Source organism: Fringilla coelebs (genome assembly GCF_963513975.1).
Source record: "Fringilla coelebs genome assembly, chromosome: 3".
In the NCBI taxonomy this organism is placed as follows: domain Eukaryota; kingdom Metazoa; phylum Chordata; class Aves; order Passeriformes; family Fringillidae; genus Fringilla; species Fringilla coelebs.
This window is the reverse complement of record NC_140030.1, coordinates 91,596,395-91,668,483: the sequence shown is the minus strand read 5'-3', so window position 1 is coordinate 91,668,483 and position 72,089 is coordinate 91,596,395. Positions and strand designations below refer to the sequence as shown.

General features: G+C 36.4%; 1 protein-coding gene across 3 annotated transcripts; it reads right to left on the bottom strand.

The window, feature by feature from the left end:
• Nucleotides 1-15,469: 15,469 nt before the first annotated feature.
• On the bottom strand, nucleotides 15,470-68,236 carry SYT14 (synaptotagmin 14; the record flags this gene model as incomplete). Of its 3 annotated transcripts, XM_084201595.1 has the most annotated exons (7): nucleotides 15,470-15,783; nucleotides 16,927-16,983; nucleotides 20,027-20,216; nucleotides 33,720-34,169; nucleotides 36,027-36,295; nucleotides 61,482-61,700; nucleotides 68,110-68,236. In XM_084201595.1, 7 exons carry the CDS (start codon nucleotides 68,219-68,221, stop codon nucleotides 15,470-15,472), a joined length of 1,611 nt encoding a protein of 536 aa, XP_084057721.1. The 3 variants fall into 3 exon arrangements, with proteins under 3 accessions (XP_084057721.1, XP_084057722.1, XP_084057720.1); XM_084201596.1 differs by lacking the exon at nucleotides 16,927-16,983; XM_084201594.1 differs by lacking the exons at nucleotides 16,927-16,983; nucleotides 68,110-68,236 and adding an exon at nucleotides 65,952-66,903.
• Nucleotides 68,237-72,089: the final 3,853 nt, after the last annotated feature.

Genomic DNA, 72,089 nt, shown 5'->3' with positions numbered 1-72,089 from the left:
TTCCAAAAGCAAAATTATTCCAAGAGAGAAGGATAAATATCCTGGAATAATCCAAACCAAAAATCAAATATAAAAGGAAGAATAATATTTCATTGGATTCCAAGTCCATGTAATCTTGAAGGAATTAACCACTTGCCCAGGTTTTGCTGTCTATTTGTTTCTAAGGACTGAGACTGGAGGGGAAAGCATTAGGGGAATGCAGGGAATCTCAGAGAGGGCACTAAAATTGGGTTACTCAGTTTACATACTGTGTATGCTTTCAAATAAAGTTCATTTTACCTTCCAAAATCTAATCCCAGTAATACAGAACACATACTGTGTTTCAAAGGATGCTTGTACAAAGGAAGTACTCTCTTTAATAGAAGCCCAAAGTTAAATATATAAATTTTAACGCAGATTTTGGACAGGAGGTTCACTTTCAGGCCCACTATACTCTGTAGCAGGGCACTGGTTGACCTAACTATGATTCACCCAGTACCAACTGAGCCATTTCACACAGAGGTGTAAATGTTACAGCTTGTAATAATTCCAGAGTTTCTGGAGATAACTTGATATGTCAGGTCCTTCTCTGTCAGTGTGCTGGGAACTACACACCCACTATGAGCTTTAAATGAAGAGTAAATGCATACTTAAAGAAGGTACAAATAAACCATTACCTCTGCTAATTTAGCAAGAATTTTGCTTCAACAGGTAGCATTACAAAGTTACTGCTGCTCTGGGGGGCTGTCCCCATGCAAGGCAGCACAATGTATCCAGAATTTCAAGTCCCATATTGAAAAATTTAAGCACCCATTAGAAGTTTGACTTGCATATTTTTTAATCTCTGAAGTAAATGCCTTCCTAGGCATTTAAAAGGCTGTTTCTTTTAAAGGGACTTCTCTGATTCAGCTGATAAAGTATCCTGCACTAAATGTGGTTTAAAACAACAAAATGCAACCCCCTCTGAGCACACAGTAACTTACATTTGGGCTTCAGCTGGCTGACACAATTCTTTTTACCTGGAGAGCTTCAAAGGCAAACAATTCTAGTATCTGTAAGGCATCAATTCCCCCTCATGTTTAGGCTGCCAAGGACTTTTCCAGTCATGCCCCTTTTCCCAACCTTTAGCTATATTTAGAAATAAATATCCAGAAGAACGTATGGGAAAACAGCAAGTCTGGAGACCTTCTTCTCACCCAGCCTAACGGAAGGGCTTAATAAATTTGTTTGGAATTATTCTGCAAACCAGCAGAAATTTTGAGATTAAAAAGCAGGCAAGAAATCCCCAACTTAGTTGAATCTAATGTAAGTCAATTCAAGTTAGTTAAGGATTTCTTTACTTGCTTAGTGGTTATTTCCCAGTGCTGATGTGAGGGTTATTACTAAAATACATGGGCCAGCTACTCCTCCTACAGGTCAGCACCCTGAGTTCTTCATTGGTAACAAAATGGTTCTGGTGTTTCAGAAGGCAGTTTTTTTCTTTTTTTTCAATGCCCCAGCCTGATTACAGGCACCAAATTATTTCTGGAGGAAAAGCAGCATTTTCTGCTACCCCTTGCAGAAGAGAAGAAACCATGATCTCAATTGCTTGTATTCATTAAAGATCCTCTAACACATTTCTTAACAGTAGGTTCTTTAACCCCAGGGCTTTGGCCAAATTCCAACTCAATTACTGTCTACCTGAAAATTCTCCCATTAAATAAGGATTGATGGATTTGTCTCCTCCCTTAAACTGGTGAGCAGCCATGTCTGTGAAGAGCTTTCTAGGCTTCATCTTCAAACTGATTTCAGGGTTAGGTTAGGAACATCAGTACACTCACATGACCCAGGACTATACACCAAAATTAGTATCTGTTAACATTTCCAAAGGACATTATTAATTAAGTAATTAATTAATGTGAAAAGCACAACTCCATGCTGTATCAAGAAAACAAACCAGAAAAGATCACATGCAAAAACTTGCTGAGAAATTCACTGGTAAATGGAGTTAGTGGATACAAGTGAAGGCTGAAGATCTAACTGCAGACCAACACAACTTGTTAACATTGTTTCAGATCCACCCCTGGGGTAAACAACAACATTCCTAGTTTTAGTAGAGGGCAGAAATGTTTGTCATCCAGTGGTTACATGGACTATAAATTCATTGAATCACTTTCCAGCTTTTGTCTTTGATGGCAGCATTTGCTGGGGATGCTTAATTTGGTTTGTCCACAATGACAATGAACAGCTGAAGGCATGTCTGCCTACTGAGAAAGCTTTCAGTGAAACGCTCTGCATAATTAGAGAGGGTGGGATTTGCACTCTGAGAACAATTCCTTGAAATATTTCTGGCAATGAAAGGTTTGTTTAAGTGTGGATCACCCCATTCCATGGAAAAGCCAAGCAGGGAGCAGTGCAGCAGGTCTGTGAGATGTGCAGTGGTTTGGATACCAGCATCCTTGGATCTTTACAGGCTGTCTGGAAACACCTGCTTCTGATTTATCTTCAGTAATTGCTCTCTCTCAGCTTCCTAGTGGTGCTGATCTCCCATGTGCTCACACACAACCTCACCTCCTCCCAAAAGGCTCCCCAAAAGGGGTCCAAGCACCAGCAGCAGCAATCCTTCTGCTCTTGTGTCAGATGGTAAGGCAGCCTAGGACCTTGAAGGGGGTCCTGCTGTGGGACAAGTATTCTGGGAGTGGAAGATGAGGAAAAAAAAAGAGGGAATGTTGTTGGAGGCTTAGGAGAACCCGCAAAATAACATCAACTGAATTAAAAGGACAGAATTTTAAAACATGACACTGCTATACATTTTCTAACTGATTTTTAAAAGGATGAATTATTATCCTAGAAACAAGTAGCGATTTCTGTCCCATCAAAATGGCTCTCTGGTATTCCAAAAGTATTTAAATCTGCTTCTGCCTGCAGCTATGGATTTAACTTTTAGCAACTTTTACAAGATTTTTTTTCAAAATAAGATGAGGAGTGTTTGGTGATATTCCAATAGGCAGCAGTCAGCAGTGTAAAATGCCTCCATGCTCAGAAGAGCTTCCTCAGGTAGTGATTTCCATGTCATATTTAGCTGAGATAAGCACGGATTGCAGGGAAGGACAGCCCAGCTCCAGCTGTGCACTCCCACCCCCCTCCCTGCACTGGCACTCATTTAGGTTCCAATTCAGTCACACTGAGGAACTGATCTCACTGAAAACTCAAGAAATCTTTTTAGGTTTTATCCTGATCCTTCAGTGACTCTTGCTGATAGTAAGCATAACTGAAAGCCTGCAGAACTAAGGCACTCAGCAAATGTCTTTGGCATGTTGAAGCATAAGCAGAAAAGCATTCTTCTGGATATAACACCACGGGCTGCAATTTCCATATAGTAATGCTTTACAAACTACTTCATGCCACCTTCCCAAGATGTGCATCAGTTTCACTGATTAATTTACTAGTCTGACAGGTCATTTACTGCCTGGATATATCAATGGCGTGGCAGACAACAGGAATTTTAGCGATGACAATAAGAATGGCAGTGCTGTGGGTGACAGCACTTTGTGTTTGCTGGCAAGCCCCCTGTGAAGGAGCTCAGTTAAAACCCGGATGAGGAGACACAGAACGAGTCCCTCAGAGGTGTCTGCTTGGCTGCACGCTGACAGATGGCGAAGGCTGAATGGTTAATGCCATTTCTCAGCCTACTGGCCTGGCTTGTGCTCCCAAGTGCTTTATACGGTCTCAGGAAACTGCAGCAAGCGTGTGTGATGATTTGCCACTGAGGCTTACTAAGATCTAGCTACATATTCATGACCTTTAGCCTAGCTGACTGATTTGGAGCTTTATCAAACAGCTGATTATGTGGCTTTTCCTTTTCCTGCCTATTTTTTTAACATAAATATGAATGAATTCTGCATTCTGTATCTCCCTGATTTCCTAAGAATGCCAGACACTTTCTGGTGAAGGCATTAATTAGCAAAGGCTTGTGTGACTGACGTTTTAGTCTATTGGTACTCAAGGTCTCTGCGGATGAAAATGCTGCGGTACCACGGGAAATGTGCACTTACCTCCAACAGCAAAGGGAGTACAGCTCTGATCTCCTTTGGCATGTTCAGGCCTGTTCCTTTTCTGAACTGTTGAACCGCTGCAACAAGAACTGATATCACAGGATAGAACCTTGGATTTGATTACTATTATCTCTTATACCCACGCTCACTACATTTGTAAAGTTCAGTCAACCTGGTACTCTGAATTTCTGTTTGCAGTTAACCTTTAATTGCAAACAGGGGGCCACAGTGATTGGACTCTCTTCATCACAGGTCTTGAAACCAGGACTTTCTCAGACAGAAATGGAAGATGAAGTTTTCTTACTTCACACTAGCAAAATTAAAAGTAGAATATAATTTATGCATAATGCAATGAAATAATATGGAAGGCTATGAGGGGAAATTTTATTCTGTTCTAAAGCATACATATTAGTTCAACATGATCTTACACAATTTGACAAGAGGATTTTCATTATTAATAAGATGAAATGTAAGGCTTCTAATTAAGTGGAAAACAAACCAGTGTAAACCACACTCAGAACACACAAACCTATTAGGTTTTAAATTTAATAATAAATCATTTATCTAAAACCCAGCTGACTTGTTGCATGATGTTACCTGATGAGGTTTTATTTAATTTCTGCAATTTTTCTTCCTTCTATCCTTACTATTCTTATGCCAAAACAACAGTAAGTTTGGTTTTTGAATCCCTATGCTGAAATGCTACTCAATAAAATTATCAGGTAACAAATGCCTTAGCAAGAGTCTTATTCATTTGGGAGGGCTAATTTACAAGTAAAATGAAATGTCTAATATGAAATGTATAACACTAAATTAGAACTGCACTGTTGGACTGTAAAAACAAAAATACTAGAGAAAAAAAATTACGAATTTCATCCAGAAAAATGCTAAATAGCCCTTGCCCACATGAACCTTCAGAACCAAGTAAGTAGTGACTTCCAAAGGATTTTAAATACTATCTAATGTAGAATTTGCCACATGAAGACAATTACTCAGAGAAAACCTTTGACAGGTAAAGTAGTATCTGCCTAAAAGTGGTGTAACTTGGCTCTACCTGTCTGGAGCAATTACTGTTTCATAACAAACTAATTACCAACTATGAGCATTACACATAATTCTGAGCAGTACATTACATTACAAGTAATCCTCAGTTACTTGTATGAAGCATGGGTCACTGCAAGGTACCACACATGCAGCTGAAGCTGTATAGTGACTCTTTTTTCTCTGATCTTTGAGCAGAAAATGGCCTTTCATAATTGCTGACCAACTATCAATCAACAGATTCTATTTCACTTATTCTGCCCTGTTCTCATAGCTTCACAAATCCTCATTTTAAAGTGAATAATCTTCATATTATCACCTGTTAACAGACCTTATATAATCTGGAGGCAGACACTCCTGGGTTGCTATTTTTTTTCTGACTGACAAGGATACTGAAGGTCTTGGCACATCTTCTAGAGAATATGGTCACAAGTGCTCCATTCAAAGTTTCTCAAGCACCAAATATGTATCATCTGCATATGGAATGCCATGTTATTTTTAGCTGTACAGCCCTTGGAAAATGCTAGCCTTAACAGCAGCAAGTACCATTTTCTTATTTGCAGGAGTTCTAGGATTTGCACTGATGGTGATGGTCCAGAGAGTCAGGATCACAGGGCAAAGAAATTCACCCCTCTCTCCATTTTCATCTGATAAAAGTCACTGGGCTATGCTCCTTTCATCTGTAGAAATGGGAAGAAACAATAAAAGCATTTTATACTAAGTGTTCCCACATTTAGGATAGGAAAAAATGCTTTAATTGTTCTAACAATTCTTTTTCATGCATGCTAGTAGGTATTAAAACATACATATAATCACTCACCTCCTAAAGCTGAGCTTCCATGAAAGCCCAGATAGCTTTTTCCTAATAGGTATCAGAAAAAGTCATCAGAGGAGAGTAAGAAGATCTAAGTTGGGCCACAGTAAAGTTATCATTGTTACTTATGGCAAGTATTCTTTCACCTTTAAATCAAGCCTCAATTCTTTCATCCTACTTATTCTTTAGAAAGCAGAAGTTAAGCATAAATATGCTAGATGAGATCTTTTCTGAGAAATGCATGTGGGACAAAGAAGCAAAGAACCACAGATGACCCCAGAAGGAAACTGTATAAAGTCAATCAGAATGATCACCTGAGTGTGTCTTTATTTTCCAGTATACACATCATATTTGTTAGAACATTGTCACACTGGTTAACTTAAAGTTCTCTAAGCAGAAGGTTCATGACATCAACAAAGACTGGTGGGGACAGAAAGGGAATTGGGGAAACTCAGGAAATTCGTAAACAGAGCCAAAATGGGTGTGAGGGCTAGGATGCCCTTGCCAAAAATTAAAAAATATTTTTTCTTTAATGCAGACAGCAGTTCCAAAGGTTGACCAAACATTACTATCTTCTGAACAGTGAAGTCTGTTTTTGTTTACAAGGTAATGAAATCCAAAGGAAAGTGACAACAAAAGGTTTTAAAAGTGATTTTTCCTTTTTTTTTCAAATACTTTCCAGCAATTAAATTCACATGCAAAAAGCTGATTTCACGTACAGAAAATACTTTGAAATATCCAAAGTCCTCAAACTGACAAAAATACATTTCACAGAGATAGAGTAAACAAAATACAAATCCACAGCTGCAAAGTTTCAGATATGCAAAATGACTATTTTAATGTTGTGAGAGATCCAAGGTTTGAAAATATACTATAGCTTGTTTCAATCAAACTAACACGGGACTGAAGTTACCTGTGCTGTACAGGTAAATAGAAGTAAAACCAGCTGGTGGCATTCTGGCTCTCCCCAGAAAAGGAATGGGATGTGTATGCTGAAAGTCCAGGGTTTTTTTACAGAAAGAGAACTGACAACATTAAACTGATCTCGCACACTGGAAACCCTCGAGATTAATACACAGTAGCACAAAAATGATAAGAGTAGGTTTTTGCTAGGTAAGAAAGAAACCAAAACAACAAGTATCTGACAACACTCAACTGGAGATCCTGTAGATACAATGTGACACTTAATTATAAATCCCTCCGGGCACTCTGAGTCTGACACACCATGTGCAGATCCGCACACTCATCCCAGAGCTCCTGCTCCCACCTGATGTGGACTGAAATGCCATGAAACTTATGTCTTCATCTGGATTATAATGACAGCTTCAAACAAAGTTCTCAGGCTTTAATAAGCCGCATAAACAGCTGCAAACAGTCATTTGCTCTAATTATGTTACTGTCAAAATGTAAAAAAAAAAAAAAAAAGAAAAAAAGGAATCTTTAAGGGGAATTTTAATTACTGCTTATTCAATTTTAAAAAGGAACAAAAAAGAAAAGCAGCTCAACGAATACTGAAAATCTGTGTGAATTCAGTCACAGGTATTAGTTAAGGGCACCAAGGTTCTGTACAGGAATGAAAGTATGGAAAAAAAACAAATTCGAGAAAGGAAATAAGCACTGATACTTCACCTCTAAAACATTTAGCAAAAATGCCTTTTTTGTGTGTGTGCATATAATTAGGAGCATGGTTGATAACACAACTGCAATGTACCCATTTTCTACAATCTTTGATATACAAAAATAATTCTATGACTTCTGAGACAAACAGGACTTGCAAATATAACTTATTCCCATTAAAACTGTGCTTGGTGTCTTAGATGTTTAAGGCTATACATGCATTGAGATTTAAGGAATTTCAGGCTGAAACAGTAGTTGAAAACTGTGTTATATTACAGAAGTTGTACAATGAAGGGACACTGGGAGGAAAGGTACATATGATGCAGCATCAGTCTGTTCCTGTGAGACCAGCATACACCAGATAATTATTGTACAACATCAGGACTTCAGACAGAGGAAAGCCAAATCTGTTCTTAAAGCAGCACACTTCAGATATAGGTAGAACATGGTAAACCAAGCTAATCCAACAGCACTGACTGATATTTTTGTTTGTGATAGGATTTTGATTAAAATGCACCAAGAAACACAACCCAAACACTTTGCTACTGATACAACAATGCACATCCACTCAGAAAAGAGGTATTTGGAATTCTCAGCTGGGAGTCACATTTACAGAAGCCTATTTTATATTTGTTAACAGAGATCCATCATATAATTTTTGTCTTTAAGTAATTGCAAGTCCAAACATTATTTGCCCAAATAATTAGAAACAGGCTTGGTTCTTTGGTTAACACCATGTGACTTACATCAGACACAGGAATCAAGAATAAACAGCCATATGAGGAAGTTTTTTGGACAGGGGGTAGGGTGGGGGAGAGGAAGGAAAGGGGAAAACTTCAAATTCAAAGAAATGCATTGTGTTAAACTGAACTGCCCTTTGAAACCTCCCGGCCTAGGAATAATCAGTTTAAGACATCTCTTGGGTTGCAGTGACATTGCTCACACACCATGACTTCAGTTTCTCTACAGATTAAGTTTCATACAAAAGAAGGAAGGCACCGAGTGCATCGGTGACGTACAGGCAGTATAAAAGTATGCAAGAAAATGCTACATACTGTATATTTCATACCTTTTAGAAATGTGGTGAATGTGTGCTATCTCGATGCAATATAATGCTTCCCAAACCCAACTCCTTATATCCCAATGAAAGAATGAATTAAAATGTGGAACATATTTTAATCATCTTGCTGGTAACAGCACATTTCAATATTTGTATTCACTAAGATCAGTTATTAGCTTATAGCCACCAGAAAAACAAGTTCAAAATCACTGAAGATCAAGGGAACTATAATCTAAAACTTTATTTTGGGACAGAGCCAGCAGCCTTTACTCATGACAGATGTTCCACTAAGAATGGAGAGGAGGCTCAGTTTTACCACTGTTATTCATGTTAATAGTGCCTTTCTCTGAGACATCCCCAGGTTAGATGGAAGTGCTTACAGGGAAAGGTCCTACACAGCATGAAAGACATCTGGTTAAACCAGGACCTGAGTAAAAGGCAGAAGGTTCAGGCCCTTAGTCATTATATTAGCACTTTTGATTGCGTTAACAGTGATATAGCTTGCTCATAGAGCATTTAATTTTACATTGTTAAATCATCTTATATAAAAATAGGTAAGAAAGCTCTGTAAGAAAGTATATATACTATATAAGGAGAAACCTCTCCTTAAAAAAAGCAAATAAAGGGAAAAATTGAATAAAAGGTTTCACTAATTACACTTTGTCATGAAAATCACATTAAAAACATTTATCATAAACAAAACAGTACTGAGCACTAATGAACCTTGTGGTTTACTGGAAAGGACAGCAAACTAGCTGTATAGTAAAAAAAGATCATTGCCCTATGTCCTTTTTGTAAATATTCCCTAATACATTCAACTGCTTAGAAATTTTCTTAAAATGTCATAATAAGCCATTTGCAAAATCGACAACCAAACTGGTTCAAAGCCCTGCTCCTTGCTTGTACTATGGCCTAGAGATTACATCTCAAGGCTATGATACTGCTTCTAGTTAATTCTGCAAAATCATTCAAATTCACGCTCTGGAAATGAACCAAAAGTTAAAAAGCAATCCACTTTAGACCCTCAGCATGCAGTCAGTGTCCACAGGGTTTGCAAAACACAGAAAAAAATTATATTGATACAATGGGCAAGACTCTTGTTCTCAGATACAAGAGAGAAAAGGATGACATTAATTACATCCCTGAATGTCCATGAGGTATTCCTTCAGTGGTATGGTATTCCTGCTTCTGCTCTCCTGAGTAGGGCATTTATGCCAGCTCAACCAGTAGATGCTTCCAAGGAAATGAATTATTCCTTCTTGCTGTAAGACAGCTTTGCCCTTTGTCTGGGCAGAGCTGTCTCCTGATCTTCATTCCTACAGGAGCAGTACCAGCCACTTTCCTGATCCTGGCCCATTCCTCAGCATAAGGACCATCCATGTATCTATATCCATCCAGCATAAGCCTGAACAGCAAAATTTGATCCAGCAAAACCTGATCCAGCACGTACCAGGCCCATCCATTACTGCAGTCACACCACACAGGAACTAAGCTTGCCAGCACTAATAATTGTGCCATATTCAGGTAGACATAAGCAGATACTCGTGCATAAGATTTCTGCATAGTCTGCAGAAAGGAAGAAACCCTGCTTGAATTTAAGGAGGGGCAGTGATAAGTTCTTAAGGCTAAACTAATCCATGTCACTGTAGGACAGTTGGCACTTGCCCTACTCACCCAAGGCAAATAAAAACCATCTACCCTCTGTAAAATACACTGGTTTAGAAGCCACACAATGTCCACAGAGACCAGCACTGCTCTGAATGCGTGAACTCCACGACTCACACGTCACAGTTTGTCTGAGCAGGGCCCTCCGAGGGCCACAGGGTTCCAAGAGAGGAATATGAGTCACTGCTGCTGCTGCTGTAAGGAGCCATCTCTTATTTTAATGCTCTTGCTCTCAGATGACACCTCTTCAGTGTGTGTTGGTGATTCACTGACAATGAAATGCTCCCGTGACTCTTCCCTCAAGAACTAGCATCAGAACAAAGCAGTCTGAAATCCAACTGTGATGCACCACAAAATCTAGCAGTTGACTTAGAGACCAAAAAACCAGAACCTTCTGGATGGCTCCTTCTAACAATAAACATTGCTGAATATTCCAGTTAAAATTATCAAGATGGTTAGGGACTGCTTTAACATTTTTAATAATAAGTTTTAAAAAAGTATTTCAAAAGCTGAGGAAAAAGAAGAAACAAAAATAAGAGATAATGATTAAATAACAAGTTTGTGACAGTATTTGGATGTTTGGTTTTTTGCCTCCATTCATAACTGAAATCATATTTGACTGTGTTGCAGGTGCCAGGCTGTGCCACCCCTCTAACCCACCAATCCTACTGCTCTTCACACCTTGAGGGTGAGGTCTGCTCTCCTCCTGAAGCCATGGGCTCCTCTCACTAACATTAATGGCAGGCAGGCACGCACACCAGCGGGAAAATAAAAAGGATGTTCACCTGCTACTGAGAATTCAGCGTCAGAAGGAAGTCAGTCTGCCTTACAACCAGGTGACAAGCCAGAATTTTAAAGACTACTATAAACAGGACAGGTTTTTTCCTCCAGAAAAGTGTCATAACTATAGGGCTCAATACAACTCTGAGTTCAGTGAAAGGGCATTCAAACCTCATTCAAACCCTGACCTTTCCCCAGACTTTTTGTTAGAATTGGGATGTGTAAGAGTGATCTTTACTCAATTCCCACATGAAAATGTCTCCCTCAAAGAAGTTTTCTACTTCTGGTTTGCTATATTAAAACTGATGGTTTGCATTTCAGAAATCTTTGGGAGAGGTGACAGAAATTTTGCACCAGTACTTTAATGTACAGTATCCCTTACCTCTAAGGTCTAGTGACTGCCACAGGCAGCTTTTCAGGGCCGTGGGGAGTTTGCAGGAGTGAGCCATTGGGGAGAAAAGAGAATGAATCAAGAACACTGTAAACATAAATTTTAGACAACAAAAGAATTCCTCCAAAGGTGTGAAAATGGGAAGGAAATGATGCTGACACTGCATCTGCCATCAAAAGTCTTTGAAAAATTTACAGGTAAAAGAATTTCGAATAGTAAATGCCATAAAATCTTGTTTCAGCTCAAGTATTTTCTGAATTGATAACAATGTTTAGCTCCCACAAAAGCACAAATGTTCATTCCAAGGGCTCCCCAAATTTCCGAATCTAATTAATAATGAGTTTAGTTGACTTCTATTTCATTTAGAAATTGTCATGTTTCTCCCATAGCAGAGCTTACACCTTGCCTTGCTTCTGCCTTTGCAGTCAGAGCTCACTGTGCAGCCACAGCGTGGACATCTCCCATCCTGAGCATGAGGCAGCAGCACAGGCACCAAGCTTTGCATCTTCCCAGTGCCCCCTGGCTGAGCAGGAGCAGGAGGATGGCTCTGCTGCCTTCCTGCTCCACAGGATGGGAGACAGCGATGTCCTGCAGGTGCTGCACAACCTCTCCTCCTTCGGTGCACTGATTCCACGCTTGCCTGCCCTGCCCTTCACAGCCCTGCCCTTAACAGAAAGGAACTGACCAACTTTTTTTACATTTATAATATTTTAGGACAACCTATGTGAAATGTTCTAAGCACTAAACCAAACAGATCATACACAGAAAGGATGCAATACTTCCAAGAAGAGAATCTGTACGAACGTCACTGTTCTACAATTATTTAAGGCTACACTGACAGGAAACAGATTCAATTCAAGATCTGCAATTTCTACATGGTTTGCTGGCACACAGAAAAGTAACTAATTTGATACATTTTTTTCAAGTACTTACTGTACTTTTGAACAAAGGCAAACAACAAAAAGCTATCAAAAAAACACAGCCAACTCTGGGGAAAATATAAGTGCCTCTAATTTGTTACTGATACTTTGTTCTTCGGCAATTCTGTTCCATGCTTAAGACCTAACTGAATGCACAAAACCACACTGTGTGTGCAAGCCCTTACGTAGGGTTTAAAAAACCCACAATAGATGAAGGCAGATTTCAAATACAAAGGTGTAGGTTTGCATAAGCAATGCAAAACAAAATTACAAACAAATCAAATAATAAGAATAGGTTCTAGAAAGAAAAAAACAACATGACAGCTATTGGTACTACAAATTAACTCACAAAAATCCCAAGGTGAATCCAATTATTGGTATGACTGGTTTTGTACAGCAAATCCACGTTCTACTGTGTCAGAATTAAACATTCATTTCCATTCTTTAAACATTCAGTTTCTAGCCTCTGTACAGTATAAATCCAAGTAAACCAATCCTTCTTCTCTGAAGCACAAACTAGTCCCAAATACTTTAGGAAAAGTCCTAGAGAGAGATTCCCCTTCCCAAATGAGCCCAACACAGAGTACCATAAATCTCTGTTGTGTCTAAATTAAGATTTCAGTGCCTTGGAAATCCAAATGGTGAAATACAAAGCTGAAGCAATGCAACCTACAAACAGAAACCCACATCACGACACAGTTTTGGTTAGTTTGGTTCTGTAAGAGCTTATTTGCTGCACCTTCCAAACTGACTTCTTCATTTGTTCAGTGATGATGTTAAGTGTGTTCTCCACTGGAATTACCTGACCCAGTTCTTGCTGTTCAATATTGTACATTATTTTAAATAACAAAACCTGTACAAAGAGACAACCATCAAGAGACAATTTTCAGTTTTAGGAAAGAGCATCTAAATATCCACAAACAGAATAGATAAAACCACCTCCACATACAAAGAAAAGCTGCTTCACAACAGCTTCTACGTCATTGCTTCTATTATATGGAAAGCTGAAAAGATTGTGAAAATCTGAGCATTTTCCTTATGCATATTAAATTAATGCTGATTTTGTATTAAATTCTACACTCAACATTACATTTCTCAAACTGGACTAACAAAAATGACTGAGAGAGACAACCTGCATTGTATAACTGCAAGACCATTCCTGTTTAAAGAAAGTTTTTGCATTATCTGTATTTAGTAAATAAAGCTTCTGTAAATGAAGCAGCAGTGCAATATCAGGAAGAAAAAAACCAAAAAACCAACAGTCTGTAATAATGTTTAAGTCTTTAAATCAACAAAAACTGAAAGCCTGGCTCTGCAAATAAATCACTCTAACAACACCAAATAAACCAAGATGTGGAATTACAAAATCCTTTAAAAACGACTTAATGAAATTGTTAAATAGTGTGAGAATTTGAGAACCATGTGAAATATCTTTATTACAGCACACGCACCATCCCCAGTCTCACTGTACTTGACTGTCTGTATGCCCCAAAGCCAGGATTGTTCAAAGGTATTATAAAGGAATTCTAGAGGAACACATCTGTCCTAATGAGAACACTTGAGACTAACACCAATTGTCTCAAGAAAATCCAACACTTTACTCTTCTACCCACCAAGTGCTACAACAGTCAGTGAGGTCTCATATTAGTAAAACATTACCACCATTTATAAGAAAAAAGAAATTACTTGTTTTCTTTACAGGAACAATTAAAATTAAACAAAACTTGTAATTACAAGCAAAAAGAATATTTAAATTGGAAAGCTTTCAAAAACACATTTACTCAGTAATTTATCATTTTAGTAATATGAATTGGATTCAGCAGTCAATGAATTAGTGTGAGTCCAGCTAAAGGCTTTGGGACAAATAGGAACCTCAGAAGCACTGATATTTCCCCAATTTTGGTGGATCCAGGAGTGTTTATCTGGTGATACTGCAGCTTCTCAACTGCATCATTAATAAGCTGTTTCCCACTCTGAACATAAGCAAAGCAAACTTCTATTTTGTGTGTGAACATTCGTTCAATTGCTGGCAAATCACTAGAAAAATAACTTACTGATGTTCTCTTCTTCAAGAAGAAAAGTAAAAGCCCCTGGTCTGCTCTCTACTTCCAACAAACAGCATATTTAGGTAATGCCTAAAATAGCTCACAAGAGACCCAAATGGATACCTGTTTCAAGCAAAGCCATAGGATTTTTGCATTCATCCAGAGTAGTTCAACTGCTGCTACTTCCTTCACAGTCCTTCAACCTAACTTCCAACTGCTGACATTTTTAAGAAACCTCTATCAATTTGTTTAATGAAAATATATTTTAGTAAAGTCGTGCTCTACGAGCTTCCTACATTGGAATACATGAGTAGAGGAAGTGCTTTCAACAGAAAGTTACATAGTCTTACAGTACAACCTGTCTAAGGAGTTTTGGAAGGGACCAAACTAATGGTCTGGTCTCTTTGGATTAGGCAGAAGTACAGGCAAGAGGGAAAACCCCAATTTTTGCCATATATAGAGCTTGTTCCTGTCACAGACTGAAGAAACATTAGTTTGATGTCAAAGTTCACCTGATGCCCAAATGCCAGTATTTTTCAAACTGACTGCATATCAAAAAATGAAAACTTACTTTACCAAGCTCCTGGAAAGAAACTCAGTGCAAAACAACAGTGTATTTCTATTTGCTGTATTATTAAGTGTTCTTTCACCAGTGGTTTTTCTTTTTTTTGCTTTTGCTTTACAGACCACCAACTTTTTCTGAAAGTGCAAACTATTGACCTTTAATCTGAATGCAGGCAGGTCAGAAGCTACAGTATTAAAGCAATACAAAAGGTACACAAGAAGGAGCTTACATTAATTTGGAGAACCTCGCACAAAATGTTTCTGAATTGAAAACCACAAAACAAACCCAAACAAATACAGCATCAGGTGGATGGGGAAGGGACCGCTATCGTATCTGTGTACAGCAAGGATCCTCTGACACCAAGGAAGTTCATGACACCAAGTGAAGATTCTGTACTAAATCCCACCAATTTGCAGCTTGTGCATCCTTTACGATGGAATGTTGACCGCAATTTCCATTTTTTACTCCCACAACGAATCTGCTGATTGCGACCAGGGACGATCATCTTCCCGGGAGAACAAGCTCCCTTAGAACCACGGCTGCGCTTTCCACCATCCATTAGGATTCCAGCAGAGTATGCCATCTACAGACTTGCTGTCCTTTAGATTCCTTCATCTCAGTCCAGTGGTTGAGTTCATCTTCTCCTGAGCTGTTGAGACCTAAGGAGATCCAGCCTATCATCTCTTTCCGCTTCATGCTGCGCTTGTTGTACACGGAGAGTATGAGCGTCACGTCCGAGAGCTGGAACAGCGCCACCTGGAAAACGAACGTCTCCTTGTACACCGGGTTCGGCTGCCCTCGGCGGATGGAAGTTTTGCACTTGGACATCTCCTGCCCCATCGAGTTCAGCAGCGTTAACTTAACGTATGTGTCTACAAAAGAAGTCACACGGTGGAATGTCAGATAGCTTGGAGCCAAAGATTTGGAGAATGAGGTATTTACAGAGAACAAGGATATGGTGTGTACCAGGATGGCTGAACACATGGAGAGATGACAGGTAAACAAAATATTACCAACACACTAACAAATGAACTAGCTCCAGCACTATGTACACGGGTTAACTTAAAGGTATATCTCATCATCCTCTTCCCATTGACCCCCCTTTGTTTAGTCTAAAAAAAACTTAAATAGCATTAACACTTAGCAAGCTCCAACTAGCCACAACACTGTAAGCATACCACTGAAATGTCAAAGAATATGGATAAACAAAGTGGAATAAAGGCAATTAATGAAGAGAGAAAAAAATGATGTCAAAATGCAGCGACGATATCAAAACAGCCAGGATAAAATGCTTAAGAATAATCTCTGCATGGATGTGGTTCTCATTTTGGGCTTTTCAGTTTTATTTATCTTGAAAACAAAAATGTAGCAAAGTGCATTCAAAGATGGCAGTTTACACAATAAAAAAAAAAACCCCTTATTATTTCCTAGATTAATGAAGGAATGCATTTACTGCATGTTTTAAGAAAAGCAAGTTTTTGCATAATTCAAGATGATTGTTCAAAAAGTAGCTTGTATGGTGCTTTTAAGCATACTTAAGAAGCTGATGCAAGTAATGTAGTAAGTGCACATTATGTGTTAGCATTTGGGTATAAACCCTTATTTTTAAATATATATTTTCATTGGACCAAAAGCACCAAGCATGCTCCTGCAGAAGGATGCACATTTCATGAAGTTAACTAATGATAGGAAATATGAAATTGTATAAAACAATCTCATATTTAATTTTTATTCCTATATTTTCACATTAATGGATAATATGGGCAATTAATGGATCAATTAAAGGTTGGAGTTTATGTTAAAGAAACCCCATTGAGTATTTTCACTTTGCAGGTACACTGAAACCCCAACATCCATAATCAGAGATAAATGCAACTTTTGCATTAAAGCGTGCCACAAAAAATTAACATATACTTTTATAAACTGGCATGGTAGGCAGCTGTGGATATTTTACTGCTGGCAGGATTCTTTTGCATGAAAAAGACAACATCCAATTAGTTTCTACAGGAACTCACCTCGGATTATATAAACCTGTCCACCTATCAAGTGTTTTAGACAACAGAACAGTCCGTCTGACAACAGGGGGTGGAAAGCAGTAAAAGAAATAATGACCAGATGTCAATAGTTGGGTGAGAGAGGATCAAAGGTTAAAGTTTAAGAGGAAACACTACTCACTGGAGTGGAAGAACATGAAACCTTAGCAGCATAGATCAGAAAAAGGACTGGACAAAAGGATTGTTAGGTAAAATTTAATGAAATGGAAATTTTGTGCAGTTTTTGTGTAATCTTTAACAAAAATTACATTGCTTACATAATGGGTTATCTTAGGACTAATAGGCACTGGATTCTAAGCCACACTTACCATAGCAAGAATCCTGCAAATGATTAAGTTATAGCAGATTGGGTAAAAATCACTATATCCTGATCAAACCTTATGCTTTTTCATGCAAACTCCAGCATATTTAGAAAAACTGCACATTAAAGTAATTTGACTTCATATATTGAAAGCAATAAAATGAAAAATAATTGAACTGAAAATCAAGCTGTTTTTTCCCTTAGCTTTTCTAGTTACAGATATTTGTAATACTTCAGTTCTTGAATAATGATGAACTGGGGCACAAGAATGACTCTGATGTAATCTCTAAAAAGAGCTGAGGATCACTTATATCTCAAATTCAGCAATGGGTCTCTATTTAGGATGTAAAGACCTTGCTTATTAAAATCCACATATTTATGGATTTAATGTGTGTGTGCATGCATATACATACATGCATTTAATATGCAAAAGCTCATACCCTGTTTCAACTAAACCTCAAGGAAAACTGAGAAGCATCTTTTTCTCAGGCAAAATATTAACTGTCACACAGAGAAACAAAGAAGACACATCCACTGTTACTGCCTGCAGGATTTGGCCCATTTGCCTGTACTCAATTGCTAAATGAGCTACTATGTAACATAAATATGCAGTAGAGGATCCTGTACTAGTAAGAAGTAGAAATTTAGTATTCAGTTCATATTTGCTGCAGAAGCACTTCACAAAAATTCATAAGTTCTCAAGCCCTAGACTACAGAAATGTGGGAAAGAGTATTTGCTCCTATTCCTATCACAGTTCCTCAATACATGAATGAAAACTGAACTGCTCATGTACTTTGCAGCACTTCTCAGGATCCTACACCACTGATGGTCCAAACAACAATTGTGAACAGGATATTTCTTCATCATTATCATCCTCATCAACCCTATGGGCCTTAGTTTCATTTTGTGGAAATGATGGCACAGATTGAGGCTGGCACATGTCCATGATGTGTGCAACAGGGAGTCAGGATATGGCAGTGGCACAGACCTGTGTCCAGGAGTTTAAAAGGTGCCACAAGGGCTGGGGGCAGGGGAGGGGGATGGCATGAAACAGCCCAAAGGGGAAATGTGGATTCCACAATATTCTGTACATGGTTTTGCCAGACCCAGAAAGTTCATTTGTTTACAGCTTTCTAAAAACAACAGAACTCTGAACCCATATTTGCCCTAACAAATATCAAATCTTCCCCCTGTCCTTCACAGGGACAAAAGGGAGCACAGAAGCTCTTACCTCCCCAAAGATTAGACAGAACATGGTTTTACAGGGCTACGTGCCATGTTCTATGCTCCTTTCCTGCCATCTGAAACAGATTTGACCCCAGTCACAACTGTTAGCTACACAGCATGGGCCCACTGAGCACATTTTGGGAATTAACATACTGGGGAATGAGCATCTCTGTTTTCAAAACAAGCACTAAACCCCTCCTACCTTGCATACTCTAAATATTAAATAAAAACTGGCCATCTCTGAAATTCCAGAAAGATAAGCATCTGGTTTTGCTTTAAGGGAACAGATGATCTCTTCTCTCCCTTTAATTTCTTCCCACACTCCAGTGTCTTTGGACCTCTTTGGCTTTCCCCATCTGTTTCTACACTTTGTCTCCAAACAGGTGACTCTGGGGCAGCTGCCCAATTATATAAAAGTATTAGAGATTCATCTATTGCCTTCTTTCTCTGGCCATGTTAGCAAAGTCTGGCTCCATCAGTGTGAAAAGTATAGAGAAGTAGAGCAGAGTAAGGTGAGCCAACTATGAATAGAACAAACATGGGTCAAGAAAATGAGAAAGAGGAGAGAGCATCAGTATCAACTCTGGCTTACTTCCTAAACTCTTAAGACAAAGTGAGATGTGCAAACCACTTACAAAATGTTGGCAGCCTAATACATATTCCAATAGCAGATAATCTGCTAGTGCCATACTAATCTGGGGCTTAAAACCAGAAAGAGTAGCTAAAACCTGAGCCTCCTGACAAAATCAAAAGGAACAGGTAGGTATTTCTTATTAACATTTATGTAAATCAGACACACCATCTTAAAAACAATAAAAATCGTTGGAAAAAGAAAAAAAAAGAAGTTTGTTATTGAACTTTCTCAAACTATATCAAAGAGCTAGAGACAGTAATAACATTCTCTCCCTATGACATTCCATCTGGCTCCACTTAAGAAGTATATAAGGTTCACAGATATTTCAGACATGTATTTTTGAACAAATGCTTGAAGACACAATTCAAGTTCTTTCTGATGGTGAACATTCCTCCTGTACTGCAAATATGCCAAAGGCCTCAAGCGGTTGCTCCTTGTCTTTACTGACATTCCCAAATTACATATATTACCACATATATACAGGCACATAGGCAATTAAAGACTGCAGCATCAACCCCTCCAGGAACAGCAATAACTGTTCAGAATGTTTATATTAATATTAACTGGCATGTACTTTCTCTTTAAACACTGACTTTTTTATTCTTGGCCTGTGATGTGAGGCATTAGTAATTTAGCAATTAATCATTATGATAAAGGTAATTTATTAGTCAGTCATCATGAAAAATTAAAACAGGCTTGTCAACTTACAATTAATATTTTGAATTTTAGATTTTTTGCTATTTCCCAACTGACTAGAAATATAAAACATGAAACAGATTAGTTGATGATCGCTCTATTTCATTTTGATTGGGTAAGACTAAGTGATAAGATTGAAGTCCTTGCTACTGAGAGCCCCACCAGTACAGAAGCATTAGGATGAAAAAAGATTTTCACTCACTGGGTGGTCTGTTCGCTGCCAAGTTTTTGAAGTGGCTGCCTTTTATCACTTCTGCTGATAATCTTCCAGTTGTAGCATTATAGAGGAGACCAATGAGGATTTCTGGAGCTGAGCCATGTACCAGAGACTGACAAGAGGAGGTACTTTCACTGCAGGACACTTCTGACATGCTCATTTGAGAGTCACAACCCTATAAAACAGATTAAAAGTTCTGTGTGTCTTATGGAATGATGTCACTTGGAAGTCAATTTTTAGAATAATGTATAGAAAATTCTGAAAGCAACTTAGTCACAATAACAAGTTCCATTCAACCACCCAATATGAAATGAACATTCTTAATATAGGCTTAATTTGCACATCTTAGAGGTAACAATAAAATGGTCTGAAATTAAAATAATTATTAGGTGCTTCATGATTAAGGAGAAATAACAACAGAAGATGAAGAACAGCCTTTATGATCCCTATTTACTTCAATTTCTAAGGTAAGACCTGTAACATAATTTGTCAGCATCCTGGAAAAAATTAAACCTTGGATCTTTTACTATCCAAAAAATGGAGAACACCAGTGGCACCTTGAAGATAATAAAATTCTTATTCTTCCTTTGTAAAGGTTATCCTCTAGCCTGAGAATTTATGAGTAGCAAAATTACAGAACACATGCAATTAGAAAAATGCACTCTGTCTAGCATAAATTAGCTCACAAGGAATCCAACTTGGTGCAGGGACACAGAACTGCAATAGTCCCATTGTCTTGGGTGGGAAAGGAAGAATGACATCCAAAGCTCAGGAAGCACAACTTTAATTTCCACCCTGAAAACTTCCAAAAATTTTAAATCTTTCATGCAGTCCCACTACATCACATCTTTAACGGGAGTTTCTATGACTAATTTTTATCATTTTAACTCCTCATTATTGGCATTAAAAACAGGGAAAAATACACTTTGTTTATGCTGCCATACTAATCACACCATAGTTGTCCCTATTCTCATTTGCACCAGCACGTAAGAGTGGTACCACAGAAAACAAAAAACTGGATGGCAAGTAGCCAACAGAATGACAATGTACTTGGTAACTTTTGAATTATCAGCACATCCCTTTATGATTCTCTCACAAAAAGTGTAAATTGGGTCCACAGATTTTTCAAATATGGCTTGACTCATTTGGGAACCTGGTATCACTCTTCCAAGGAGTCATGATGATATTGTGAAGCTGATTCTTCCAGATTCCAAATGTCTCTATCATTTCCAACAACAGCTGACATGGGCATGAGATCAGACCTAAAACCTAAATAGCACAAATCCTCATCAAGATAAATGTTAACTTTATAAGTTACTTTATAAGTAACTTCAGCTGACATATAAAGCCCACATGCATTATAGCATCTCAAATTACAGAAGACATGATACCTACAATAATATCCCTTTTATTGACGTTTTAACTAGCTCTTTTCAACAGAACATTTCCCAAAAGTCTAGCACAAGTTTCAAGCAGCAATCCAGTTCCTCATTAATAAACATTAACTGTTGTTAGCAAATGTATTCTTACTACTGAAGAAGGACCTCAACAAATTTCTCTGACTTCCCTCTCTCAAGCTGCAAATTCAGGATTTTAAGTCTTTGGTTATTTCTCCAAAAGCTCTTTATTCAGTGGCAAGAATAAATCTCAAACTGCTTGCAAATTGTTAATTGCTGAAAATTAATTACAAGTATACATTCATTCTCTGATTCTTGTCATTCATGGAACGGGAAACTTTTGATTCCCAACTTCAAGAGAAGGAACAAAATGGAAAGTTTAAAAAAAAGATGACTTGATTCAGCAGTCACACTATACACTGCACACTTGAAAGCCTCAGCCTGTCACAACTGCAGCTATTACTTAAGCTTTCTGGTCTTTTAAAATTGTAAGACACTATCCCCATGGTGCTTATTCACCTTATTATTTTTTGAGCCAGGAATTTTAGCACAGTCCACCTGACACTGTTCAAAGCTTAGGTTTCAAATTTGATTGAGGCCATGCTGTAAGCCCACAAAAAAAAAAAAAAAAAAAGATGTAACACAAAGAAGGCAGCTGGGTAAGATTGTCCCCAAATCCTCCAGGGGCTTTGACATGCTGAGAGAAGGTGATGATAGTGCCTTTTCCTAGCTGGGACTTATTTGTACAGTTTACTGATGTCCTTAGAAACCATTTTATGACAGAGTCAAACTCACTACAATGGGTATCAGAGTAAGGTTTAGTCTGTTAGAAACAGTGAATACTAAATGAGTGACTACTGAGTGGGATTGAGTCCAGGAGTACCAGGAAAGAGAAGACAAGAAGCTTCTGTGTGGTAAAACAGAGAAGGAGGAAAACAACCGAAAACTTCAATGTGTGGTATTCTAAAACTACATAAGCATGGGCTAGAAATACCATTCCTTTACAGCAGAATCCTGAGTAGACAGGAGAAGGACAAGACTGCCTTTTTCAAGGCCAAGCAAAAGGATCTCACCAGCTGAATGGTGGGGTGAGATGACCACGGTGATGCTTCAGAACTCTAAATGGATGGAAATGCAAGTAAATGACTGTACCTTAGAAGTGTTGCACAGAAAGAACTGGTAGATGTAAGCTAGATGAAAATCTGGAGAGCATCTAACTTAAATATACTGCTACAATATTTTCTAAACTGAAATATTTCTGCAGGTTTGAGAAAAAAAATGAATGTTGCTTAATCCTTATTTTATAATAAATTTATGGATCTCCTTCCTACAAGACTGTGGGGATACAGACAAGACATTAAAATAAAGCAATGAAATTCACTAAAGGAAAAATCTAAAGAGCACTTTGTTTTCCCTTTCACTCTAAAATAACTTCAACTTTAATTCATTTTGTTTCATGCTGGCCCACATGGATTTGAAAAATACTCTGCTTTTTAGTTATAAACTGAAAAATCCTAATACCAGAGAAAGTGAAATGTTAAGAAGGAAATGAAGCAGATTAGAAGACAGAGTGATGTTACTGGGTAAAAAAAAATTAAACAACATTAATGAAAGTATACTTTCTGTGGCTATAACAAGGAAGAAAACAGAGGATTTAGGGACAAGTATGTAAAAGACCTGTGGAAAAGGGGAGAGCAAGATCGCATTTTATCAGTTTTCTTTTCAGAGAAAACAAAAATTTTATGAGGAAGAGAAGAAACCAGAATCAGGAACTGTAAGAGACAGTTGAGATCAATTGGGCTCAGATCAACAACTAAAGAAAGACTTTCCATTGCAGGGCAAAGTTAAAAGCAGAGATACTGAGTACTGTTAGATGTCTTCTGAAAAGTATTTTCTCCAGCACTGAGTTATTGTTCACATTGTGAAAATCCAGTCATTGTTTTAGGAAGATATTCCATGATAACGACACCTGTGGGTAAGTAACCTGACTTTGTGCTAAGTCATATGCTCCACTAGAACTGGAAAGAACAGCTTTATTAAAGTTTCTGTTTAGAGGATTTTTTCTGCCTACACAAGTCAGAATTCTAGAGAAGCACTGACAAACTCATCAAGAAAAGAGCCAGGTAAGAAGTTACGCTTTTACCTGCTCAAAATATAACCTTCAAAATCAAGTGCCAAATTGTAAAATATTAACACTCAAACTGCTCATTGGTACAACATGAATATAGATGGAGCTCCAATGACAACATTACAGCGCAAGCAGGTGCTTTTCACCTCCATGCAGGTCTGCATTCAATCTGTCTGCAAAGCTATCCATAGCCCACTTTGCTACTGCTGCTCCCCTGTGGGAAACTTAAGATTCAGACCAAAAGTTACTATTTGTTTGAAATAATGTCTTTGTAAGTTTATTTTCACAAAGCTTCCCTCTCATTCTCTATAAACACTGTGTATAATTTAATAAGCAAGGAAAAGAAGGACTAAGGTTCCATAAGTGCTTCAAGGTCAGTGAAGCACTAGAAGAGCTTAGTGAGAAGTGTCACAGAACCTTCTATGTGGATTTTTAAGAACTTAAATGAACAGTCAAAGTGCTACTGATCTGCCCACAGTGCAAGAAACTGTCTCTTGAGGTTGTCTCCAGGATAGTAATAATAAATCCTGACCCTTTTTTGTCAATTTAGCCATAAATACATTATTAACAGTAAGCACTGCAAGAGAAAAATGGCGAAGTCTATTCCAAATATTTGGTTCATATATTTGTCTTACTACAGTATATAAAAAATGTTCAGCTTTTGAATTTTCTAACACAAAGCTGTGTGCAAAGCACCTTAACCTTTCCCACACACACCACAGGAAAGTACTTTGTAATAAAGTTAGTCTGATTTTATTTGATCAACACAAGAATCGCTGCTTTCCACTGGATTGTTAAAGTAGTATGTGTCATATTCTACAAAAACTTAATTACTAATTCTCCAAACTATTGTCCTTGATGACTTCTTTGCATATATTATCTGGGGAAGAGACATTACTTCTTAATAAATATATAATAAAAAACATTCCCATTAATGATCTCCAGGCTTTGTATTTCCTATGTTCACATTGTACAAAAGTTGGCAATCAAAAAAAGAATACTCTTTTTTCCCCCTCATACCACATGAGCGGACATGAACACATAGAATGCATGATGTCAGACTTCAGACCCCGAGAAGCATTTTCAATAGTGTTTTTCTCTCCCCTCTTACAACACAGAGAATCATCTATTTGCATCCATGGTAATATATGTAAAACGTATTTATTTGTCTTCCTTCCCCACAATTCCATGGAAACACAGTATTTGTTACTTACATATTCATTTCCTAGTGTTATTTTTCTATACCCTGAAGTTCTGCTTATATATTCTGCTCTTAAGCCAACTGGAGTTAATGACAGGGAAAAATGTGGCCATGCTCTCAAGGCAGTTAAAAGTTCATTTTCCTCAATGCACAGGTTACAATCATGTCTCTGTAGGCTTACGAAACAAGAGCATCTGACTCTTTTGGCTTTTCAAAATATACACAGAAGAGATGAAACCTTGCTGACAATCCTTCAGCAACAAAAATCTGATTCACAGCATGTTACTTGTCAAAATGTCTCTCTCCAATTTTAAATGTTAATGTTATACCACTAATCTCTTAAAGAACTTTTTTGCACATTACTTTTTCTACTTCTACATCCAACAGTTTTTAGATGATGGCATTCGTCTCTCTCAGTTGCCACCCTAGGGTTGAACCCTGAAGCTCCCATTCTCTTCTGAGCTTGCTGAGGTGAGGAGAGCACCCAAGCCCCACAGGGGCTCCAGACCAGCTCTCAAGAGGAGAAAACCAAACCTAGGGGCTCCACATCCTTCGTTAGTGGCTTCAGCACCACACACTTCACACGTTCCAAAGCTAAAATGCTGTTGAAAAAATTTTGAGATCTCTCCTGGGAAAGAGAACTTAAACCACCTGATGAACTCAGCCCTGAAAATGAAGGGATGTAAAATAATTAGGAATCTCAAAGGTTAAAGCCAGCTGTCCTGTACTGTGAAATTAGGAGAACACACAGCTATCAGTATTTTGCTTTAAATTTATAACTTGAACTTGCAAACATTGAAACATATAGTTTTAAGCATCTCACAAAGATTCAAGTTTAGGAAAGTATCATTATCTGTGACAGGTAATTATTTGGGTTTTTGCTTAATAGCTTCCTTGAAGCATGTTCCAATTAAGTATAATGTGCATTTTTATTCATGTACTTAACACTTTACAGCATTACTAAGTCAACTTAAATCACAAACATGAAACTAAATAGTCTAATAATCTTTCCATTATGCAACTTGATCTTAGGAAAAAAACCCATTTATTTTGGGTAAAATGGCATGCTTTAAATATTATCAGGACTTTCTAGTCAAAAATTCCAATTTTAGCAAATAAATCCACTCAACATCAATGGTATTCACATCAAATATGGATTGTTTTGATTATTAAATACTATTAATGTAGTTGAAAATCATTATCTGAAATTATAATATTCCCATTTCTCATCAAAAGCTTCTGCTCTACCCCATTTTTTTACTCTCAAGAGAGAAAAACTTCTGGATGCAGAATTCTAAAAACCACATCATTTTCATACAGATGGAACACTGAAAAACTGAGATCAAATTAAAATTCTTTGATTCACTACATTCAAAGGACTAAAACCTTAAAAATTCTATACACAGCTTTTATTTACCATAGACACAACAACAAACTTCCTAAGATACATTATGATAATACAGAAATTTTCATTTTAAAATAATTTGGAATAATTCATTTTAAAAAATTAAAATCTTTGTGGGATTTCTAGTAAGAATATCGTATTGATAAAGAAAGGCTTGGTTTCAAATTTAAGATACTACTATTTAGCAGTAATATTTAAATAACAAAATTAAATATACATATTCTTAATAATGACAAATCAACACTCAAATTTTCTGAAAGATTTCGAATGAGTTTGAGAGATTTCTGTGTTGTTTTTCCTCTCTCGCGAGAATTTGCTGTTAGTACTTTGTGCCTAAAATGTTTTTAATTTAGCAGCTCTGCAGAACAAAACATTAATTTTCTACTGAAAGGGAAACATTTTAAGTTTTCTGTAACTTCTATTAGTCTGTACTGAAATAACACCCTTGGCCGATGACAAAAGGTCACCTGGTTGTTCCACATACATAATGGGCTTGAAATTTGCAGAGCAAACCCAAGCAGCAGTTGGAGGAGGCAATTGGAAATGAACCTACAATGGAATTTACAGCATTTGCAAAAGTACTGTTTTTACACTGCAGAAATCTAGCAGCTTTTTATACAGCCACGGGCCAGGGGAGGAAAAGAGGCAAGAGGCCTTTTATTACTGAATTCTGTTTTCTGTGATAAGACAGGTACATAAAGAAACATTCAAGCACTAAAAGCTGTTAGATATTTGTGTTAGCAATTTAGGTAAGAACATCTGACACAAAATGCAGACATTTTACCTGCATTCCTGATGAAGCTACACTAACAGCTCCCACCCAGATCCACTCACACATCCCCCCTCTCTTTACTCCCAGTCAAATATGTAAGAGCATGGAGATGTTACTGTAGGACAGCTTCCAACACCACAGACTTCTTTAAATGACAATGCTCTGTCCAGCTGGATTGAGTCTATGCTCATTAAGGAGATCAATGGCAAATAATTTGAATTTTCTCTTGATTACACCCTTTCAGTCTGGGAAAAGAGAACGATTCAGCAATCAAACAGTAAGCACAATTTATGAGTAGTCAATCTATGGATTAGTATTTGATTGCATAAACATATATGCAATTATTTTTCACAATGAACAAACCCATATCACTAACTGTACATTTAGAATGTATTTGTCAGGTAAACTCTTTGTGATTAACAATTGCTAGTGGTGCCCTTTTGATTTGCTGAGGTCACGTTTAATCTCATGATCAGAGGACCACCAGGTGTTTCCAGTCAGAAGGGATCTGCTTCAGTTCTTAGAGCTATCCTACACAAAAAAAATACAAAGGGAAAAGATAAACTGGATTCTCCTGGGGCCAGCTGACAGCTGATTAAGCTCAACAGAAAGACAGGAACTGTGAAAGATTCAGCTCAAGGTCAAATGATATAAAGGGCAAACCTGACAAGAGGCTGAAACACTACAACTAAAAGGATCCCTTGCTTAGGGCACCCTGTGGACAGAAATACCAAATACAGGCTGCTTGAATATACAAAAGAAGTGATTACCTGATGATCCTGAAGTCTGAAATGAATAATGATAATGAAGAAGATTTATGTTATACTGTAAAGCCCACCAGAGTAATACAAAGAATCATCCAGCAAATAAATCAAAAACTAATTCAAAAGTTCCACAATCACATGCATTATGAATCTGCAGACTAGGTGACTTCATCTGTTCTTGCAAAATCTCTGATTAGGACTTCCCTCAATGGAAATAAATAGAAGGAAAATGGTGCACATGCGTTTGCTGAAGGGTGCTCAAAATGGCCAACAGAACCAATTCTGGGCTTTGACCCTTCCTAGTTTTCTTGAAAGACACTAACAAATGTGAGAAGATATTTGTGTGTACATATATATGCAGAGTATATATATGAAGAATCAAAATTATAAGAAAACAAAGTATTTGGGAAATTCAGCATCTCTAAGGGGAACCAGAAATTTCACTTGGGTTGATAAGTTAAAAAAATCAACCTCAACTGAAAGAGTTGCTTGAGAAAGGTTTAAGCAGCAGCTCATAGTCTTCAAAAGTGGCAATGTCATGCAAGGGACAGCCCTGACAATCTTTACTTTTACGTTCTAAACTTTCACCTCTGGGAAATGTACAGTATGATCATTTTCCTTACTGCTCTTAGTAATCACAATCCAGGTTGGGACACCATACTTTTACAACAGAGAATGATATAATCTCACAGTTACCTCAGTTTTTTAGCTTTATGTGTTGATAAGGTTTCTCTATTATTTTTTTTTAAAGACAATCAAAACGAGACATAGAATCCTAGACAGTATGTTTGCCACTGATGGACTGGCTTTTCTGACTAACTCACAATAATCCTCTTGAGCAATTCTCTTAATCTAGAACAGTCATTCACAGCCTGTCACTTGACTGGAAGCACTTTAGAGGCTGAAAAGCATCATTGTACATTTAAAATAGTAATACCACACCTGAAACATAGCTTCCATAATTTGCAAATATCAAAGACTGTAGGGACCAAATTGAGTAAGTAACTTCTTTGAAGCAACTCATTAATTGAAGGCAAAGCATGCCTGTTTTTAAATTGTTATTTTACTCTGCGTGACCAAATGATCATTTTAACGTCTAGATGAAATACTTTATATTGCTGACTTCCAAAAATTCTCTCATTATCCTGCTTTCAGGGTTATGGTAATACGTCTGGCTACCCATGGAAGAACTTGCTTCCCGGCTGTATCAGCAAGGGAGTTGAAAGTCAATGTTTTTTATCGCCAGCCACAACACCAAGAAGACAATGACTGCTGCTTGCTGGTACTGCCATGCAATATTACACGAGCAGCCAAACACAGGGAGAATGCTTTGTTTGTACTGCCAAGTTCTCCTGCAGCCTCACAACATTATCACCATCTTCCAATCTCCTAATAACTTTCTTCAAACTTACAGCAAGAGTCATCTTTCTTATTGCATCAAAGGATCAATTCTGATTTTCTGTGTATTACTACCACTAACTCAGATGAATTGAGTAAGTTATTCCTGAGAAAAAATGTGCTCAGGGTTTAAATATAATTGTCCCTCACTTTGATGGACATAATTTATACAAGCTAACCAAGAGCATTTATAGATTATCACATACGAAGTCTTCATTTTAGGTAGAATTCCAATTAAAATACCAAGAACAAAATATTTTGTCTTTTTGTTTCTTCCCTAGATAAGTCTTAGTCATTTTTCTTATTAGCAGCCTAAAATATCATACTGGTATCTAATAAAGCTCTGTTTATACATATGAATTTTAGTATTTAGCCTTCCAAATACAATCCTGTATAGATCATGCCATAAGAACACAGTAAGGTGACTAGTTGTGACTCTTCTACTTTGTTTGCACAAAACCTGACAGCTTGACTCTATAACGGACAAGAATACCCAAAAAAAGAAATGCCACTCTGAAAGCCTTTATTCCTGCAAAGTTTATGGGCTGATAAACATTACAAGGAATACTCAAGACATGCCACACATAAAGGCCAACATGAAACAAAGGCCTTAAGCACAGTGCATAAACCAGTGTACACTAAATGATTAACCATTCTCCTCATAGTGGAGTGCATGTGTGTGTGTGCAAGAATGAGCATTTTTATACACTACATACATAATTGCCATCACTCAAAAAAACTAATTAAAATAATTATCCAGACACTCTGGATCTTTATAGCAAAGATGTACAAAATAATCTTTTAAACACCTATGACTGCCTTCACCATTGATTCTTTCTTATGGGGATCACACTGGGAGTTCAAGATGTTAGAAATGGAAAGAAAAATAAATTGAATTCTTCCCAGTAAAAACCTTGTAATTTGATGATACATTATGAATGATTAGTAGATTTTCTTAGCAGCAAGAGGTATGTTTCGGTCACCCAAACAGTACTTCCCAAATCAATCACAAAATAAAAACCATAATTGACTGTTGTTATTCTACACCAAAAAGCAACCTATGGGATGGTGAAGTGGATTACCCATGTTTCTTTGATCTTTTCCAAACAGATTTCACTCAATAAACTGTTTATATGTTTTTGTAATCGCATCATACTAGAGGCTGTTTTTCACTGTCAGGAAAATTTCTCTGGGTGAGAACGAAGAGTAACTAAAAACAGGTCCACAGGGATTTCCTGAAGAGGAATAAACAGCTTTTCTGAACTCAAAGATGGGTGAAGAAAAATTTGTCTTCTGCTGTACTAAAGGGAAAATTAAATTTCTCTGAAAGCATCGACAAATATCTTCCTATACACACTATACTCTGACAAAACCACAAAGTACACCTCTGCTATCAAACATTTGATGCAATGGACAATTTCTATTAAATCTGAAAGGGACACAGTCTCAGATAACAGTGACAAGTGCATTCTGCCCAACTCATTTTGGTTTCACTGCTTCCTCCTCATTCTCCCTGAACTTGGGAGAAAACGTGTGATAAATAAGGGGGCTGAGGAGGAATTCCCTGTTACGTGGGAGAACTGCAGCAGCACAGGGCTGTTAAAGGCAAATGGCAACAGGACTGGGGATAATAGCTGCTAATGCAAGACATTATACACAATGTGGGAAGGAGAGAAATGGGGTGAAATCCTCGGTGAAAATGATATTTTGTGAATATATTTGTAAATTTGAAGCCATGTGGAGCTTTGAAACCTATTTAAGGAACACACTAGTATGAAGACATGTTCCATGCCTTCACCATGACATTCATTTGTTGACATTTTAACAATAACCAGGGACTTGCAGGCCCACTCACATCAACCTGTCACAATGTTTGAAAGGCACTGGACTTGCTGATCTACTTTTAGCCAGATTCCTTGTGTACAGCTTTAAGGTATCACTGAAAAAATACCGAACTTCACAGGAAACAAACTGTTCTTATACAATCAGAAGGCATATGATTAGCTAATAAAATACAATAATACAATATCAGGCACAGACAGAAGGAAATAAAATACATTTCTACAGAAGAGATTAGCATAGATATTTCAATGGATTAGGAAGTTTCAGTGACAGAAGGTATATTTAATATATAAAATCCATATAATGAGAAGCAGTTGAAAAAATAGGACACCTGTCATATGTCCAAGAAATATCTTCATAAAAAAGCTGTCACATATAAACACTTCTCAGCAATAAAACCCTCTGCAACTGAACAAGGCAAATTTAATTCTGAATGTAGAATGTGCCTCAGCATGGGTCTTATAATTACTAATATCCTTGAGCAACTGGATATCTCCAAATTCAAACATCACTTACCTTTTCCTGTTAAATAACTCCTTCCTGACATTTATGATTAATTGTACATAAAGGCTGTCGGTTTATTCTAGCAAAAGGACAGTTAAAAAGGAATACAATCAATGTGTATAAATATACCCAGAGGCAAACACCTGAGAAGGGTAGGAACTAATTAAGCTCAAGGCCAATGCTGGCAGAAGAACAAATGGTAATAACTTGGCCATGAAGAAATTCAGGTTGCAAACAAAACAACCTGATGTTTTTAGACGAAAATTCACAATTTTGTGATCAAGATGACCTGGCTGTTTTGAGTAACCAGGGCTTGAGCTCAAGAGCCCAAGGATGCCCCTCACTTCCAGTCATACATCCTAAAAACACAATGAATTTTAACAGTCTTGCTAAACAAATAGATGTTAAATCCTGCAATAAATCTGCTTACTGAAAAAATATTATATTGGCTATAAAAAGATAAAAGTACCTATAAACTCAGAAGTTAATCAATTCCCAAGGTTTAAAACCTGACTTTCATAGTTCCAGAAGACTATGGCTCCTCATTCAAGCTATCAGGACTCTGAAGGATCCTTTCCAGCAACAGGTAGAGCTGCTTAAATCCTGTTACAACAACAAACTCTGAAAGATCCCTTCACTTTCTACCAATATTCCTTATTCTTGTTCCAACCCCCAAACACCGAGGGGCAAAAAATGCTGACACACCATGCCTTACCATAATAGAAATTAAGGAATAACCTTATCATCTTGCATGCCTAATGGAACTTGTTTTTATTCTGCCTGTCAGGAAACCTCAAGAAAATAATGCTGAAGAATGACCAGTGTGCACGTGGGATATGCCAATCAGTGATATTCATGGCCCATTCACTGCCCTTTTTCACAGAATTTAGTAAATTTTATACACAAACCTATGGAAAACATACAAGTTAAGCAAGTACCTTTAGAATATTCAATGTTTTGGGTCATGGGGTGCTTTTTTCCAAGCTTTGAAACTAGCAAACTTTTCACTAAGAAAGTTTGCTCTAGAGGGGTGAACCATTTCATCCTTAGATTAGACTGATTTGTGCTTCTTAAGGAACCATAAGGAATCTGCTCTACTGTCAGTTGATCCTCCACCAGAGCCATGATTTAACCTCAGCTTTTACTAATAAGTCATTAAATACAACAGCCTTTTATTTTGAGTCTTTGGCAATACTCATGTTCACCAGAAATGCCATTTCAATCGATCCAAATGTTTTTTTTCAAAACGCAGAATAAATTAATTGCTTTGCTTCACCTAAAAAAAATTTCCCTTTCTTTCCCTTCTCCCCCTCTTTTTCTTTTATTGTTTAAAAAAAACCAAAACAAACCACAAAATACATACAATGACCAAATGCAGATGTCCTTGATAATCATAATTCCCCCCCCAAATATATGTGTAATATAGCACACATGCAACTCTTAAGCAAGCAACACTCAAGCACTCCTAGTCCAGGATGCCCAGACCACAACATAACAAACATTCTCCTCCTGGACAAAAGCATACTTAAATTCTTACAACAACAAAAAAGAAGAGGGTGACCACTGCTACTTTAGTGTTCTTCTGTGTTTGTTGATAATGATACCTATGTTAATCCTTAATTATTGTTGCTTTGCTTTATTAGAAATATTATTTGGGGGACAAATAATTTTGTTCATCAGATAGATAGGGGTTTTTTTTTTCAGAAAAAAAAAATTCAATTTCAACTACTTTTCACTTCAGACTGAACCAGAAATCAATTATTTCCAAGGTTCTAATGTGAAGTTATTAAAAATTGCTTTATACTCTCAAAATTCTTCTTTCTTATCTTTCTTTCTTTCAAAGAAAATACCTATTTTCAACCAAGACTTAATAGCAACAGATGGAGGACATTTGCTAGTACAGCTTCTTTTTTTTCCAGTCTGGTGTGTTTTTCTTTTTAAATTGAAGTGCTGCAGGTGGTAAAGATAATACTATTACATACATATACATATCTATATGCAAGGAAACATACATTCACCACTATACCATTATTTATGGACTGAAAATTTCTAAGTAATTAAAAGAAAAAATAGGGCCATCTTTTGCAGGTGGAAAGTGAATGCACTTACAGAAGCTCTAAGGAAATTTTCATTGTGCTAATGCAGTGCTGTGATTGTTCAAAAAGCTGAGTGGATGTGATGACTCTATAAATACACGCACTATTCTTATTCAGAATTCAGGACACTGTATCTCACTGCATTCTTATTCTGCCTCATTTAATACTTACAGGCAGACTGTAAGAAGGCTCCAGTATCACTGGCACTGACATCTTCCCTTGAAGATTCAATTTTGTCAAGTAAAAAATCTTTTCTCCCACAATCCTTTCCTTTTTCATGCGCCGTACGCTGTACAGTCGAAAGCGAACTGCATAATTCCCAATCATCTCAGACTCGACGTGATTAAATTTGAATGTCTCTGTGAAGACAGGGCACGGTCCCCGCTGGATGCTGGTTTTTGCTCTCTGCTTCTTTATAGGGAGAAGAACTAGGTGTACTTGCCACGAGCTTCCACCTGTCCTGCTGTATGTTGGAATGTCTGTGACAGCTGTCACTGTCACCAAAAGCTTCTGTTCTTGTGAGTCATAGTCAAAAGTCACATCCAGTGTGCCATATTTAGCTACTGGCTCAGGATCAAAAGGTTTAGGAAGCTGTGAAGATGATCCTCGAGCTGACATATCCTGAAGAAGAAGAGAAAAAACCCCATTTATTTATTTATTTATTGTGTTCTATTATTAAATCTGGCATGGAAATTACGGTTTACTCCAGACAATATGAAGGCACTATGATCTTTTTGTTCATTTCCTAAACAAGGTTATGAAGCACTGAAAGCCCAAGGAGATGGCTGTCTGGGAGTCAAGATGAAATCAAGTCTTTACCTGGCCAATACCACCAAAAGCCAGGAGCCAATCAATCTGAACTAAGATTGAATTAAACTGTAATAATCTCTTCTTCTGTGCCTCACATGTTAAAAAGTATGTACCTTTGTTACAAGATAAAACCACCTTATTTCACATATTTTACACATGCATTTTAAAGTTCACCTATTTCACTGCTTGAAGAGACACCTAATGATTGAGAGCACAGTGAGATGCCAGCAAAGAACACAGGAATTACAAACCTTACACACACAGCTCCTGTTGCAGTCTGCAAAAATTATATGAATATGCCAAAAATTATCATAGAAACATAAAATCACAGAAAATTTTGGGTTGGAAGGGACCCTAAAGATCTTTCAGTTCCAACCCTCTGCTGTGGCCAAGGATTTAACTCTCGTGGCTTTATTCATGTAATTTTACCAGAACTGTAGAAGATGCATCCGTTTTGAACTCATTTTCTCAGCTCTCTGTAAACCACATTCAGTCCTAAAATTGCATTTTAAACTTAAAATTCAGATGGTTTATTGTCATTTCAAATTCATAAAATATTGATCCCCTATAAAGTTACAACAGCCAGTTTAATAGGGACATTGAAACAGAAAATACTTACAAATACAGGTCAACCCACTGCTCATGCAATAGATTATTCCAAGTATGTAAAACAAAGGTATTTCAAGTGTGTCTTCACATTATGAAAGATAAGCTTGTTTACATGAACAAAACAGATGCCAAGACAAAGCCTTCTGGGCTAAGAAATGTTCTTATTTTAACCTGGCTGCCAGGTAGCTATGGGAATGCATGCCTCTAAAGGCTTCACTCCCGAAGCTTTGAGTGGCTATAAAAAAGCATTGGCAGCATTCTCAGTTCTTACTGAATATGCTTACATTAACGACTGGAGTGACACAAAAGGGGAAGGCCTTGCAGCTGGGCCTTCCAGACCTTGCACCAACACCCCAGGTACACATCATCAACTACCAACAGGGCTGCTTAGACAGAAACATCAGGGCTGAGCTCTAAAACACACTTCAAAACTTCTGGTAGCAACGAAAGACAAATTTGTAGCAAAAGAGCTTCTTCTGCGCATGGCATCACTAATTAGACTTCACCCATAGATGTCAGTGCAGTAACTGGTTGTTAAAGGCATTTAAATGAAATAAATTTATAAAAAGTTGGTTTCTTCATAGAAGAAAGTACATAAATAACATTACAATCTATAGCACAAAAATAGGATCATTAAGTGGGCCAAATCACTATACAGCATCAACAATTGAAAAAAAAAAAATTTTGCAATATCTTTTTTTTCATAAAACTTATTTTACATTATGGGGTGTTCAGTTTGAAAAAGCAGTAACAGAACTTTTATTTGGGTTGTCTGAAAAATCATGTGGAAGAATTTTGACCACAGTCCTTACAGCGTGATGAAGTTTTCTGACTGGTTTCAAACAGTTTAAAAAATAATTCACTGTTACTGGGAGCTGGTTTGAAAGCTAAGGTGCCACAAAGGTAACTACAGCAATCTGAGCAATCTGAAATCCTAGTGCCCTATTTTCTGACAAACTACTTTTTTTTATAATGAAATGAACAGGAGTATTAGTGCCTGTGTAACTGTGCATTGATCTTTAAAGAAGTGCTTCACCACACCCAACTATTTCCATTTACCTCTGGACTAAGAACCGCTGTGCTGTCACTGGGAACATCCTCTTCATACCCTTTGTTATGAAAGCTTTCTATTTCATGTCCCGTGCTTCCCTCACTTGGGCACTTATATGAACACCTTGGGCTGTTGCTGCACTGGGAATATTCACATTTGCTGTCTCCGACTTCGGAAGGTGTACAGGAGAGATGAGGGGAGCCACTGTCATCCTGGTATGGAGGCGGCTGCAGCTCATCCAGTGGAGGTGTTCTTCTCATCCTCTGAATGCAGTTCGCTGAGAATAAGGGAAAATGCTTTGCTTACTTTCTGATTGTTTACCGTTCAAACAGTTCTGTGGAAAATGTAAATCTAAATGCCCGGACAGAGAATTAAAAAATCTATGTATGTCCTTTTTTTTTAAACTTTACATTTCAAATCAGATGAAAAATACTACTGAAAAAAAAAATTGATCAAAATGGAAATGAATGATCTCTCAGATGAAAGAAATTTAGATAAAAGCAAAGTTTTAACTGTATAGTCAGAATAGATTGTGTAAACCACATGTAAATAAATATAGCACGGATATGACATGACGAAAATTCAAGGCTTGAATTTCAGGGATGCTTACCTTGCAAAAACCTTTGGATATCTTAATTCAGATACCGTGCGGATGGAATGTAGGCCAATTATGGAAACAAAATGAACTCCCTAAAGCCATGATATCAAGCTGATTACCTCCCATGCAGTTGCCCACCAGGGAGATACTAAATTAAACTCTGAAGACAAGTAAGGTACTAAAAAAGACAACCTTTCACACAAATGAACTCTGCTCACCAGTGAATTTAAAATGTGAAGCAGTGTCTCAGATTCCTTATTACTTGTTAAGGACAACTAAAGGCTATGTATCCAATGTCTGGAAGTTACACACTACCTCTAGTCACTAAAGACAGTGGAAAAAGGATCATGAGCAATCTTGTGCTTGGGATGAATACTTGATGCTGATCATCTTTGCTTTTCACACTAGATAGATAGATAGGTATAAATGTGGTTATACATCTCAGAAATTAAACCTGATGCATGGCTACAGACACAGAAAGTTAATTCAAAATAATTACATTTCAATTTTTTATCTCATATTTTACTATGCAGCATTACACAGTTGAATAGAATTGGGAAAAGACAGCAAGGTGTACAGCAGCTGAAATGAAAGGAAAATCAAGGACAGGTAAAGAACTGTCTCAGATTTCATTTACATTTTCTGTAGAGGTTTCAATGAAGATTTCAATGTCCCTGACATAAAGAATTACCTTATACATAAAAATTTCAAAGCAAAAATGTTTTCTGGTGTCAAACATACCATTTCACTCGCAGAAAAACCTACCAAACAAGCAAGTTAAAGAAAGTATTAACTGGGGAATGCAGAGCTCTTCTTTATTTCAACATCTCCTAAAAGAACCATAGCAAAAAAGTAATTAAAACACTCCTACAAGAGTCAGGAACCCTCTCATCTCTGATAAACCCATCAGAGCCAGCTTGCCATTCAGAGTGACTCCAAAACACTATTCCAGCGCTCCTGCAAAAGGTTTTCTGCTGTTAGTGAGCCAGTGCTACTAACTCTTGAACTTCCAGTCTCCCAGGGCTGGAAAAAAAACCAGACAGCAGGGAATTCCATACTTGAATTGTAGTCATCTGTCTAGCAGATAAACATGAAAACTCACCTGTGATATTAGACAACTCATGCCCATGAAACTAGAGAGACATAGAACCTAAACTGATATTTTAATCATAATAAAATAAAGATGCATATCATTTGACTGCCTATACCATGAAAACTGGACTTCCTTGTCATAATCTATATCATTAAATATTCTAGAAAATTCAGAAGAATAGCATTTCTTCTCATTGTTGCCAAAAGACAACAAACAGCATTAAATGAGACGGTAACCACCTGGCAGCCCTGAGTTTCTTTCTGTTCACTTGTCATCAAGTCTGATAAGAGTTTTTAACACCCAGCTTTTCCACAGTCTAATGAAATGAAAGTATGTCCAGGTAGTTATCAACACCATTATTGTCTTACATGAGTAAATAAATGACTGTGTGACTCAGTTTTTCACTTTGATGAACTCCATTATTTGTCCCTATGGGAAAACTGTACAGGCTGTGTGACAGAAAAGGTGCTTTTAAAGTAGGCATGGAAGAAGTGAAGACAAAATTCTTATTAACCAGCTATGATTCAAAAATCTCAGAAAAAGCTAAAACACTGGGGCAGGTTTTAACTACATATTTTTCAAATTTCAGTTGAACAAGCTTAAATAGCATGTGAATTTCTAAAACAAGTATCTGGGGTTAAAAATCTAGAGACACCTCTGTCTGGAGAGTTATAAACTGGTTTTGAACAACAGATTTCTCTACAAAAAAAAAAAAACAAGAAAGTTTTCAAATTCATTCTCAAGGTGAAACTGTCTCATTTTAATTTCCCCCTCCCCATAGTAAATGATGCAATAAAATGAAATTTTTTTGTTACAGTTCTTTGAAAACCATGAAGATTTGAATTCCATCGAGACATTCTAATGACTGATGATATCAAAGCCAAATGATATCACAGACAGTAGTGAATACAGCAATACTAAATACTGGGTATTTTCCTTAAAAATTACTTAAAAGTAGTGACAACCTATCTAAAAAAACTTTGCATATGTATCAAAGTTTAAAGTACAAATTCACTGCTAGTGCTTGCTGGCTTATCACTAATTGTATTGGAGAAGAACATTTGGAGCTGAAAGGCAAGATGATCTGAAATATGTGCATATTTACACATGAAACCCCTGTGTGTTACACACCTTGTCCTTTTATTTAAGGTGCAAGTTTCAGAAACAGCTATGTATACTTCTGCACTGTGACAGAGCCAAAGAATACCTCCCAAAGACCACTGACTGTGGCTAGTAACATCTGCTAAAGAGTTACAAGCAAATGGGTACACTGAAAATCTGAAATCAATCATTGCATTGCTTCTATGCAATTTTCAAGTCACATAGAAAATACTTTTTGTAAATTCAGTTGTAAATTAAATTAATCATATTAAACAACCACATCACCTGGGACTAGATAGGGTAAAAAACAAGCCAGCATATGTCCCAAAAGTGGAAGTAAGATACAATCATGGAGAAATCAAATAAGGTTTGTCTGAGATTCCTACCAGCCAGAAAATGGCATAACAGAGAAAAGACAAATAGAAAGAAAGAAGAATAGAAAGACAGAACCGTACATTCAGTTCTCCACCCAAAGTATGTGAAAATACTAGGCATTCTCATGATATGAGTAAAGCTAAATTTGTTTAGTAATGAGTATTTGGTAAATTCTAAATTGAGAGTACAGTGTATTTGTGTCAGTAGGAAGATCTGAATAAACACTTTTTAAAGGGATAACTGCATAAATAAAAGTTTTCATCCTCCCTCAGTCGGCAGGGAAAACACTCACTTAATGGTGATAGTAAGGACCTTGCTTAATAGCTGAGGAAACCAGAACATAAATGAAATACCTGACAAACCTGAGCAATTAGCATTTTGCTGGTAGACTCAGAGATTACAGCATGAAAACTGTCATCAGCACATTTAAGTCAGAAGTAAATAAATATCTTCTTTTTAGTATTGTCTGTTAAGCAGTGAAGGTTTATCTGTTTTCCTTAGCCCCCGTAGGACAGGCTGCAAGTCAAAGGGGATGATACATACCTTGCCATCAACCTCAAGAGACTCCCAAGTTAAATCTGACATAGCAACCTACGCCGAACTGAGCATTCCTGCAACATACAATTGGTAACTATGAGAAAATCTAGAAAATTTTAAGTCATTTTGCTGGCAGGGAATCAAAGTTTAACGATGCAGAAGTTTATCATAAGAAATGCTTTTGGTTTTCAGTTACTACTTGAAATTGCTTCTTCCAAAGCTGCTCATTTCTCCTCTCTGTTCTGGTCTCTCATGGACTATGCCAGGCTGCATGTCTCACCATGCAGCTGGTGATGTCCTTTTCCCATGTTTACAGGATTTATACTTTCCTATTGTAATTAATTTTCCCAAAGGTTCACAGCAGCAGCACCAACCCAGTCTCCTTTAGCCCATATTTCCTGAGTAATTCCAAGAACACCCATCTCCTAAAAAGGAAAAAGAAACTACCCTCGTGCCTTTAATTCCCCTGTCTCATAAGCCATCATTAGCTACACTTCTGCAGCTTCGAGTTCCTCACGTACAGTACTTCTTTAAAAATTCACATTGTTGTGGGTTGCAATGGTATCACAACACCCCTACTGGAATCTGGCTTCCAGTTACTTTAAAATAATCACTTCATAAATCAGTAATTTTTGCAAGTCATATTTTGTAATTGTCAGAATATCTTCATACTCAAATGGTACCTTTCCTTTCTCTAATATATCTCTGATCACACTCTGTTACATAATTATTTATTTTTTTAATCAAACATAAATTTCAAGTTTTCAAACCTTCAAGGGGTTCTATGTAAATGTTAAGACAATTTAAATAAAACATAAAATGAAATACATGTTTAAAAATTAAAGAAACCTTTCTTATTCTGAATGATTAAATACCCTTAGAGATTTCTGATAGGCAGCACAGACAGTCCAAATGGAATTTTCATGTTTGAACTTTTCTACCATCCAAAAATATTATGTTGAATGAATTACCCCACATTACAGGGAGTATAAATATAAACATTAAATATTGAATGAAACCTCAGGCCTCTCCTTCCTTTAAAATTAAAAGCTTACATGCATTTTTGTGAGGACAAAACCCAAATTATTTCACAGAACAACAAATTACCTTGGTATTATTTTATTTCTTTTCCAAAAGAGTTATGGCATGAGTCATGCTCAATGAAAAAAGGGCAATATAGGAGTGGTATGTGGTCATTGTGGACAACAGAAAAAAAATTCTTTGTTTTTGCATTTGCTTTCCTCTTGCATTTGCCACATTTTAGACTTCTACTCGCAGCTGAACTATCTTTCACATGAGACAATTCACCATAAACAAGAAAAAGTATCGTTATCTGTTTGACTGGGGTTTTTTCCCCAATAATAGATAACTCTGTTTCCTAATATTTAGAAAATTCCATACACTATAAGCTTACTCCCAGACCTATGGAGATCAAAACAGCATTGCTGTCATTTACACCTGATGTCACATGAAGCTTTTAGCACTGCATTTTCCTAACTCTCTCAAGCTAATGCTACTGGTCATTCATGTAATAAAAATGTTCTCATTTGCTTTTTAAATAAAGAAATTCAAAATGATAGAATTATCTTTATGTCCAATCCTTAGAACTTCAATTTTCTTCCACAGGAAAGCTCTAAGACCAACTGAAACACACAGTATTTTTTTACTGTGTCTGATTACATCTTGAGCCTGTAGAATTACAATTGCATATTTTTTCCCTAAAAAAGAAATTTACTCTTTGCTCTCTGTACTTACTATAGCACTTCTTATTTGTAAGAATTTATGGTCTGTTTTACAGAGCAATACAGAAAAGCCCAGCACTAGTGAAAAAAAAAAATCTCTTTCCAAAATTAGCGCCATTTATAACATTTTGAGTATAAATACATTATTAAAAGCATTATCGTGAACTAGCTGTCAAAGACATTCTTTTGTTTCCTTCCCAAATATTTTACTCATCTTTCAATGAAAATTATACATTGCCATCTATTGAATTAATTTGTTTTCAATTTAAGTATCATTCCCTGGTTCCTTATAGAGCATTGATATTAATTGGAATAGGAAGGAGTTCTGCTACCTGGTTCTGTATTTCTACTTTTCAGTTGTCCACAATACATCTAAATAATACTTAAATCTAATGGCTCAATATTTTTAATATTTTATTGACAGGAATATCAATATATCAAGCTCCAGAATACCTTTTTTAATTTTAAAAACTCTTGTTTTCCAAGACCCCATTCAGCTCTAAAGCTTTTTGAAAGCTGTGATCTTTAAGAAGTGAAATTGTTTGCTTCCCTTCCATAATTATATTCCCTTTGATAAAGCACATGCTCATTCAGGTAGAAAAATATATTTTCTGTTCCATTTAGATGCTGGTTACACTTTTACTATTTTTATAAGCAGACAAATTTCCTTTACACTTCTTTTTAGATCACTATGTTGGCTAACTTAATAAATGAACAGGTATTCCTATGCACCTCTGCTCACTATTTTTTCAAAAATATCACTTCCAAAAAGGTAGTAAGTTAAATGAATTCATAGAATCTTCCTTTTATTTATTCTTCCCTCATTTAAAATATGCTAGAAGTCCTGCTTGCTGAGGGTGATTGACAACCAGCTTTGAAATCTTAGGAGTATCTTGGTGACAAGGAAATGCCTTTTATCATCTCTGTGAAAATTCTCCCAAATTCGGCTCTCTCACCAGCATTTATGGGTGCTTTAGGGAAATTCAGAGCTTAACAGCTAAAAGCTTTGAAAACTCCCCCCACTATAAAGCATCCCAGGCCCCTGAGAACCCCAATTTCTCACCAGTATGTGCACAGCAGCACCTCCCTCATACCTCCAAACAGTAGCAGCAGGATATGGGCTTAGGAAACATTTTCCTGTCATTGCTATACTTCTTTTGAGTACAGTTATCACCTTAAATTAAAGCTAAAATTCCAGTCCAGTTTAATTCTACTACAGCTGTGATATTAAGCACAGGAATTGAGCAGCAGTAAAGTGCTGAAAAGGTGAAAAAGATCCCACAGAGGTCTAAAATCAATTCCCAGTGAAGTATTGTAACACACAGCTAATATTCCTGTAATGTTCCTGCTTTCACTCTGTTCAGTCTCAAATGAGGAAACAAAGCATGATTAGAAAGCAAGATGAATGTGTTGTGTGGATAATTTTCTCAAGCATTTTAATGTTTTTGCATCTAATTTCAGGCACATTTGGTTTTATATTTGACAAAAATAAAATAATACAAAGTTTTCAAAGTGACACAAAACTCCCCTTTCAAGATCTTAATTCATTTACTGATATTCACAAGATGTGTTCAGCAGTATATACAATACTTACAGTATTTGACTATCAGAATTCCATCATTCTTTTTTCCATACTTCTATTTGAAGTAAAATAAAACTACTCTCTAATTGAGAACTCCTTCTGCAACTTAAAATAACTTCATGGTTTCTTAAAAATATCTCTACCCTACAGCTGCATTTTGCAACTAAAAAAAAAAGGGCATAAAATTCCCTACCATTTAAGCTTTCTATTTATTACTAATAAATAGAAACAGGGGGAAATGAACCATAAAAGATACTTTGCATCAAGAATTGCTTACAGAATAGGAACACAAAGCTTGATTCCTCTGCCTTGTTTTCACAGCATTTTTGACTGCAAAGGATTCTCTGTTGGAGTGAGTTACTAACAAAGCAGCACTACAAGGATTATGCATAAACCATTTCAGCAGGGTTTAAATTTTCTGCCCATCTACTTCAGCTAGCTATATGATCACAATTTGGCTATCTCATAGCTGTTAACAGAGATATAAGTGAAATATATATTATGGTGGATTATGGTAGTGTTATAATAGTAGAAGTTAAAAGGTTTGGCATTTTATGGATGGAGAACTGAAGTACAGGGTGAAAACAAGATAATAAAGATTGCTGTGAATCTAGCTCAGAAGTGCCCCTCATCACAGAAAGCTTTCAGAGAACTGTAGAACAGAAAAACAGAAACCAAGTATTTTATGACTAGTACTCTAGCCACTTCTTCTGTTGTTTTTGAGGGTTTGGTTTTGTTTGCTTGTTTTTTTAATTTTTATTTTTTATACTTCCAGCTTTAAAATTATTATTAATCTAAAATTCACTTGAAATTAATACCACCACCAAAATGAAAAATTCCCATAAATATAACACCATCAACATGAAAACCTCCCATATGTATATATACCCCCAAAGAATTTTCCAATATCATCAGCTTTGCAGTGGAAGAGAAGGAACAGAAAAAATAAATCATGCAGGTGGGAAAAAAGGTACAGGGAATAAGGAAAAAAAAAGGCAAAAGGAGAAAGTAGTGCAGTGATTCAGAAAAAAAGAAAAGTGGTTTGTTGTCAAATAAACAAAGAAAAGAAATAAAGAAAGAAAAGTTTAGTAGATCTGCATAGAAAATGAGAGCATGCAAAGAGAGAAATAAAGAACAGACAAGATGCAAGCAGGAATGAAAAATTACAAACAGGTAAAATAACAAAGCAAAAATGACAGAGGAAGAAAGGTGGAGGAATGGGAAAATAAAACAACATATGACATGCAAAAAAGTAGTTCAGATCTGAGAAAAAAGCAATGTCAACAGAGCAAAGAGATAAAAGAGAAAACAGTGATGTCTGATGGGTGGAAATATCCATATTTGTAGGTGGAAATCTGCACAACCTAGAGAACACAGCTAGTTACATTCCAGGAGAGGCAAGACACTTCCCACAATTAGCATTTATTTTTGCATTTATATTTTATATTTATTGCTATTTTTCCTTTAGGTGGGAAGACAGTGGTAATTATTCAGATCCTAGAATTGCAAAGGACCTTGATTTCTCTTATCTGTTCAGGCACTTTCTCTCCTTCTCTCCTTGACACACTGGCTTGGTGACTTGATCTAGTACAATGAACTGCCTTCCCTGCAGTATATTAAAGTATTTCTGGTAAGTGTTCTAGAAAAATCAGATTGTTTTGTTTTGAAACAGCTCTCATAACTTCACCAAATAAAAAAGCAGCTAGAACCCAGAAAAAAAATCTACTCTGATCTCAGTTTGCAGGAGCGCCTAACAGGTCAACAATAGAAGAAAACGTCTGTGTAGGGTCAAGAAATCCTCTAAAACCTTTCAGATATTAGTGTCTGTAGAAAGTTCGCTTAGGAATGGTTCTGGTATCATTTACAGAGCCAACTCTACAGAAAAAGAAAGGCAAAATAGACACTGTGAAATCACAGGAAATGGATATGCTTCGAAACCAACGTATCTTTCCTTCACACACCCAGTAAGAGGGCTAAGAATTCACAGAAAAGGCACAGATTAACCAGCAGGGAGCATGTCAGTCTGTTCTGCTCACTCCAGCAAGGCCTCAAACAAGTTTCTCCAGGCATAAAAAACCCCACAATTATTCAAAACTAAATTTCTTGCTTTCTTGCACTTCTTTGCAGTGCTTCTGAGACCTCCTACTGTCACAGATGAGCTGCTTTACTAGGCTTACATGCAATGTATGATGTAGGTGTTGCTATGTTTCCATAGTTGTCATACAATTCACAAAATAGGTAACTTTCTACATTTTGACAAGACTAAACGAATATGAGTCTGTCTGGTAAAGATATTTTCATTCAGCCACAGCTCCAGCCATAAGAGCTAAGCAAGAGCTTATGAGAATGAGAAAACAGTGGCCAAGCTGCATAAGGGCTGCTAAGAGCCAGAGCACGATGTTTCAGCCCACAGCAAAGAGCAGGAGGGGAACTGCTCTTCCATGTCATCCACCCAAACAAACAGCACCGAACAATCGAGGAACAGTCATTCGCAACACTCCCAACTTCCCAAAACACTGTCTGGAAAATGGTGCTGTCATGGTCTTATACTCACAATAATAAACCTACTAGCCACTGGCACAGAGTGAAAATATGCCTATCCGTCAAAATTTTTTTCTCACAGACCTTTCTCACACTAGAAAAAATTTATATATCTAATTGGAAATTACTGCTTGATGCTGCTTGCCGAATAAGAGACTTAAAGGTGGTGCAGAGCAGTTAATTAGTAATCAAAGTCTGACAGCTACAGCTGCAAAATGTTTGTATGATAATTTCAAAATTGAAAATTATTTATTTCACTCTACATGAAATTAGTGTACACTCATTAGAAAGTCAGTGATTATCCTGAAAAGTACTGCAGGAACATTTTGGTAGCTGTGCTACACCAGCAGAAACACACAACACATGACTCCAGGCCAATTACCATCACACCCTTCCTCCTAATTTGGTGCCTTACAGTTGAAAACATATTCAGCAGAATGATGTTTAACATGGTTCACAATCAGAACGTTGCTGCATCCTGCATTAAATACATATGACGTACCAGTGTAGCACCTCCATTGTTAGAAACAAGCAGACAAACAAAACCACCGACCAGCCAAAAAAACCCACAAAAAACCCCCAAAACCCACCACTACCAACTCTAAAAAAAAAAAAAAAACCCACAAACCCAATTCCAAAGAAATAAATAATACAAAGAGCAAAAGAGATCCAGAATACTTTGCTAACTGGCAGCATTCTACTACTATAGTATCATTGAAAATTTTATTTCAACAAAATGAAAACATCAAGACATATACTTTTAGGTTAAAAGCATCTTAAAAATAGTTTACACGCACATATACATAAACACACACACACCCACACACCCATGGCCATGTAACAGTAGCCATTTAAGTTTGATGTAATATTAGATATAATTGAGATTACAGTGAGGAAGTAATGTGCATTACAAAATGCTGATGTTAGACAGCAAATATTGACCTTTGAAATTTAACAAGTGAAAAAAGCCTTAATTTGCTTGTTATTCCAACTTTAACAATAAGTATGATAGCTTATATAGCAAAAACAAAACAAAAAAAAAACCAAAACACAACCCCACAGCATTTGCCATCTCTTTGCATTAACATTTTGACCAGTCAACAATTCAGCAGTGATGAAATGTGCAGTTTGATTCAAAGTAAGACAAGGCTATTTAAATAACTCAAAATAAGAAATGGTTATTGAAACATTAGAATTTTGATAAGCGATCACAGCTGCACTAGAATTAGTTTCTATAGCAACAGAGGAAATAATGTGGAGAATTGCACTGCAATACAAGATGGATTCCTTACAAACACTGATGCTCAAATAGAAAACTTCAAAATTATTCACTGTGTTAAAATATTTTTATTAAAATGGTTTTTCAAATATCCTATATTTTGTACTTCATATATTGCACTATTTTTGTTCTCTGGTATTCCATTCTAGTCTATCCATTCAAGTTTTCACACTTTTTCCCAATGTTTACCTTCCTATTTTAAAATTAAAGTTATTCTGAAAAATACTGGATCTTTAGGCTCAAATTAATCTTCATTTTCAATGACCTGTTTATTTTCCCTACCTAGAAGCACACATTACATTTATTTTTCAAGCAGAGCTCTTGTGAGACAGCAGAGAATGCTTTGCACATACTATTCATAAGAAGATGCATCACAGCCATGAGAATTAACATCACTATGGAACTTCAGAAACTTACAGTCATGTGAGACTTGCAGGAGCTTTTATCAGTGTGCACTCTCATGTCCTAAGCATGATTAAGAAACCATTGCAAACCTATTAGTATTCATGGACTGAATACCCATAAGATGGTAAGATAAAGCCTTTCATCTGAGCACATCTTTTAGATTTCAAGTGTTGCTCATTTCTAACACCAAGAATTATTGTTTCATTGCATCATCCCCGATTCCAGCTATTTTTGGCAACTAATTAAAAGCATATGCCTGAACCTTTTATGTATTTTGCCCTTATAATGAGACCTATTACTCTGGCTTATTCCATCCTTTTGAGTTCCAAAGTATCTTTCGAGTTACCATGGATACAAGTGATATGCTTTCTCCCACAACTGCTTTGTGTGCCTTATCGAACACCAGAAAACTGGCACAGTAGGAATCTAAGCCATCTATACAGGATGAACATCTAACCCCTTGAAGTGTTTGTCTTCCTCTTCCCACCCACCCTCCCCCCAAAAAAAAAATCTGTATATATAGTACCATTTGTAATGAAATAAAAAACCTGCTTGTTTATTTCCTGTCTGAAATCCAGGACTTTTGCTCAAGGAAAACAAAAGAAAAAAAAGGTAGAGACATAAATTAATCTGACCAACTCTGAAACAGTGTTGAAATGAAAATGGGAATCATTCTGAGTTTGCTGCTTATTTTGAGTTGACAGAGTTTAAGCGCATCTACATCAATATATCCATAGAAGGTGTAAAACACTGCAAATCTCGATGAGCATTTCTGAAAGGAGTCAGAGAAACATTGCATGCCACTCTGAGATTATGCATAAACTAGAGTAAATAGAACTCCCCTAAACTCCCTCTTTATACCAATTTCTTATGGACATTTTCAAATGCAGATTGCTTTCCAACAAGCTGGGAATAATTTGTACTTATTCAGTGGAGAAGAGGGCAGTTAAACAGATTTTTCCCATTATGATTTTTGTATTCTGAACTCTTCTTAAAAACAAAAGACTCTCACTGAGACAGCAAAATTTACAGAGTATTCAAAAACCAAGTGCTGATAGCATAATCTGAATTTATGTGTGAAAAGGGGAATAACCAGAAGGAAAAACAAATTATTTTAAGACAAACTTGACAAGAGACTCAGAACTGTCTCCCAACTTTCAATGCATTAAATCATTGTAAAGACATCAACTGCATAAATGAGTGTCATGGTGGCAACTAAGAGCAAGAAAGACAGTGAATATTGAGCGGACAAATGCTGTTCTTGCCTCTTTTCCACAGTTATCTAAACTTCTTCAAGTATTAAAACACTCAACAAAAAAAACATACTTGGCTTCTTCACATCCACTGGCTCAACCCTGCTTTAAAATACAGAGAATTTGAAGTATAATATCTGAGCCAGAGACACTGATGCATAAACCCCAGACTCTTACTCCTTGCTCATATTATTAAATAACTATCATTCTGCAATTTTTCCACAAGTTTTCCATAAAGTTCTTTACTTTATGAAGCAAAGAAACATTAAATATTTTTATTTTTCTAACAGTGCCAATGTAGGCTAGACATATTTCCCTGGATTTCTTTTAACCTTTAAATTTAACTTCTAACCATCTCAAACTTCCTTTTGGGGACAAAAAAATCCACACAATGTTTTTACTGTGAACTTTCTACTAGAATTAAATCTCACTTCTTTTTCTGTCCCCTGAAAATTTCTTTAAAAGAAAAATGCTAGAAAAGCTAGAGAACAAGGAAAAGTATCTCAAAATTGACTGCTACATTGCGGCATTTATGCTAGTTGTCTGTGCTACCAAAATATTACAGTTTTGCTGTTTTATGTCAGTACAACTTAAAAAAAAAAAAAAAGAGCATCTGGAACAGTGGAGATATTTACAGAATGGCTCAGTACCCAGGCTATTACATTCACTGTTACACATGCTATTAATTCTCCTCTGTATAATATTTTCCTGGACTATCTTCACTGGGCACAAAAACACACAAGAGATTCCCCCCCGTCCTCTCTGAGAAGAGTTAAAGTGCAAAGTAGTCTTTTTTTGAGAAATAACTACTATTGTTACTATCCCTCTAAAGTTCTTCCTTTTCAAAATATTGAAGTTCTCTGGAAATTGCCACAGTAGTTCCCTAAACTTCTGTGGCCAACAGATTGCCTTTAACACTTATGACAGCTACTGTTGCTATTTCAAACGATTTTTTTCTTCTAAAGTGCCTTCTCTTAACAGGAAAGAAATGGCACCAGGACAAGCAGATGACTGGGAGCAGTGCTTCTTATTGCCAGTGAAAGGAATTTCACTCTGAAAACAGTCAAGAGAGTACCTAGTATCAAATAGCAGGATGATGAGTTTCTCTGAAGGAGAGCATTAGATGCCCATCTCTTAACAGATTAACTGTTCCTCAGTTAAGAAGGGAAAATGACCATCAGCACAAAGCACCTTTTCAAATTTTACCAGCGCTACCCAAGAATTATCTGCTGGCCACATTTTTGTGTGGATATACAATCCATGAACCAAGAGGTGAGAAGAAAAGAAAAAAAAAATATTGGAGCAGTATTACCAACATCATCAAGAACAGCTTTTAAATCATACACATACTTGGAAATTTTATATTAAGATGTAAGTAAATGAAAATTGTAAAGTCCAAGGAAAATACATCACTATTCTCTCTCATTCTTACAATCTAAAAATAGTTCAATTCTGGCATTATGTATAGTATTTAACAAAGCCAAATACAAAGGATTCAAAGAAAAATAGTTTTGAGAAGGTAGGTAAAAATTAATGCAAAATTGGACCAGTTTTCTGGTTTGTATTGATCAGATGTTGAAAATAAGTGCAGTAATATTTTTTTTTTCATTTAACTCATCAAATTGCCACAAATGCTACAGATGCAACAGAAACACTTGGAAATATAATATATCTTTATGTAACATAGATGACATAGTACTTTTCACTCCAGAGCAGTGGGTTTTTTCTATTAAAATTCACAGGAAGAACTTGGGCAAAATTCTAAAAAGATACTATTTTTAAATCTTACTAGCACAGTGCTGAGGATTTAAAAGCAAAGTTCAGAAGTCATTATTTCTGCTACCAAACTACTGACAGAGCAGAACACAAGGATAACCAAACAATTTATCAGATATACCCATGAAGAGAAAGCCACAGAATGTTTGAGCAAAATCAAACACCATTACAAATTGTATCTTCCTAGAAGATGTGAAAAAATTAGCCTGATCACTAGAGTAAATCTTGACCAATTTAAACCAGAACAGACATAACCCCTCTTTTTTGGCCAAAAGCCACAAGGTTGGTCCTGGCCTTTTGGTTGTGAGTGTGTTTTCTGGTACAGATGTCAATGCTTTGCAGCAGCCAACAGCAATCGTGTCACCTGTTCAAATCACACACATCAGCTGTATTTGTTCAGGCTGAGCAGTTTCAAAGGAAAGAAATGCACACCTGAAGTCAGCCTCTTGAAGACATGATACTTTTGTAGTTTCATTCTCCAAGATTTGGATTTTTCAGATACACATGCTCTTATCAGCTCTATTTTTAACCTGCTGCTCATATAGGATACTTAAAATTCTGAACATGTTTACATTATCCATCCAGCAGGCTAATGGAACTGCATACCAGACAGTCATGCATAATTCAAATCAATATCCTCAGGCTTGCAACTCTAAGTCAAAGCTGCCTTTAAATAAGCTGGGTGTGACTTTAACATGAATAAAATGTATCTAATTTTTAACCTTTATCTGACAAATTGATATATTTGCAAAGGAATGTGATAAAACTTCTTTAAAAATTAAAACAATTAGGAAATCATGATAATTGAAAATCTTTTACAAAATACTTTGAAGGATAAAATTAAGAATGGTTCAACAAGACTGAATCCAAAGGTCAAAATGGAGAGCTGGGTCATTAGTACTTTTTTTCAAGCAAATTGTACAAACATATACACAAAAACACATGCTGCTGAACTACAAAGTGGTGAGAAGATGAATGCAGCAAGATTTTCTATTTACAAATTTAAAGACCAAGGTTTAATTGAATTGGGCATAGGTGACCACGCAGAAAATCTTATACCCAGTTAACCATGTCTGCTGGCTTCTCTCTAAGGACCAGAATCAGATTTTCCATAATAAAATAATTTTCCCTTTAGGTTTTCCTGTGTGCTTTCATGAGCCCATGCTTGCTCTCATAGCAGATAATCTTCAGCTGCACCGCAATGACCAGAAGCATGGCAATGACATTAGCTAAGGATCCATTTCCAGATTGTAAATACAGTGGAGGAAAGGTAATTGCAAAAAACCAATCCCACCCCCAAAAAAACCAAGAGCTCACCCCAAACTAAAAGGACAGAAAGCAAAAAATTACTTCAAGTTGTAGAACATTTCATGCTTACCCTTTCCCCAAGGAAAACATTCTAACAAATCCTAAAATTTAGGATAACTTCATAAGACTAGGTTTCCAAATAGCAAATAAGAACTCATTTTGCAAGAAAACAAATTATAGATCTTTGCTTCCACAGAAGCTACAGACACAATTTTATATTGTTTACTCAGATACAATATAGTCTCCAATAATATACTCAAAGTAGCTATGAAAATAGTTATCCTAACAATAAAATACATGTTATCAGATTAAAATGCTAACACTGCTCAACTTGTGTGAGGGCAAAATATTCATTAAACCATTCCAAGAGAATACTTACAAGATAGTTATAGCACGTCTATGAAACTTATACATATGCATAAGGAAAATAATCTACATTAGGTAACCAAACAGAAAAAGAGTTCAGTTAAAAAAAAAACCCTAATGTATTTTTACAAAAGAGAAGTTTAAAATGTAATGTGCTCAGAATATAAACAAACAGTCCTAATGGTAACCTCTCCTCAACCTACAGGGAAAATGCACAACTGGGAGGCAAACTTTAGTTTCAGACTAGAGTTAAAAATCCTGTGGTTTTAACCTTTAAAGTTAAGAAAAATGCTCCATTTCTCCACAGCTGCTATGGAGGAAGAACTGGTAAGCCATTCTTTCGTAATATTCTTATGTAAAGTTCAAGATCAGGCTGGATGGGGGCTGGATCAGGACAACCTGATCTAGTGGGTGGAATCCCTGCCCATGGCAGGGGTTTGGAACTAGATGATCTTTAAGGTCCCTTTCAACCCAAAACATTCTATTATTCCATTTTGTGAAAGCTGTTCTAGTTTTTAGTTCTCATATTTGCCTAAACTGCTCCGTTGTGCTAATCAAGCAGCATGACTATTCTCAGGAGGCAAGTAGAGTACTGGGTAAAATTTCTTTTCCCAAGGTACCTAATAATGTCTACACAGAGATTTCCAGTCTACTGTTCAATCTTGTTTCTTAGTCACTCCTTCCATGATAGAGCCATGAACCCTCAGAATCAGCAAAAGCCCTTGGTTCATCAAGGAAATTATCTTTACAGCTGATATAGTACTATCTGTTGTGTTTATATCACAAAACAGTTCTACATTTTATGAATGTAGAGCACCTATTTTAAATACAAACTATCTCAGTCACTATTCCAGTCTGTGAACTCTTCCAAGTTAATGATCTTATAAATTCCAGATTCAAACAGGTAAGAGAGGTATTAAAAGAGCAAGTTTACAATAAAATGGAAACTTCCTGTTATCATTAATGTATGATTTACATCACTTCAGAGATATCACATTGCTAAGGGTGACTTTCTTCAAAGCCTTCCCATCAATGAAAGGGTATTTCTTCAAAGAATTCAAGATGCTGGCAGGAGGAACGTAATCTGAGAGATTGCTTTGCTCACTTGTACACATCATGAGAAAAAGCCCTTTCCCACTGGAAGACAGTTTTTCCTCCTCATTGGTGCTGGTCTAACTGGAAAAGGAATATTTTCTGTGGAAAATCTTGTCATCATCCCTAACTCTGAGTTTTGTTACTAGGGTTTCTTCTCTCAGCAGTAGATGATATGCATACTTAAACAGCATCTTTTTCTCCCCAACATCTTCTTCTCCCCAGCATCTCTGCAGCTCATCACAGGGTAAACACATGGTTTCAGAACTACCCAAATTCATGCTATCAAGCACGTTCGTGTGCTTCCTTTTGGCTGAAGAGACTGTGCACAACTTTGATACTACCTATCCGGCTTTTAAACTCACAAGTCTTCTATGTAAATCCATTCTCTTCCAAACCGTGTTTCAACTCAGACATGGATCTCCTTTGCATTTCAATCTCTGTTTATGTCTTGCCTCCTCCATAAGATTCCTCAAGAAAATTCCATGAGTAATACTGAATTAGACATGTACTTTCTACCCCCATCTGTGAATTCAGCCTATTCCAGGACTCAAGAATTTGTAAGCATTATACATGTCTGCTATTCATACATGTAAAGAAGCTAACCTCAAGATGATCCTAGCCCAATTGCTTACAAGAAAAGTTCCTTTCTATCAGGAACTTCTCACAAGACAAGGGGTTATACTTTCTTGGGAAGGAAAAAAAGATATGAATTCTGTAACACTGAATAAAAGACAGAGCAAAGAGTTAATCTTTAAATCACCTTAGTCTCTGCAATGCTCAGTTGAGTATATTTTGTGGAAACACGCATCGTAATTTCAAGCACTTAAGAGAACTGTCTTCCACTGTTACAGAAGAACAATAGAGGTCTGTCATAATGCACTAGGAAGCTACTTTGGAACTTAGAAAAATCTCACTAAACCCCAAGCAAAAACCTGGCTAAAGAAAAAACACAAGAAAACCCAAACCCACAGCATCACAGACACCAAGTAGAAAGCATTGCAAATCAGGTTAGACACTATTCTGCATGTCCTTGAATTACACAAGACTATCCTTAAATATTCCCTTGATATGGCAATGGATTCAACAGCCACACTCCCCAGAAGCCTCAAAATCACAAGATATCGTCATTACCCAATTTTTAAGGGTTGGGACCCAATGAAAATTTGTTTCAATTAACCAGAGGAGGCAGACACACACGATCAGGAATATGAACTTTGTATCATTTGCATCACTGCACTCTCCTGTACAGTACAGGAAGATTTTTAATTACTCCTAGAATAAAAAATGTCACGGGTAGATGCCCATATAATAGAAAAACAAGAATAAGGAAGTTGAACCAATCAAAGAATTACTGTAACTAAAATCCCCCAAAATCTCCAAAAAGTATATCAATAACATGAATTGATGTACAATCAGATAAGATAAATGAGTATGAATATCTGGAGTATTCACAGTTGCAACATGACTCAGCCTTCAAAATACACTCTGAAGCATTTAGAAATACTGCTCTGAAGGTGTCTTAAGACTTGTCTTAAATCTCTTCATAAAGACACTTTCAAAGTACCTTGAATGTACTATTTGAAGCTCTAAGCCTATCCAAAATTGCAGGACAAAAAGACTATTTACTTCCAATAGGTGTTGCACCAGAGAAATCTCACAGGTAATCTGATAAGATATCTAAGAAAAAAGTGCATGACCACTTTTTTCCTAAATACTCTTTTCACTGAATTAATTTATTTCTTTAAGGCCCATTAGAGGAAAAAGCAGAGAAATAACTATTTATGATTGAGTATCCAACTGAGCTTTCAGTCCTCCAGTGTGAATACCAGTACACAATTCTTTTCCATGGCAGACATATTTTTTGCCTGCAATTCTTAGTATCTGAAGTTTACAGGGAGACCAATTTTGAGAGAACTTCGTGGCCTTATTTGGCTGAACACAACACAGACATACAGAGGCCCTCACTCTATAATTTCAAAACAGCCAGTTTTCATTCACACTTGGATTGAAAAAAGATCTACTTACATGCAAGAAATAATAATAGAAACTAAACTGCAAAACATACAGTTACCATGGAATTCACTGAGTGATCCATTATTCCTCTCTCAGCCTGTCCAGGGACTTTCACCTCAGCTTGGTAAGTCTGAAGAAGTAGGATCCTGCTTCACAGAATGTATTTATTAATGAAAACTCGCCAGGTTGCTTAAACAGACTGGGGAGATTCACCTCTATAATGCTTCTGAGATGCTTGTGAAAGAGCTTTTAGTGTTTACATTGGAAAGATACTATGAGGAAATCTCTATATATACTTTAAGTAATTCAGTGAGGAGACTTTTCCTGAGACATGAAAACTAACAAGAGAGGAAAAAAAAAGGCAAAAAGCTGCATAAAGAATTAGATCCAAGAGATTCCAGAAGAACAGTCGCCTTCACGTGCAAAGATTGACACTGAGGAACAAGGCAAACATATGTCCACAGACACATCAACATAAAGTGCCGAAAGCCTAGAGAAGAATAGAAGGGGAGAAGATAAACTACAAAAATAACCATATTCTACCTTCACAATATGGAAAAGATGGATAAAATCCAGTAGCATATGCCTGCTAGAGCAGCAGATTCTCATTTAAGAGAACTTATGTTTTCTCGCTGCCGTCTTTTAGTGCTTCCATATGTTTCAAAAAAACCTTGTGAAGTGTAAGGCACTTGGGCCAATCTCAGAAATAACATGTCTTCAGCCAGGGGGCTTTACCAACTGAGAAGTTAGAAAAAGATTTTAAAACAGGCTGGAGATGGAACCTGTGGTTGTACTGAACTGGTAAACTATAGCTAAATAAAGTATATCTAAGTATGCTAAATAAGCAAGTGTGCTTACTCCTTTTTCCTTCACAGTGTGACTTATTTTGCCTCAAAATGGGATCAATTCTCCTTGCTAGCTCCTAATCAGGAATTTTGCACAGCTGTAAAAGAGGTAATGCTTAAGCACATCACAAATTAACTATTAAAAAACCCAAACTGTTTTCTTCTCCTCTTTTACCTTTCTCATCTCAGGGGATTCAGAGAATCTTGATTTCAGAAACAAAGAACTATCGATAGGTTTTGACATCTGCCTGCAAAACTGTGATTTCAATACATTTCAAAATATAATCAATAGGATATATTGAAATTACATTTCAATATATCCTAACATTTCTAAGTTTAAAAACTTCAAATTTTAGGAATTTAGGTGACACTTTCCTTAGAAAAAACACATTGCCTATGAAGCTTATGGAGATACTAAAAACACAACAACTTGTCAGTATAATGCTTGACTTTTCAAAGCTGAGGAGGCAGACACTACTGGAGACAAAGAGGCCAATTCAACATAACACTGTATGTCTTCTTGAAATTCAAGTTATTAAGAAAGTATGATCGATTTAAGATCCAAATATAGATACAAAAAATATTTCTATAATGAAATTCAAAGACTGACAATTTTAATGACAATTTTAGATATAAAATTTTTACACTTCCTTATCCCTTAGATTCCTGTTTCAATTCATAAACTCTTTGTTAGCAAAAATATCTTGTGGAGCTGTTTTTCCTTGCTTCCCCCTCCCCCTTTTTTTTTTATTCTTTATTTTCGGAAATAAATGTGTAAATATTACAGTCTTTATTAATCCCCTCTTCCAAAATATTACAAATAGTTGGAGCACATAAAGACAACACTACACATTCAACACTGAAATGGTAGGAAATAATATAAGAAGCAGGATACACATTATTAAAACCTAAAAGGAAGTTTTGTCAGGAAAACAGGAAAAAGAGGTCACTTCAGCAAGTATCCATACTTTACTGGATAATATTAAAAAATACAAAAAAAAAACATTATTGGCAAAATTAAGATTTCAAATTTCAAGCTGACCCTGAAATTTTGGACCCAAGCATGGAGATTGAGCCACACATCCTGTAGTTACACAGGCTTCTCTTTTCTTAGATTGAAAACTTTTGGTCTTTTGTGCAAGAGTTGAAAATTTCAGGTGTAAACCTCTGTACAATTTTACTTTAAATGTTGACATTTCTCATCATCTTGATTTTCTATTGAATTAGGTTTTCCTTTAGTGATACTCTGGAATTAAGCCTGTCCATGAGGAGTTCACTGCAAAAGTTTTATATTTACAATGGCTTACAGTCTGTAGAAATACTTGCATCCAAGCACAGTAGTAATTTGTTTCTCATTTTGTGTATCTGTATGTAAAACATGTAAAAATCTAAATGCATCAAATGTGCAATACAAATATATCAATTAGGTCAGACACTGGCCAATAGCAGGTATTTGTGAAAGAAAATTTAAACCCCTGAATTGCACAGAATTACCAAAAGTGCTACTAGAACATTTCATCATGAAAATACACCAACAAAGCCTGCAGAGGACATAGCTTTCTTCATTTCAGTATTAAAAACATTATACAAAATGCCATGTGAGTTCGATACAAATATGCTGAAAAGAAAGATTAATATGGCCATCTAGAGGAGAAAAGAATGCTATGAAAACATACAACACAATTTTTCAGGCTTCAGAATATGATGCTTTTAGAGGCATGCAGCCAGAAAAAGGATGTAATAAACTAATGGAATATAACAAGAATTGATAACAAGCAAACCTTAAAACAATACGTTCAGACATTTTGGTGGTCTGAATGATGCAAACATATTAATATTAAACATGTTTTTAGCAAGACAAGCAAAAGATACAGGGTGTATTAATAAAGACAAGATTATGTTCTTGTCTCTTTGTTAAATTTTGTGTATGCAGAGTTAAGTACACACACATCTAAACAAATGAATTTAAAAAGGCAGAAGTTCAGAGTAAACAGCTATCAGTAAAACTGTTTATTGACTCTTTTAGAAACACACAGCTCACTACTGAGAAATAGAACATGTGAGAGAGATTAGCTGCTGAAGAGCAAATTCAGCAGAGAAATCCCAAATTTTCTGAAAACTAGGTATCACTTTCATTACTTTGATGGAATTCATAGAGTCATGGAATCATGGAATCATGGTTTGTGTTGGAAGGGGCCTTACAGATTACTTCATTCCAACCTCTCTGCCCTGGACAGGGACACCTTCCACCAGACCCAGTTGCTCAGAAATCCATCCAACTTGGCCTGGAACACTGCTAGATGGGCAGCATCCACAGCTTCTCTGGGCAATCTGTTCCAGTGCCTTGCTACCCTCACAGAAAAGAATTTTTTCCTACTATCTAATCTAAATCTACTCTCTTTCAGCAGACCTTAAAACCACCCCCCCTTGTCCTTATTCTTCATGATCAGGGGCTGCTTTACTGGCAATGAGCAGGAGGAAAACAGAGGTGAGACAAAAATTAATTCTGTCCTCTCATCACTTCACTTTAACACTATCAAGTGTTATATGCTCAACATATGGACTGATCAGTGCCTTACAATGGAAGCACAGCCAAAATGTTAAAGACTTGGAAGTAGAAATGATAAAGCACATATGAGAAAAAAGAAGCACATAAAATCAAATGCACTGACAATTTTTTCTCATATTAAACAAAGTACATAGGAGCACATTGCTTGTTCCACTAGAGAGTCAAGAAATGGTTCAATCACCTGTCTTTACACTTCTTATAAAAATAATTCAATACCCATAAAAGCCAAGTATTTAACAAAAAAAAAAAAAATTCAGCATTCCTATGGCATCAATTCTTCTACAGATTCTTTCTTCCAAGTTTAAGGAACAGTAAAGCTTTGCATTTTTAAAAATCACACTGGAACATCTGGAATGCTGATGCTTCCCCCTTGGAATCAGATTTTTAATGTCTTGTGTTAAGTGAACTGCTTCTCTGAACACAAATGAACAGCTTGGTAGTAATAATCTCTCCTTTGTTTTTGATTGCAGGCCTTCATGAAGTTTTCACCTCTTTTCATCAAAGTTCTATGCTGGGCAGCTTTCCCTTCGTAAGGATCATCACATAAGTCATACACGGTTTCTTCCTCTATTCTAAAACATTTTTATCCTTTTTGTGCAAAGATTCTTTGAAGTAATTTAGGAAGAACATAAAAAGTACTAACACTAATTATTCCAGCATGCCACCTTCAGGTCACTGAGAAGTGAAAAATTTTAGGTTGTTAATCTGCTACCACATCCAAAACTTTTTTTAATAGTACTGAACATAATTTTGTTGAGAATAATGGACTAATAAAATGAGACAAACTCCTCACTCTAATTTGCAAGCATTTTGCCGAACATACGGTGTAGAATGATTGCAGGCTGTCAAAAAAATAACACTGTTTATTCTCCATTCTTTGTAAAATGTGGGAAGAGCATGCTCTCCTAAGTAGCAGCAAAAGCAAAATACTGATGTTATTAAAGTTTTTGTGCAAGTAGAAGTATGCGGTTTAAAAAATTTAAGTTTTTAAGTTAGAATGTTTTGATAGCTTTTGTTTTAGAAGTTTTTTTGCTTCCAAACCCTGAACGTTCTTTCATTACAATAAATTTTAAAATGGCATTTATATCCAGCCTCCTTCCAGAATGGAGAGGGCATTGAAAAGGAATAGGACCTGGTGACAGACATATTTAGCAATAGAAGAATAACAAAAAATGAGGAGGGGGTAACAACTGTAACTTTCTGGATGTGTATTTGGACTTGCCAAAAAGGTTCTTTTGTCTTAGATTGTAATCCTGATACAGATTTCCAGACTGGAAATTATCACTCCCCAGGATAAAAATCAGTAAATATAAATTCTGATGACTTAAAAGGATGATAAGGACATAATAATTAAAAAAAAAAATTGGATACAGGCTAGCACAATACTTTTGAAGCTTAAATCCTATACGGCCAAAGTAAAAAGCTCAGATGAACTCAGGACTTTCCACTGATAAGATGAACTAGATTGGATAAAAAAATCAGAGCAATTACAAAATAAAAAGAGGAATGTTGTGTAACTATGGCTATTTCAACAACTAGCCTCAGTAGTCTGCAGAGAGAGAAATACCTTATTCTAGATATCTGAAAAGAGTCTTCCTGTGTAATTACTTTATAATTCATATCTGGTATTATTTGCTAATCATTTTTCCATCTCCTGTTAATATACATCATCATTCTTTCCCAACAGTGACAGAAGCTATAAAAAAGCCTTTCATCTTCCCACCACCAACACTGTTGAGAGATCTCAGTAGATATCAAAACCAAACATACTTTTACTATCCCTATTCCTTCTCCATCACAGTGTTCAAGGATCTGTTTTTACCACCTGACCTCACCTCTGCATCTCCTTCACTATTTGCTGGACTCAGACTACCTGGTTTCCTACAATTTAACAGCAAAGAAATGAATTTTCTGATGATCAAAAGAGAATCTTTTTACTCTGCAACTTACTTGAAATATGGCTTTTATGTCCTTCAAGTCTTAGCTTGGAATCAGGAATGACCATATACTAATTTCAAATTTCAACAGCAAACAGACTTTTATATCATTTAATTATATCAAATTGTAGAAATTGTAAATTTTTTCAAGCCCTTCTGGACTGTATAGAACATTTAAGGTGAAATATCTTGTAATTACATATATCCACTTTTTATTAGAAAACATCAAACACCAAAAAACTTTTGCATTTTAACATACTGAAGGAAGACCAAAAATACCTTACTATAATATAGTACCTGCATCAGAATGTGACTTTTACCTAACTCCAAGAAAAGCTCACTTTTCATGCTTGAAATGGGCTATGGACACAGTTCTCACACAACTATTTTCAAATACAATAAGCATATTGACAAAATATTGACAGCAGAATTCTCAGACTCTACATCAAGCTGTCACTCCAACTTAAAATCAAGAAATATATAGCATGTAAGAAAACATCCACTGTTTAAATCCAACTTTTACCATCATGGAAAAATTTTACCATACATTAATCTAATCTTTCTAGTAATTTCTTTGTGTCATTTCAAGAGAAGAAAAGATACAGAACATTCCAGCAATGCACACTGCAATGACCATATGCACTGTAGCCAATAGCTAATTCCATTTACTTTGCTGTTAGAACAGCTTATCAATACAGAAATAACATGTCTTCTTTGTATTTATAATACCACAAATTCAACAAGAATTGCCATGTTTCCTTCCTAAATCAAAACAGCTTAAATTGCCCCAAAAATGAAATGAATAATGATAAAATTAAATGAAACTTAATATAACAAGATATTGTATCATTTGTAGTATCTCTGGAAGAATGTATACAAGTGTGTGCTTTTGTTATTTTTTTTGAGCATGCACTAATAGAAGAGGTGTCTGGATATTTCTTGCAGACATTGACTATTTGCTAGCCAAGCTGCTCTTGTCTTGGACTTACTTATCCAGAACATAATTCTGAAATTTGGAATAAAAGGAAGGCTTTTAAATCACTCTTACCTTCATCTATTGAGGCTTCACTACTGTATCCATCATATTCTGCAGACAGGGGACTATATTTTTGTCTGGTTTCCCATATATAGTTTTTTTGCTGTCTGCCATCCACCACTGGCAGCCTGGAACTCTGCGTTCTAGACAAGGCCTCATGATATTTACCCAGTGCTTCATCTTCACTCTCAGATGATGAACCATGCTGGTCTTTACTCATATAAGAATTGTCTGTTTGAATAAAATAAAGCAAATCGACTACAGCTCAAAATAGAATACAAGAAAATAACCATAAGAGGTTATCATTGAAGATATTTAAGCCATTTCAATTAAAATTTCTGTAATATTTTAAAAATACCTTGTTGTAATTACAAGCATTGTGATTTTATAATTGCTGAGAGCTGTTCTCATTTTCTAGAGGACCTGAAAGATCATTAAACCCCAAAAAACACACTAATACTTATACAACAGAAAACAGATCAATTCATGTAAGGCGGCACATAGACATTTTTGAAACCCTTCATTAAGTAGGAAAATGCTTAAAATAACTTATTTCAAGTAAATCCAACACTGCTGTAATATTACATTTGGATACCTTACATATAAAGCAAGCAGCTCCTGATCCTACATTCCCAGCTGACTTTTGCTGTGAGCGTGTAGCATAGCATAGAAATGAAACTGATTTACAAAAAAGAAGCCTACAACAAAATCATCTTTAGGATAGTTATGCCAGTAGTGCTTAAACTCACAATAACAAATGGGAAAATGCTAGTGAAAGATGTTTGCATGCACAATTTTATTTAACTTACAATAAACAGCTCTTTGTTCAATAACTGAAATTAATGCAGATTTTTACTGCAGACATCTGGCAACAGCAAAAAATTACATGGGGAAAAAATCTGTCTGAGTTAATTCTTTTATAGCAGTTCTGCAGTGCCTACTCCTGTGGCCAACGTTTTCCAACTACATCTCAAGCATGACTTCCTCCCACAAATCAAAGCTGTATTTTTATTTCTGTAAAGGGAAGATCTCCTCCTCCCTTCTTCCAAAGTTCAATTGGATTCTACCCACATTTAACATGCCTTGCAGAGTTCTGTAGATCTCAGACTCTAATAGGCATTAAGCATTCATATAAGCTCAGAAGTCAGCATTACCTCCACTCTGAGAGCAAACCTATGGTATATGATTTGCCAGTGCATTTTTATTACCAGCAGAGCTTTGAGGTGCCCATAATGCTCTTTCTCAGCTCCTGAATCTGAGGGAATGTTGTCTAACATGCTATCCAGCCACACTCAACTGCTTCTCCCCTCCCTGCTTTTATACCCTCAGCTCTAATCTGTTTCCACTCCCGTTAGTGTCTGTCTTCATGCCCAGTCAGTCTCACTCCTCTGGCTGAGTATTCCTGATAAAAGAGCTTATTCAAAAGTCAGCCAGTTAAAATTAAATTAACTCAATGTATGCCAGCCATCTAGATCTCTTTCACAGTCAAGTGTTTGCCTCTTAGTACTACAGAGGTCCGTCCTTCCTACTCTTAGGAATCACTTCCCGTAGAGGTCTTTTTCTCCCTGGTACTCATACAGAAAAATCTCTGCTGCAAGTTTGGGTAAGAAATTATTTAGAAAGCTACATTTATACAAGTAGAATCCTAAGCCAAGTTCCTGTCCCCCAGCCCCACACTCTAAGTTCTTGCTCCAACCACCCACATTTGGTTTCTTGTGGTGATTTCCTCTATTCTCTTTGGCTATTCAATCCCAATGTCTTTACATGCACCTAACCAACTGCTCATGTAACCTTGGTCTTTCACCTTTAGTCTCTCCACCTTCATATGAAGTTATCAGCTCTCTCCGTAGCTGTCACCCTTCCTAGTTTAAACCCCAATCTACCATGTGCATCGAGTCCTACTTGTTCAGGAAGTTTCTGTCCTCACATTGAATATGTTTATTCTCAATTCTTCTATTCAAACTCCAGAGTCCATCAGTAACCATAAGCATCAAGGCAGGGTAAGACCTGCTCTGTTCTTCAATCCCTACAGTGAAGCATATGAGTGCAAATGGGATGGTCAGTGAATTTAACAAGCAGAGTATAAGAAGTGTTTACCATGTCTTTTCAAAAAGCAAACTTTCCAAAACTTTACAACTTTGACAAAGGTGTTTTTCCATAGAAGAACATGGGCATCTCTGACATGGGAGAAGTGCTCTCCCACATCTCAAGCACATATTCCAATACACAAAGGTGCCACAGCATCTTTGTAAACCTGAGGTGAAACCTACTTTTTTTTTTTTTTTTGCACAAATACCCAGCATGTTTTTTTCCCATAACCTATTTTTTGGAAACAGTTAAAGATTTTAAACTATAACTTAGGAAAAACCAGAAACATTAGGATCTCAGACAGAAAGAATGCCTAATTTCCTCCAAATTCTTTCAAATTTGGCACATAATTTAGGAAATTCATAATAAGATCTTGCAATAGAAATTGTTAGAAAACCTTATCTGAATCGTGGGGCTACCAGCTCTACACACAATGTGCACAACAACTTATTTTACTAATTATAGGAAAAATGCTGCCTTAAAAGACTTCTAAGGAGAAACCAGATCTTTCAACTCTAGGCCATTAATTCAAGTCTAGCAGATATGGCTGTTCCCATTTATGGATGGCTATAAAGCAAGTTCAGTTTCAGTGATCATTTACTGAAAATATCACACCAAGCAGGATATTTTGGCTAACACGTTCACTGCAAGAGGCTGCCCAGAAAAAGAAATCTCAAAGTGTTTTGCTGTAACACAGAGTAAAATTTTGTATTTCATATAGCCCTCCAGGGGCTGAAACCTGCCACATTGAAACTTCTACAGATTCCCACAACTATAATAAAAGCAGAGCATACCAGGCCTAAAATACAGTGCCAGACATCGGTATTAGGTGCCTCCTTTGACATTACAAGAAAAGTATTCACAAATATGAAATCAGGTTCATTAATCAGCCTGCATAAAGAATGGAATAGTATAAAACATGGCAGCAACATGTTTGAAAGAAGAGTTGAAAGTTATGTCTCTAATAATACACTGATTTTTGTAAGCATCCAGAAGTTCTCAGTGATAGCAGGTTTTTATTTTTTCTCCAGTTCCTATCATAAAAGAATGAGAATGTATACCAGTATTAGAAGTCATGAAGCAAGACCTCAACAGAGGACTTAAAAACCTCCTCAAAGTTTAAACATAAGCTATCCATGCAAATACTTTTTTTTTTTTTAATTAAAAAGCAGATCCGTTTCATTTTCTTAGAAAAAAGTACCTTCCTGTACATTAAGAAAAAATAAAAATCTCACAGTTTAATGCCTTTACTTGCCACTACTCATTTGATTTTTATACCTTATTTCGAAACTTGGCTAAGAGAATTTATGTTCTTAGCAAAACCTTTCCTTTATTTGGCTGACACAGCTCATGAGCGATTATTAATCTATTGAAGCTATTCATTTGCTTATTATGGACCCTAAATGCCATTTTTGAGAGAATATACTTTACAAATCTATTATTATGTAAAGAAATAGATAAGATCATAGTTTATCATACAAACATGGAAAACACTCCTACTTCAAATTTAAAAAAAACAACCAAACAAAACCAAACCAAAACTCAACAAAGCAGATAACTGAAATTTTCAGATAAGGAAAACACACATAACTGAAGGGAAAAAATGGGTTTCTATTAGGAAATCATTCATTTCTTTACAGAATCAGCACCTCTGGAAAAGCATATGTTGCTTTCTAAAATTCTACTATGCAGCCTGCAAAAGTATGTAAAATTGCAATGTTTTACTTCTTCCTTACAAACTGCTATTGCAATTCCCTCATCACACTAAGCTTGGATGTTGAAGACGGCACACAAAGTATCCATAACAACAAGACACAGGGGTTTTTTTAAGACTTAAACTTTAAGACAAGCCTCATTCACTTCTTTCTGTACTTAAAATCACTTAATTGCCATTTCTTATTGAGTTTCTCATTTTTCATTGTGTCTTGAAATCATTATCTCACGTATCCCAGAAATATTCTGACGATCTACTGTAATGTAAATGCAAAAGAAGTTATTCCTTTTACTGTCATATCACATTTTATGCAATGCTTTTAAAAGAAACAAAATAAAAATAACTTTCACAGAACAAGTAATAACTTCCAGTATTAATTAATTCATGATTTTCAGCAGAAAACACACAAGGCAGAGAAGGCAAGAAAAACTGTATAAAGAAAGAGTAAAGTTAGAACATAGAAAAGGCATTTATTTATCAGTTCCTTTAAGTAATACTGTGGAATGTAATTAACTTCCAAGAAATATCAATATAATTAGAAAATGAAGCACTGAAACAAACCTGGTCCTTTCACTGAGAGGAAACACTATTATTAAATGTGTAAATTAGGTGAAAAAAGCAGGAAATATCATAAGTTTCAGGACAGGCTGAAGAATGCAGTTTGCTGACAGACTCCTCACCTTTTCCTGCTGTCTTCTTATTACATAGCTCTCTTTCTAATTTCTTTGAGTTTTTCCTTTTGCCCTCATTTGCAATTGTAGTTGACACATTGCCTTCATCCTTTGAGATGGGTTTTCTTTTTCTGTCAAAGAAGGCTTCCGATTTCTTTTCTTTGATTTCATTAAGGCAGCTGGGATGGTCATTGTGCATCTTCTTCAAGCTGGAATGTGGTAATTTCTCCCTCTGTACTTCAACAAGCTTTGTTTCTAAATCTTGGGGAACATTCATACTGTGCACTTTATCAGAATCTTTAAAATCAGCTCCAGGTGACTGTGGTTTGATTTTTTTATGCTCACGATTCTTAGAATTATCTGATACAGCATATAAACAGTTATCTTGCTCCTCAATAGATTGCTCCGCTGTAAGTTTTCTACTTTTCAAGTTACTATCCTTCAAGAACTTATCATTTACAAAACACTCATTTTCCTCTACTACTTCCCTTTTAAAAGGTCCTCCTACAGTCTTCAGATCCCGAGGTTCTTCTGTATCACTGAGAGGATTATCATGATCTGTGCTTCTTAACTGGGACTGGTTTTTGTTCAAGACGTGGTCAGATACCCCAGGTTGACTTGTACCTTTCTTTACAAAATCTAACGAATTAGAATTATGAGTCTCTTTGTGTTCTGCAGCACCTCTCTTTGTTTTCATATTAATTCCCTGAGAATGAGTTAACGAGGGTGTGTGTTCCTCTCTGCTTTCCACAGGTTTCTCACTCTGTGTTCTGGAGCTCTCATCTTCTGCCCGCAGGCCACTGATCATGTTGGTGACTTGCTCGGTCACGGAGTCAGCTACAGAGTAGCCAACCTCACCAACAACACTGGCCAGGTCATCCACAGCACTGCTGAGCGTGTCCACCAGGGAAGACACCGAGGGAAGGCTCAGATTTTGCTGAAGGTTTCTAAAAAACGCCATTTGTCCAGCCTATTCAGCAACAGCTCTTAGTACTGACAGGTCCTCTCTTTCACAAACTGATCATCTCTGTTTCTTCAATTTCAGAGCTATTTGCCTTTTCTATTTCAAAAATCAATATATTTACCAGGGGAAGTTGCAGCTTTTCTCTTTTCATTCAACAATCATTGCAAATAATATGAAAACAGTTAAATAAATATCTTGAAGCCACAATCAACCAGCAAAACCATAGTCTTTCATCAACTGCAGCATCAACTAGCCATAATAAAATTCATTATTTTCAAAAACAAAACAACTGTGTGAGGTGTATTTTTTTTTTATTCTAACCTGTGAAGAAGAAGTTGTGAGACATTTAAACTTTCATCAGTGTCACACTAAAACAGGCTTTTAACATTACACAACACACATCGCAGAGACTTCTTCACCCCAAAATATCTGTTGTCTTTTACATAAGGTAAGATAATTTGGAATATCAAGACTTGTTTTGTAGCAAAAAATAAAATTAATATGACAGACAATTTCTGGGGAAAACATTTTTTTTTTGCTTCCTATAAAAATTGAAAATAAAAATTTAGCTCCATCTTTTAGAGAGGTAGAGGGGAAGAAGGCCTCTTCAATTTCACATTCTGTTTTCTGGTGCCTCGCTCTTTCTCTCTAGTCAACTAACAAAACCTTCAATTTTCACAGTACAAAAGTAGAAAGAGGTTGTTTTACCAACCCTCAGTATCTTTTTCAAGGTCTAATTTCTTTCATTATACATGATCCTTAAAGACCTTGTTGTATTAAAAAATATTAAATATTGTGTTAGCCAGATATAAGATATCACTAAAATCATTCTTTCAAATTATTTTCTGGGTGGATAAAAGCAAGACCTTCTCCACAAGTATGGCAAAGGATTTAAACAGCCTGAGTGAAAATCCAATAATCCCATTCACAAATTTACCTAAAAAGATTTAATTATACAAAATTATGGAATGTTTAAAATAAGTTCCGGAGTATTCTCAGAATACAAGAGAAGTATCTACCCATAAGTAAATGCAAACTCTTTGGTTATACAGCTGTTGAATTTCTGTGGCTTGTGGACAGGTTTGGTTTGCTCCTTTCAAGTACTGCAGTCACAGGAAAAGCCAACGTTGTTGTGTTGCTGCATCCTTGTAAAAATGTGCACTCTTATAATTAAGTTTAGTACACTGTATGTCAGATACTTACAAAGTTTATCTTGTGAATTCTTTCTTGTAGTGTATCCTGGATCGAGATCTGGGAAACCACTAACATTTTCAATACACATCTTCTTATTAATATATAGGAAAAGTAGCAGCATGAGAATAATGAACACCCCGACTGCAGACAGGAATCCAATTGCTTCCGGAGACACTAAAAGAAACAGAACAGAATACATTTTTTAAAACTTTGAAAAGGTTTGCAAGGTTGTAATATTACCAGAATTGATCATTAATAAGTACCTCAAAAGATGCAGATATATATGCCAGATATAATTAAAACCCCATCATTTCAATCTGAGTTAATGCTTAATCATCTTTTCAAAGAACAGAAAGCATGTGGTCCTAATCTGAGAGGGGCTGTGCCGTGAGCAGGAGGTTCTGATGGAGGACTGGACAGTCTCTGCAGAAGAACAGAAAATGATCAGAAGCTGCCAAAACCAATGATTTCTGATGGAACACCTGAGACAGCACTGGAAAGGAGCTAAGAGCTTCCCTTCTCCTGGAGGTTTGGCTTCCTCTGCTCAGGGCTGGCTTTGAGACAGTGCTGTTGAGGAGGGATTGAGTCTTTGCCCTGTCCATCTTGTCATGTTCAGCACCTGGCTCCTCTTCCCTCAGGGACCAGCTAGCCCACCTAGCCCTCTGGCAAGCAGGATACTTATTGAGCAAAAAACAGAATGAGAAAAACCATGTATGTTCACTTGCATATGAACCAAGAAAGAGCTAATAGAAAGTGAAATAGAGATAAAGCACCCTTAAAACCAGGTGGGGGAAAAAGAGGCCAAAGTAGACTGACATGCCTTAGAGAACATGTAAAATAAAGAATATGTAATTGCTATTAAGCAGATGACTGCAGGCAGTATTGGGAATCTTTGAAAGGTGTAGCATCTTTGACATCCACCAGTATCTAACAACATCAATTACCATTTAAGACTTAAATTGTCAAGGAGCAGGTTTTAGAAACATGAAATCTGCAAATGGACATGGCAAACTGAAGCAATGGGAAAGAGTATTTAAATGGCAACTTGTTTATTTGAAAGGAGAGTGAGCAGGGAAAGGGATGTAGAAGAGCAGCAACCCAAGAACCTAGAAATGTGAGAAATAAGTAACAACTTATAAATGCAGTTCAAGACCAAGAGAGGGCAGATCTTTTGAAAGTAGTGCAGATGCCCACAGACCATAATGAAGCTGAGCTGCTTCATTAAAAAGGCTGCCAGGATCTCACAGGGAAGGCCCTTAGGAAACTCAGCGAACTCTCCACAAGCTCTATATTCAAAAAATTTGAAGCAAGAAGTTAAAATAGTGACAGGATTGCAAAGTTACTATGAAGTAGGGTGGGAGGTTAAAGCGAAGGGTTATAAAACTGCAACTCAATAGTATTTGGATGCAATTCATAGGCAAAAATGTAATAGAACTCAGTAACTACACGCAAACCATGTAAAGCATTACAGAACTGTGATTTCTAGTGATATGTAACAGACTGATTAATCTGTTAAGTGGTTTATTTCTAGTGAACTGATAATTAAGAAACAGTATGTCTCAAACCTGCATTCTAAACAGGAAGAGTAACACCAGAGCTGAAGATAACTGCACTAATCTGGATGAAAACTGGGATTTCACATATCACTTTTCTTCCTCCTGACTTTGAAAGACTACATTCAACTTTATAAATCCCGTTCTTGGGGGTTGATTTTTTTTTCTATTTAATAAAGATTTATGAAGCTTTATCAGATTTAAAAATTCTGTTTGCCAAGATCTTGGCACTTCACTTTAGGACTATAATGCTGCATGGTAACATCTTTCACTATTTAAAAAGGAGTGGAATTAAAGAACAGCTGCCAACAGACTCAGCATTCAGCAATGCAATACGAAAGGACAAGACGCAGGAGTCCAAAATAACTACAAGAAGAGTTCCAATTGGAGATGAGGCGGGAAAAATCCAGAATGAGAGGAGGTTATCACTGGAACAGATTGCCTAGATCAGTTATAGGATCCAACTTCAATGTTATCCCTGCTTTGAGCAGGGGACTGAACTGTAAATTACTTTCCCAGGAGCCTTCCAAATGAAATCATTCTCTGATTCGACATATGCCCTTTGTAAATCTGGGCTCATGCATCTATGTAAAAGTACTGACTGAGAAACACATGCAGATCCACAACCTCCTCAGTTCGTTTTGCGGGATGACAGGGAACATTTGTGCCTGTGGTGCTGTTCTTAAATTTTATACAGGTGTCTTTTAAATTTGACAAAGAAAGAAAGATCCAAAGAAATGTGCCTTCCACCATGAAAAACATATTGGACAGATTTGCACTTCTGTTTTGAGCTGGACATCCAGACCTATTTAAAACTGCAATTATTTTTGCTTCACTTCTTACCTCTGACCAGAAGAGATCACGTAACATTTTTTCTAAACCACCCCTGAAAATTTTCCCATGAAAAGGAACTTGCCAACAACTTCAAATGAGACATCCTGCTGCATCAAGAGGGGTAACAAGGTGAGAAAAGTGGATTTCTATCCTGGAACAGAGGGGAAAGTCAGATATTTTTTTAAAATTAATATGTTAATTATCATTAACTTTGGCATGTGTCAGGCATTCATTTACTGTTTGTCAGGTGTCTATTTATCATTTTTCATGGAATCTTCCTACACACGGGAGTACTCTGAGTTTTGACAAAAGTCTCAGTTCATATATATTAATTTTTTACCTCAAAGCTTAACAGATGAAATCTCCCCAAGTTCTGCTGGCAGTAGGCATGCTCCCACCCCTTCCAAGACTGCATATGGGTAACTGAGAATATCTGAGGCTATTGAAACAACAGCCAGTTTTCTCTGAATTATTGATCCTGACCCAAATGAAACCAGGGACTGGGCCCAGAACAGAAAACCTTCATTTTCAGTAAGTTCCAGCTATAACTTCTATCAAACACAGAGGCAGTAGCAGAAAAGGCAGCAAGAGGGGACTGCAATTCACCAGAACACAGGGACCAGCAGAAGTGAAAGAGCAGTAGAAGGTGGCACAGGTTAATGATGTTCAGGGAGGAAATCCGTGTGAGATATGAAGAATGTGCGATGCCAATTTGGGGTGCACGGAAAAGGTCAGAAAGTGAAGAGAAGGCAAAAAAGGAGACAGATCAGAAGGCAGATAAAGATCATGGGACCTCTGAATGAACTATGAGAATGATTGCTTTATTGTTGGAGCAGGCTCTCCTAAGCAACTTCACCTGAACTCAGCATCCACACTGCTTCAAGCAGGAGATTTAACTGAATTCCAGTCATGGAATGATTTTCAACAAAGGGCAGTGACAGTCTCCTTTAAATAGGATATATTAACTGTACAGCATCTTCAGGGAAAAACACTCTCACATATGTCACATCTGATCTTTTCAAGCTGTAGGTCTAAATTGCATTTTTAAAATTTTTACTTATGCTTACGTTGTTCAGCAATCATCTGCCTTGATCCATCATGATATGTGTTTAAGGAAGTTAACCACAACCTAAAAGGAACTGAAAGCTGAATACTTTGTTTTGGTTTTTTTTCTCCAGTACTTGCTGGATACTAAGTAGTTAAAAAAGGCACTGTCTGAAAGCCTTTTAGTTCTCTATGGAAACACGGTATCTGATGACATTTTTCTGGATGAAAAAAGGAACATTGGCTGATACCTTACAAAAAGAATGAAACTTTAGCTGCGGCAAAACTAATTAATTATTTATGTAATTCAGTGTGAACACAGGACTTGAAAATTATATTTCTGTATCAATTTGCACTCATGTAAAGAGTCTTAGAATACTTGTTCACAGATTAGGTAAATTATCAAGCTGAAATCCTGTAAAGTATTTCCATTATAAGGCCAGGGGAAAAAAAATGTACTTCAATTTTCCACATGAAATGTGCACAGATTCCCATCTATGAATTCAGGTTTTATACATTACATTAATCCTTCAGTTAGTTTCTCACAGCTTAAGTATC